Source organism: Nycticebus coucang, chromosome 8 (assembly GCF_027406575.1).
Source record: "Nycticebus coucang isolate mNycCou1 chromosome 8, mNycCou1.pri, whole genome shotgun sequence".
NCBI classification, from domain to species: Eukaryota; Metazoa; Chordata; class Mammalia; order Primates; family Lorisidae; genus Nycticebus; species Nycticebus coucang.
Window position 1 is genome coordinate 97,150,599 of NC_069787.1, and position 72,089 is coordinate 97,222,687.

At 41.7% G+C, this 72,089-nt stretch overlaps 2 protein-coding genes across 2 annotated transcripts; both read left to right on the forward strand.

Annotated features, from left to right (window-relative positions):
- Positions 1–21,932: 21,932 nt before the first annotated feature.
- On the forward strand, positions 21,933–24,936 carry LOC128591406 (IQ domain-containing protein F5-like). The gene is made up of 3 exons (XM_053598845.1): positions 21,933–22,163; positions 23,003–23,116; positions 24,505–24,936. The coding sequence occupies exons 1-3, from the start codon at positions 21,933–21,935 to the stop codon at positions 24,934–24,936; spliced, it is 777 nt and encodes a 258-aa protein (XP_053454820.1).
- A 44,060-nt stretch (positions 24,937–68,996) lies between these two features.
- Positions 68,997–70,395, forward strand: IQCF3 (IQ motif containing F3). The gene is made up of 3 exons (XM_053599797.1): positions 68,997–69,014; positions 69,184–69,231; positions 69,941–70,395. The coding sequence occupies exons 1-3, from the start codon at positions 68,997–68,999 to the stop codon at positions 70,337–70,339; spliced, it is 465 nt and encodes a 154-aa protein (XP_053455772.1). The 3' UTR covers positions 70,340–70,395.
- Positions 70,396–72,089: the final 1,694 nt, after the last annotated feature.

A 72,089-nucleotide genomic window follows, 5' to 3' on the forward strand; every position in this document is an offset into this window, starting at 1 on the left:
TCTCACTCCATTGCCCCAGGCTAGAGTGCTGTGGTGTCATCCTAGCTCACAGCAACCTCAAACACCTGGGCTCAAGTGATCCTCCTACTTCTGCCTCCCAAAGATCTGGGGCTACAGGAGCCCCTCCCCCCCACCCCCACTCCCCACACACAATGCCTGGCTAATTTTTCTATTTTTAGTAGAGATGCTTAGGCCAATCTCAAACTCCTGAGTTCAAGGGATTCTCCCACCTTGGCCAGAAGAATCCAGAGTGCTAGGATTACAGGCATGAATCACTGCACCTGGCCTTAAATTTCCTTCTTAATCTCTTCATTGACCCACTGGTCATTCAGGAGTATGTTTTTACTGAACCCAAAAGAAGGTCCAGGGGTCCTCAAACTGCAGTCCGCAGGCCACATGAGGCAGTGTGATTGTATTTGTTCTCATTTTGTTTTTTTACTTCAAAATATGCAGTGTGCATAAGATTTTGTTCATAGTTTTTTTTTTAAACTATAGTCCAGCTCTCCAATGGTCTGAGGGACAGTGAACTGGCCCCCTATTTAAAAAGTTTGAGGACCCTTGGATTGCTTGCTGTGCAGAAAGCAAATTACTGAGGCAATGAGGACTGTCAAGGAAGAAAGGTTATTTATTTATTTATTTTGCAGTTTTGGCTGGGGCCAGGCTTGAACCTGCCACCCCCAGTATATGGGGCCAGCACTCTACTCCTTCAGCCACAGGCATCGCCCCAAAAGTAATTTATTATGGACAATATCAGCTGGGAGATGGGAGACATGCCTCAAACCTGTCTCTCCAACTGAGAATAATGGTTTTGATTAGGGGCTTCAGGAAGATGGCTATGTGTACTGGGGCAGGTTGTGTTGAAAGCAATGTGTACTGGATGGAGGTCTAAGTCAGAAGATATGGTTATTGATTGATGGTGAGTCTTGGTGTGCCAGAGCATCCCTGAGTTTCAATGAAAAGTCCCACAATCATTTCACTCTCCCTCTGGAGAGATTCTCTCTCCACTCAGTATGTTGGTGTGGTGCTATTGGGGGATGGAAAAGGATGGCATAAGCCATCCATGTAAGATTGTCTATTCTGTCTTCTTCTGTGTCTCTTTCCATATAACATTAAAATCAAGTAGTATGATCACTCACTTGAGTTTTGGTTCTTTTGAAGGTGCTTGCTTGTGTGGATAGTTGTTGAATTTGATGTTACTATAGAGGGATAATTGCTGGAGGTTCCTACGCCACCATCTTGCTCCACCACCTCCCCTATCCTCTTTTGGGCTGATGTGATAGAAAGCAGTGACAGTCTACAGAGTAGTCATAATATTTTCTTCAGGTCAAGGATTCAGTCTGATTACCATTGGCAGGGACATGCTGCAAAGATTTGACCCAGGACCTACTGCGCCTCACTTGTCTAAGGGGCTCTCTTCTTTGGGAGCTTTAAGAATAGCTCCCTCCTCAGGCAGTGCCTGTGGCTCAACGGAGTAGGGCACTGGCCCCATATGCCAGAGGTAGTGTGTTCAAACCCAGCCCCGGACAAAAAAAAAGAATAGCTTCCTCCTCTTCCTACCAAAGCAGTGAAAGAAAAACTCCCTGCCATCATTGATGAGAACTATTCCTGCTCTTGAATATCTAACTTTGTAAGGTGGATGTCCTGGCATTCTGCATGACAAGTCCCTGGAGGTGCCACCAGCCTGGGAAGGAGGAGTATTTAAAACCTGGGCTTTGAAAGGTTAAGCTAAGCACTCAGTGGGAGAAAATGAATTTTTCTTTCGGTTCTATAAATGATCTAAATAAGAACTTGAAGGGAAATTAGAATCAAAAGGGATGGTAGACAACTATGGAAACATCTGTTAGCTAGGATTTGGAGACTGATGAGGGTAGGGAGGAAGAGAGGCTTCACATGGCAAACCGTTTCCCAGGTAGATGGCACCTACCAGTGGAGGCACAGAGCATGTGTGAGGAAGAGAGAGAGGAAGCAACAAATTTCTTAATACTCACCCAGCATATGCACTTCCACCAAATCTGAGTCCATCTCAACAGTTGCCAGGTAGGTCTGGGCTTTTATGTAGGGAGAGGTCATCAGTAGAGTCAGGCATGGGAACTGGAATTGAGTGAGGCAGAAGATGCACCCTAGGAGAGGAGCTCCACTTTTATATTTGAGGTCCACTGATCAGTGTTAACCCAATCTTCCTGGGAACTCAGAGATCTCTGTAGACTTAGGACAATCCACCTGGGAATAGGATACACAGAAAGGTTATTTTTGCTCTAGTTAGTCCAGCCCCTCCCATACCTGCAACCCTTTAGCCAATAACACCAAGGTGGTGAATAAAGCTAATTCCCTATGGATGAGGACTGTGCTCAGCTTGTAAATTCAGAGTTTTAAATTTATGATGTACAATTCATCTAATGAGGACTGTGCTCAGCTTGTAAATTCAGAGTTTTAAATTTATGGTGTACAATTAAAACACCTGAACATTATGTATATATAAAAATCACTGAAAGGAAAAAAAGACTGAAAGGTGGAGAGAAGAAAGCAAACTGTCTGGGGACCTCAGGCACCAAGGAAACGACACCCAGTGTAGGTTTCTCAGAATTTATTTTTGCTCATAGATCCCACACTTGGAGCTAGAAAAGCTGGCAACCTGGAGACACCAATGAGCAAAGACAAAAAAGTACCCCCAACTAAAAGCCCTCTAGCCAAACATCAGAGATGGGACAGACTCATAAGTTAAAACTTTTCAGACAATAAATGCTCTATGACAGCCAACCAACACAGATAAATCTGTGACACTGCCCTCATCCATGTCAACCAAGGCAGAGTGGGGAGCCCTGACTTCCACCATCCAGGCTGCAGTGAGGGCCCCCAACTCTCTCACTGGGATGGTTTCAAAGAAGGTTGAGTAGGCAACTATAAAGATGGAAAGTTTTACAATTTGGGGGACGTTGACATATTTACTATATTGAGTCTTCCAATCCATGAGCATGATATAATCTCCCCATTTATTTAGATCTTCTATTATTTTTTTGTATGGTGTTCTATTATTTTTTATTTTATAGTATTTACCATAGAAGTCCTATATATACTTTGTTAGTTTAGTATTTAGTTAAGTATTTTATTTATTAATGCTATTTATTGTAAATAATATATGTTGATAATTTCAGCATCATGTGATAATTTCTAGTATATAATAATTCAGTTTTTATTTGTCTTGCATCCTATAACCGCCCCCCCTTTTTTTTTGCATCCTATTACATTTATGAACTCACTTATTAGTTCCAGGAAGGTTTTTTGTTCCGTTTTTTAGATTCATTAGGATCGTCTACATATAAAATCATCTCATTTGCAAAGATAGTTTTCTTTCTTACTTTATGATCTATATGTCTTTTGTTTCCTTTCCTTGTTTTATTGCATTTACTATAATGTCTAGTACTATGTGAAATTAGATCAAAAAGAATTTATATTCTTGCCTTGTTCCTAATATAGTATGAAGGTGTTCAGTCTTTCACTATTGAGTGTAATGTTAGCTGTACATTTTTTCTGGTATATGCTCTTTATCAAATTGAGGAAGTTTCCTTCTATTACTATTTTTCTGAGAGTTTTCATGATTAATGCATGTGAAATTTTGTCAAATGATTTTTCTGGATCAATTGATCATATGATTTTTCCTTTTTAGCCTGGTGGATCACATCTATTAATGTCTGAATGGTGAGCCAGCCTGTAATAAATCTACTTGATCATGTTGTTAATTCCTTTCTTATAATGCTGAATTATATTTACAGTAGAACCTCTTTCTACAGTAGAACCTCTGTTAAGTTGTCCACCCAAAGGCCTGGTCAACATACAGAGATGGTCAATATTGGGAGTCAGGGGTCCCGGTTCTCCAACCCCAGTCGACTTGGTTTGATTACTTGGCAGAATTAGAAAGTTCAAACATGTCAAGTACGAATCAAAAGTGAAAGTAGGTAGAAACTGAAAGTAAAACTGGAGCAGCACAGGCAGTGTGAAATAGAAAGCAAAAGTCACTTGAACAAGCTTTAGCATAACAAAGAGAAATTTTGTTTAAGAGCAAAGAGAAAGTTTAGAGCACTTCCAGAGAGAGTTGGAAATGGGTTCTTCTCATGAGTGAGAAAAGAGAGAAAGAGATGCAAAGGCAGTGAAGGTATAAATACCCTCTTTCTCTCTATTTGAAATTGTTTTTAATTCTTTTATTGGTCTCTCCGTTTCTCCAGGCATTATTTTTCTTTTCTGTTGGTCACTGATTATTGTCCTTTTCTATTGGTCATTGGTTACCTAGGTTAACCCCTCTCCCCCCCACCTTTTTTTTTGAGACAGAGTCTCTTTGTTGCTCTTAGGGGAGTGCCGTGGCTTTATATCTTACAGCAACCTCAAACTCTTGGGCTCAAGCAATCCTCTCACCTTAGCCCCCTGAGTAGCTGGGACTGCAGGTACCCATCACAATGCCTAGCTATTGTTAGAGACAGGGTCTCTCTCTCTCAGGCTGGTTTCAAACTCCTGACCTCAGGCAATCTACCCACCTCGGCCCCCCAGAGGGTTAGGATTGATCTGAGCTACCATGCCTGGCCTTCTGATTTCTATTCTGAAAGTAAGAGACCTGACTCTCACTGTGCAACATGGAGTCTTTACTTGATCAATCTTTCCTATGTGTAACCAATCTGCCATCAGCACTACCATCCCACTCCTATGCACACCCCCTATTCAGCCTGCTCAGATTTGATACCCTATCATGTGCCCCTCTATGTAGATACCCTTCCTTGCCCTATTCAGGCCCTTTCATTGCCACACTAGGCTGTCCTCCCACCTGGATGCCTTTCTCCCCTCTCAGTATTAACATTCTGTCAGATAGCCCTTATAGGTGGATTTATTCCTCACAGCTGCTTGTACTCTGGCTTTCCTCATTGATCTGCTGATCCCTGTAAATGTCCCCTTCATCCAACTTGAATTGACACAAAATGTCAGTATACCTTCATTGTGTACAGGTTCTGACTTCCTCTGCCACCAAGGATGCCCTCCTTGTCCTGCTTGATATGATATCCATTTCTGAGAAAACCTTGTGTCCTATGTGGACGCCTCTTCCCATTTCCTGGGTTCTGTGCTGGGCATCCCTACTATGCCAAAGCCTTCCTGCCTTGAAGTCCTCACTTGGCTCTGGATCATGATGATTCTTTCCCCCTGCAACATCTGCATTGTACTGGCTGCCTGAATGACTTTCACACTGAATGTTTCAGGGTGCAAATGAAAGAAAAAGATGTGCAGCCCATGAAAAAACTCATTTTAATTAAAAAAAAACACACATTTGCAATCTGTACAAGAAATGTCTCAATTACTGGGTAAAATGTGCTTCAAGATTTCCTCCCAAACCTCAAGGAAACTTACATAACCATGTGGCTGGTAAAAGAGGGCCTATCTATAGTGAAGATCTGTGACTGGCCTGGTCTTATGTAACATCCTTGCACAGGAATGTCCCTTCCCAAGAGACCATCCATTGACATCCCAACTCTGACAGCTCACCCTTTTAAATCTGTGGAGTCAGGGACATGGCACTCAGTGACAAACTAAGGGGAAATATAAAAACAAAGATGAGCACACAACCAAGAATCACCAAGCTTTGGGTGAAACCAATAGCATGAAGAAGTATCCTAAAATCCACAGCAAAAACATAATGGCCAAGGGAAAGACTTGGCAATGCAATTTCAAGAAATACATTTAATATTCCCAGGTGATGGGAGAAGTATGCTATTCATGACAGAAAAAAAAAAAATCACTGTTAAAAAGAGCCACTTATGAACATTAGAGAGGGAAAACACTGCTGTCAAAATTAAGACCCGATGGATAAAACAAAGAGCAAGATGGACATAGTAAAGTGCAGATTATTGAGCAGGATGCTTCTCATTGAGGAATTCTTCCAAACACAGCATCACAAAAAAGCAGAGAAATGGAAGACCCACCAATTTCCAGTATTGGTCTCTCTATACTAAGAAAGTAAGTATAGGGAGTAGAGGGAAGGAACAACCAAAACATTGATAAGAGGATTTCCCATCATTGATGAGAGTTTTTAAAGAGATTCAAAAAGCTGCAGTAAGCAGAGAAGCCAGGAAAATTTAGTCTTAAGTCTGAACAAAATTTGGCTATGAAAAATTTAATATCTGTTGAGAAATAAAATTCCAGATGACAATAATGAGCAAAACTGTTGTAGGAGTAGTCCTCCTCTGACAATCTAGGGAAATATGAAAGGAGGAGACAAGATGGCTGACTGAAGCCAGCTTTCCACAGAGGCTCCCGTCCAGAAGGAGAGTTAAAGGACAAAAATTCAGCAAGTAACCTGGTGGATTTGAGCTGCACTAAGAGAGAAGGTTGTAGAACGCACGTCAACCCCGCTGAGGCGAGCTGTGACCACAAGAATACAAACAAAAGGTACAAAATCCATCACCAAGCGGACAGGAGTCCCCGCCCCACAAACAATCGGGCAGAGTTCAAAGGTCCTCCCACTACACTCCATGGGAGAGACCCTCTAAAAACTGGACCTACCTCCCCTACTAGGGTGCCACGGCGTCCTCCTGCCAGGCATAAAACTGTATAAACTGTATATAGTCTCTACCTGGAATTCTGAGCTCCCAGTGCTCCCCTTCACTCACTGAGGTCTGGAGGCCAGTCCCGGTCAGTGGAGAGGGGACCACACCAGAGTGGCAGTTCCCTGAGGCACAGTGTGACAGCTGTCTTTGGGTGACAATACGGCCAGGCATAAAACTGTGTAGAGCTGTGTGTGTTCTCTGCCCACAGCCCCAGGCTCTCAGTGCTCCCATGCTCCCCTCTACTCTCGCTCCAAGGTCCAGAGGCCTGTCCCCCAGGGGTTCAGACTCTTGGGCGATTGCTCGAGGGGTGTAGACAGTGCTGGGCTGCAGCCAGTCGGTGCAGACTCTGGGGCATGGGAATGGAGAGAGGACAGTTGGCCGGAAGGGAGCTACACTGGAGCAGCAGTTGCCTGAGCCATAAAACAATAGCCCTTTTTTGCTAACAATAGGGCTCACTACCAATATTCTGAAGCCACACCCCCTGTCTCCCTGGGCAACAAGAGACTCTGAGTTTGCCTGAGGCAACTCCAACTTGTAAACCAGAGGAAACTCCCAGGGCAGGGCTCACCCAGAGGTCTGCTTTACTAAACCTAAGTCGCACCTGGCCCTCAGGGGATCGTCAGCCTATAGACAATACAAGAGCAAAGACAAGCTGATTTGGAACTCAATTCAGCTTCTCTTCTGCAGGGGAACCGCAGAGTTGTTCTGTTCTGTTCTGTCAGTAACATTAATCAGGGGCGAAACTGAACCTGAGTGAAAATCCCCAACCTTCATCAAGCACCTGAGGTTGTCAGGCCTCACCTCCTCCTGCTGGAGAGTGGCAGAGCGCAGTGGCCTGGCAAACTTCCTTGTGATTCAGGCAGGTGCAAACTCCTGGAGTACCGATTCACTACAGGCAACTGAGTCAGCCAATTGCAGGGCTATAAGTGACTGGGTGTGCAAGGTGGGGAAGGAGGCAGCAACCTTCCCAGACTGATCTGTTGGCTGAGTGGCTCCTCCTGACTCCACACAGCACTGGAGCAAGCCACACCAGAGTAGTCACCAGACCCCTGTGATCCAGTTCCCAGAGACCTCTTAAACTCTCTCACCTGAGACAGGTGCAGACTGAGACAATTGATTTGGACCTTTTTGAACTGAACCAATCGCCTGAGGATAAATCAGGTGGTGCCCTGGGTGCATGGTGGTAGGAAGGTTTGAGGAGAAATTCAAAAGTTGTCTCAAGAATTTAACAAATTTAAAGACAAAACCGCCAAAGACTTAGACACACTGAAGCAAGAATTTGCAGTCCTCAAAGATATGAAAAATAGAGTAGAATCCCTCAGCAACAGAATGGAGCAAGCAGAAGAAAGAATTTCTGACATTGAAGAAATTTCTGACGCTCCCAAACTCTCAAAGAGGAAGAGAAATGGAGAGCAAAAATGGATCATTCTCTCAGAGAGCTCTGGGATAATTTGAAGAAGGTGAATATCCGAATCATTGGAGTTCCAGAAACAGATGAAGTGGCCTCGCTGGGCACAGAGGCTCTTCGGCATGAAATTATGAAAGAGAATTTTCCAGACATGCCTAGAGATTCTGAAATTCAGATAGCGGACAGCTTCAGAACCTCAGCATGACTCAATCCCAATAAGACATTCCCCCAGGCATATCCTAATTAACTTCACTAAGGTTAATATGAAGGAGAAAATCCTCAAAGCTGCCAGGAGAAAGAAAACTATTACCTTCAAAGGGAAGAATATTAGAATGACTGTAGATTTCTCTGCTGAAACTTTTCAAGCCAGAAGAGGGTGGTCACCGACTTTTAATCTCCTAAAGCAAAATAACTTTCAACCCCAGATCTTGTATCCAGCTAAACTGAGTTTCATTTATGATGGAGAAATTAAATACTTTAATGACATTCGTATGTTGAAGAAATTTGCCATAACCAAACCAGCTCTTGAGGATATCCTCAGACCTATCCTCCATAATGACCAACCCAATCCAATACCACAAAAGTAAACTCACTCACAACTTCGGATCAAACTCCAATTTCCACACTGGTGAAAGGATTAAAAATGCCCACTGGACTTTTGAAAAACTCAATACCCAAAACTTCACCAGACTTGTCAATATTCTCCATTAATGTGAACGGCTTAAACTGTCCTCTAAAGAGGCATAGGTTAGCTGATTGAATACAAAAACTCAGGCCAGATATTTGTTGCATACAAGAGTCACATCTTAACTTAAAAGACAAATACAGACTCAGGGTGAAAGGATGGTCGTCCATATTTCAGGCAAATAGTAATCAGAAAAAAGCAGATGTTGCAATTTTATTTTCAGATACAATAGGCTTTAAACCAACAAAAGTAAGGAAGGACAAGAATGGTCACTTCATATTTGTTAAGGGTAATACTCAATATGATGAGATCTCAATTATTAATATCTATGCACCCAACTAGAATGCACCTCAATTTATAAGAGAAACTCTAACAGACATGAGCAACTTGATTTCCTCCAGCTCCATAACAGTTGGAGATTTCAACACTCCTTTGGCAGTGTTGGATCGATCCTCCAACAAGAAGCTGAACAAAGAAATCTTAGATTTAAACCTAACCATCCAACATTTGAATTTAGCAGACATCTACAGAACATTTCATCCCAACAAAACGGAATACACATACTTCTCATCAGCCCACAGAACTTACTCCAAAATCGATCACATCTTAGGTCACAAGTCTAACCTCAGTAAATTTAAAGGAATAGAAATTATTCCATGCATCTTCTCAGACCACCGTGGAATAAAACTTGAGCTGAGTAACAACAGGAATCTGCATACTCATACAAAAACATGGAAGTTAAATAACCTTATGCTGAATGATAGCTGGGTCAGAGATGAGATTAAGAAAGAAATCGCCAATTTTTTGGAACAAAACAACAATGAAGACACGAACTATCAGAACCTCTGGGACACCACAAAGGCAGTTCTAAGAGGGAAATTTATAGCACTGCAAGCCTTCCTCAAGAGAATGGAAAGAGAGGAAGTTAACAACTTAATGGGTCATATCAAGCAACTGGAAAAGGAAGAACATTCCAACCCTAAACCCAATAGAAGAAAAGAAATAACCAAAATTAGAGCAGAATTAAATGAAATTGAAAACAAAAGAATAATACAACAGATCAATAAATCAAAAAGCTGGTTTTTTGAAAAGGTCAATAAAAAAGATAAACCTTTGGCCGACCTAATCAGGAAAAAAAAGAGTAAAATCTCTAATCTCATCAATCAGAAACAACAAAGATGAAATAACAACAGACTCCTCAGAAATCAAAAAAATCCTTAATGAATATTACAAGAAACTTTATTCTCAGAAATATGAAAATCTGAAGGAAATTGACCAATACTTGGAAGCATGTCACCTTCCAAGACTTAGCCAGAATCAAGTGGAAATGTTGAACAGGCCCATATCAAGTTCGGAAATAGCATCAAACATACAAAACCTCCCTAAAAAGAAAAGCCCGGGACCAGATGGTTTCACGTCTGAATTCTACCAAACCTTTAAAGAGGAATTAGTACCTATATTACTCAACCTGTTCCAAAATGTAGAAAAAGAAGGAAGACTACCCAACATGTTCTATGAAGCAAACATCACCCTGATCCCCAAACCAGGAAAAGACCCAACAAGAAAAGAAAATTATAGACCGATATCACTAATGAATATAGATGCAAAAATATTCAACAAGATCCTAACAAACAAAATCCAGCAACACATCAAACAAATTATACATCATGACCAAGTCGGTTTTATCCCAGGGTCTCAAGGCTGGTTCAATATACGTAAATCTATAAATGTAATCCAGCACATAAACAAATTAAAAAACAAAGACCATATGATTCTCTCAGTCGATGCAGAAAAAGCTTTTGACAATATCCAGCATCGCTTCATGATCAGAACACTTAAGAAAATCGGTATACAAGGGACATTTCTTAAACTGATCGAGACCATCTACAGCAAACCCACAGCCAATATCAGATTGAATGCAGTTAAATTGGAATCATTTCCACTAGATCAGGAACCAGACAAGGCTGCCCATTGTCTCCATTGCTTTTTAACATTGTAATGGAAGTTTTAGCCACTGCAATTAGGGAAGAAAAGGTGATCAAGGGTATCCATATAGGGTCAGAAGAGATCAAACTTTCGCTCTTCATGGATGATATGATAGTATATCTGGAAAACACTAGGGACTCTACTACAAAACTCTTAGAACTGATCAAGGAATACAGCAGCGTCTCAGATTACAAAATCAACATTCATAAATCGGTAGCCTTTATATACACCAACAACAGTCAAGTTGAAAAAACAGTTAAGGACTCTATCCCATTCACAGTAGTGCCAAAGAAGATGAAATATTTGGGAATTTATCTAACAAAGGACGTGAAAGATCTCTACAAAGAGAACTATGAAACTCTAAGAAAAGAAATAGCTGAAAATATTAACAAATGGAAAAACATACCATGCTCATGGCTGGGAAGAATCAACATTGTTAAAATGTCTATACTACCCAAAGCAATATATAATTTCAATGCAATCCCTATTAAAGCTCCACTGTCATACTTTAAAGATCTTGAAAAAACAATACTTCGTTTTATATCGAATCAGAAAAAATCTCGAATAGCCAAGACATTACTCAGAAATAAAAACAAAGCAGGAGGAATTACGCTACCAGACCTCAGACTATACTACAAATCGATAGTGATCAAAACAGCATGGTATTGGCACAAAAACAGAGAAGTAGATGTCTGGAACAGAATAGAGAACCAAGAGATGAATCCAGCTACTTACCATTATTTAATCTTTGACAAGCCAATTAAAAACATTCAGTGGGGAAAACATTCCCTATTTAACAAATGGTGCTGGGTGAACTGGCTGGCAACCTGTAGAAGACTGAACGTGGACCCACACCTTTCACCATTAACTAAGATAGACTCTCACTGGATCAAAGATTTAAACTTAAGACATGAAACTATAAAAATACTAGAGGAGAGTGTAGGGAAAACCCTTGAAGAAATCGGTTTGGGTGAGTATTTTATGAGGAGGACCCCCCCCGGCAATTGAAGCAGCTTCAAAAATACACTACTGCGACTTGATGAAACTAAAAAGCTTCTGCACAGCCAAGAACACAGTACATAAATTAAGCAAGCAGCCCTCAGAATGGGAGAAGATATTTGCAGGTTATGTCTCTGACAAACGTATAATAACCAGAATCCACAGAGAACTCAAATGCATTAGCAAGAATAGAAGAAGGGATCCCATCGCAGGCTGGGCAAGGGATTTGAAGATAAACTTCTCTGAAGAAGACAGGCGCATGGCCTTCAGACATATGAAAAAATGCTCATCATCTTTAATCATCAGAGAAATGCAAATCAAAACTACTTTGAGATACCATCTAACTCCAGTGAGACTAGCCTATATCACAAAATCCCAAGACCAGAGATGTTGGCGCAAATGTGGAGAAAAGGGAACACTTTTGCACTGCTGGTGGGAATGCAAATTAATACATTCGTTTTGGAAAGAGATATGGAGAACACTTAGAGATCTAAAAATAGATCTGCCATTCAATCCTGTAATCCCTCTACTGGGCATATACCCAGAAGACCAAAAATCACATCATAACAAAGATATTTGTACCAGAATGTTTATTGCAGCTCAATTCATAATTGCTAAGTCATGGAAGAAGCTCAAGTGCCCATCGATCCATGAATGGATTAATAAATTGTGGTATATGTACACTATAGAATATTATGCAACCTTAAAGAAAGATGGAGACTTTACCTCTTTCATGTTTACATGGATGGAGCTGGAACATATTCTTCTTAGTAAAGTATCTCAAGAATGGAAGAAAAAGTACCCAATGTACTCAGCCCTACTATGAAACTAATTTAGGGTTTTCACATGAAAGCTGTAACCCAGTTACAACCTAAGAATAGGGGGAAGGGGGAAAGGGAGGGGAGGGAGGGGGGAAGTGGGTAGAGGGAAGGGGATTGGTGGGATTACACCAGCGGTGCATCTTACAAGGGTATATGTGAAACTTGGTAAAGGGTCTGTGAAGCTAATGAATGATGCCCCATGATTATATCAATGTACACACCTATGATTTAATAAGAAAAGAAAAAAGAAAAAAAAATCTAGGGACATCTGAAGGGAAACGAACTGGGCTAAAGTTCTTGCCTGATTTAGGGCAAGGTGACAAATAATGATATACTCCAGATGTTAACAGCAAATGTAAAATAACATATATACAGATGGTTACAACTTACAGAATTCCATCCTTATGAAAGGGCTCCCAAGACTCCACATAAGGGTATTTTAAAATTAAATACAGTACAAACCCTGTAAGTTGACCACCCAAGGGACTGTAACAAACTAGTCAACATACAGAGGTGGTCAACATAAGGAACGAGGCCTACTGTACTGATATATACATGTGGTATCCATCCGGTTATGAAAATTAGGTCAACCATAAGGAGGTGGTCAACATAGGGATGTGATCAAGCATGGAGGTTCTACTGTAGTTAAATTAATTACTCAGAGGTTTCCCGGGTGGCTGCCTCCTCTAGTTCCAGGTGTGCACAGGTGACATCTCCCCTTGGGCTCCCAGAAGCACGCGGCCACCAGCTCCGAGATTCTGCTGGGCTGTCGGAATCCCAGGACCATAACTGGGGGCACAGCTGGCGCTGCCCTTATTAGCCTATGGTGGGGAAATTGTCGAGTTTTCAGTGCCCACGGAAGTCACTGTGATATCTAACAGAGATTTTGTTAGATATCAAAGGTACCACAACCCTGATTGCTTTCATGAAGGACATTTTATTTCCTTACATCAAAGAAAACATTAGAGTATTTGCAGACACATTGGGAAGAAGAGGAGTGCCAACAGGATGTCAGTCTTTTGAGGAAACAAGCTGAAGAAGATGCCCACCTGGATGGGGCTGTTCCTATCCCTGCAGTGTCTGAGCATGGAGTGGATGACCTGCAGCAGACGATCCAGGCTGTGGTAGACAACGTGTGTTGGCAGATGTCTCTGGACTAAAAGACCACTGCCCTTAAACAGCTGCAGAGCCACATGTGGCAGGCAGCGATCACTGCTAGGCGCATGAAAGCAGAGTTCTTTGCAGACATAGTTCCAGCAGTCAGGAAGTGGAGAGAAGCTGGAATTTCCTAGTTGTGGGGTGGATAAGGGGTATAGACTGACAAATGAAGAAGGAGAAATGATCTATTCTATTAATAGTAGACAACTGTCCTGGCCACCTGCAAGTGAGTGATCTCACAGATGTGACAATGAAATTTCTATCTCCAGACACAACCTCAAAAATCGAACCTCTTGACTTCGGCATCATCAAAACATTTAAAATGCACTACTGAGACACACAGAGGCAAGATGGCAAACTGGAGCCAGCTTGTGACAGAGGCTCTCATCTAGAGGGAGAGATAATGGACAGAATGAACTCAAGGAGGCTGAAGGTCAAGAGTAAGTGGGGCTAAAAAAGAAGATTGATGAATGCATATCATCCCTGCTGAGGCAAGCTGCAACTCCAAGGAAACAAACTACAGGTGCAGAACCCATTGCCAAGAGGATGAGAGACCCCCTCCCCCAAGAGAGTGGCTTGCTGTGTGCTCTCTACAAGTGAGCAGTGAGCAGAAGACCTCTTATTTTACCCCACTTTAGAGAGCTGCTGAATGGCAGAATTCCTTCTCCAAAAAGGTCCCACCCATGAGCCTAGGCATTCTCTTGCCAAGCACAAAGTTAAACAAATATTTTCCCCACAATTCTGAACTCCCAGTCCACCCTTCCCCCCTCACCTGGCAGTCTGGAAGCCTAGAGCTAGGCGTGCCTGGCAATTCCTTGTGAGGGCTGGGCATTTTGTGGACTGCAGTGCAACTGCATTGAAACTGTGACTCAAGTGGAAGTTGAGGGACAGGGCGGGGGGGGTCTGCATGGTGGCTATGGTGGTGCTCCCACCTGGGTCAGATTTTGGAGAAACACTTATGTGATTCTGTGGACCACCGAGGGAGCCAGGCCTTGGTTACACAGGGGTGCCAGAGGTGGAATGTGGCTGGGGCAGAGACACAGACTCTGTGGAAGAGAAATACACACCACGAAGGTAACTGCCAGCTCTGGACAGACTCTGGTGGAACACTCCCCTGTTTCTGTTGAGCACTGGAGGGAACCAGGCTTCAGCCATCCAGGTTGCCTACTCATGGCAGGGTGCAGCAGCTGAGGAGGCACTGAATCCCTTTTGGCTCTGGCAGGTACATATATCCCTGGCACCTTTGCTCTTTGGAGGGAAGAGAGCCACAGCCCCACAGGATTACAGGTGGCGGGGAGTGTCTGTGGTGTGAGGTAGGGAAAGAGGCGTAGGCACCCCTGGACTGACTTTTTGGCTGGGTGGGCCCTCTTGACTCCATTGAGCACCAGAGGGAGCTACACTCCAGCCTCTTGGGTTTACTAGACAGAACTGCCTGTGGATCCCTGCTGTCAGGTTGCTGGAGACCTTTTGAACACTCCCAGTTAAGCAGTGATCATGCTGCCTGGGACAATTGGTTTGTAATTCCTAACAGGGGCTGGCCACCCAAGGGACCCTCCAAAGCTGAGCCATAGTTGTGTTGGAGAAGGACTCTGCTCTTCCAGTTGTTGCTGGTGGAGGTGGGATGCCTCAGTTCCTTGTATCTCTCCCCAAGTGAGATGTCAGATCCACTACCTCATTAGAATTGGATAGATGCTGGCTGAAAACAAGACAGAGCCAGCTATTTCTATCACACCAATCAGGTCCTCAGAGTCTCTGGCAAAAGGACTGAAAGGGTACTTTGTACAGCTATAGGGGAAAAGCCACAATCACCAGTCCCAGCTCTTTGGTGAAGGGCTGGTTAACTACAATTCCTGGAGCCCTCAATCCAATCTCACCCTACCAGCTTTACTAGCTAAACAGTGGAAAATAATCATGGGGCAGAACCAGCAGAAAAACTCTGGCAACGTAAATAATCAGAGTAGATCAACTCCCCCAAGGAATGACAAAGGAGACACAACAGAAGATGCCATTCATAAACAAATGGCTAAAATGTCAGAAATAGAATTCAGAATATAGATGGCTAATAAAATGAATAGAATGGAGGAAGAGATGGAAACAGAAATCCAAAGAGTTGTGCAAAAGTTGTCTCAGGAAATCAATGAATTCAAAGACAAAATCACCAAGGATATGGACACAATGAGAAAAGAGATAGCAGAGCTCAAGGAAATGAAAAAGTTATTCAAGGAACTCTAAAATATAGTAAAATTCCTCAGTAATAGAGTGGAACAGACAGAAGAAAGGATCTCTGAAATTGAAGACAAAGCTTTTGAATGCTCTCAATGGCTCAAAGAGGTAGAGAGATGGAGAGAAAGAACTGATCATTCCCTCAGGGACTTGTGGGACCACTCCAAAAGATCAAACATTTGTCTTATAGGAATTCCTGAAAGAGAAGAGGATGGTCCTAAAGGCACAGATACTCTACTCCAAGATATTATGGAGGAGAATTTCCCAAACATTGCAAGAGATACAGAAATTCAGATGGTAGATAGTTTTAGAACCCCCAAAAGACTCAATCCAAATAAAGGATCTTCTAGACACGTTGTAATTAACTTTGTCAAAGTTAATATGAAGGAAAAAATTCTGCAAGCAGCCAAACATATGAAAAGTATAACCTACAAGTGGAAAAATATTAGAATGACTGCAGATCTCTCAGCCAAAACTTTTCAAGCCAGAAGAGGATGGTCATCAACTTTCAATCTCCTAAAACAAAACAACTTTCAGCCCAGGATCCTGGATCCAGCTAAACTGAGTTTCATTTGTAATGAAGAAATCAAATACTTTACTGACTTACACATGTTGAAGAAATTTGCCATAACTAAACTAGCCTCTCCAGAATATCTCAGAACCATCCTCCATAATGATCAAAACAGTACTCACCCAGAAAGTTTTGAATAAAACCTTATTTCCACATTGGTGAAAGGTTTACAATATACACTGGATATTTGAAAAACATGACACCCAAAACATTACCATGTTTATCAGTTCTCTCAATTAATGTGAATGGCTTAAATTGTCCTCTAAAGAGACACAGGTTGGCTGACTGGATACAAAAACTCAGGCCAGATATCAGTTGCGCACAACAGTCTCATCTTACCTTAAAGCACTGGTTCTCAACCTTCCAAATGCCGTAGCCCTTTAATACAGTTCCTGTGGGTCGTGACCCACAGGTTGAGAACCGCTGCCTTAAAGAATTAAAAAAAAAAAACTCAGGCTGAAGGGATGGACATTTATAATACAGGCAAATGGAAATCATAAAAAAGCAGGGGTTGCAATTTTATTTGCAGATAAAATTGGTTTTAAACCAACAAAGTTAAGAAAAGATAAGATTGGACACTACATATTTGGCAAAAGAAACACTCAACATGAAGAGATTTCGATAATTAACATTTTTGCACCCTACCAGAATGTTCCTCAATTTATAAAGTAAACCCTAACAAATATGAACAATTTTATATCTTCCTAAACTATAATAGTTGGAGATTTTAACACCCATTTGGCAGTTTTGGATAGATCCTCCAAGAAAAAGTAAACAAAGAAATAATAGGCTTAAACTTGACCCTAGAACAAATGGACTTAACAAACATCTACAGAACATTTCATCCTAATAAAACTGAATACACATTCTTCTCATCAGTCCATGGAACATCCTTCAAAATTGATCACATCTTAGGTCACAAGTCTAACCTGAGCAAATTTAAAAGAATAGAAATTATTCCGGGTGGCTCCTGTGGCTCAAAGGAGTAGGGCACTGGCCCCATATGCCAGAGGTGGCAGGTTCAAACCCAGCCCTGCCCAAAAACTGCAAAAAAAAAAAAAATTACTAGAGGGTTTCTTTTGGAGGTTGCTGTGAGCTGTGACACCACAGCACTCTACCAAGGGTGACCAACTAAGACTCTGTCTCTAAAAAAAAAAAGAAAGAAAGAAAGAAAGAAATTATTCCTTGTATTTTCTCAGACCACCATGGAATAAAAGTTGAACTCAAAAATAACAGGAATTTTCATATTCAAACAAAGTCATGGAAACTAAATAACCTCGTGCTGAATGATAGCTGGGTCAAAGATGAGATTAAGAAGGAAATTACAAAATTTTTGGAACAAAATGACAATGAAGACACAAATTAAACCTGTGGGATACTGCAAAGGCAGTCCTAAGAGGGAAATTTATAGCATTGCAAGCCTCCTCAAGAGAACAGAAAGAGAGGAAGTCAAAACTTAATGGTCATCTCAAGCATCTGGAAAAGGAAGAACATTCCAACCCCAAGCCCAGTAGAAAAAAAGAAATAACCAAAATTAGAGCAGAATTAAATGAAATTAAAAACAAAAGAATCATTCAGAAGATCAACAAATCAAAAAGTTTTTTTTTTTTAAGATTAACAAAATTAATAAACCTTTGGCTAACCTAACCAGAAATAGAAAAGTAAAATCCCCAATAACATCAATCAGAAACAATAAAGGGAAAATAACAACTGACACCTCAGAAATTTAAAAAATTCTCAATGATTACTATAAAAACTCTATTCTCAGAAATATGAAAATTTGGAAGAAATGGACCAATACCTGGACCAATACCACCTTCCTAGACTCAGCCAGAAACAATTCAAAATTTTGCACTTAATCTTAGCCAAAGGGCCAAGAAGTGATGAGAAGAATTAGAAATTTTGAATGCATCTATTTCAAGTACTGAAATGGCATCAACTATATGAAATTTCCCCAAAAAGAGAAGTCCAGGACCAATTGGCTTCACATCAGAATTCTACCAAACTTTTAAAGAGGAACTAGTATATATATTACATAACCTTTTCCAAAGCATAGAAAAAGAAGGAATACTTCCCCACACATTCTATAAAGCAAATATCACCCTGATACCCAAACCGGGAAAGGATCCAATAAAGAAAGAAAACTATAGACCAATATCATTAATGAATTTTCATGCAAAAATATTCAATAAGATCATAGCAAACAGAATTCAACAACACATCAAAAAAATTATACACCATGATCAAGTTGGTTTTATCCCAGAGCTACAAGGTCGGTTGAACATACTTAAATCTATAAATACAATACATCACATAAATAAAATAAAAAACAAAGACCATATAATTCTCTCAAATTATGCAGAAAAAGCTTTTGATAATATCCAGTATTCTTTCATCTTCAGAACACTTAGGAAAAGAGGCTTAGATGGGTCATTTCTGAAACTGATAGAGGTCATCTACAGCAAACCCTCAGTCAATATAATATTGAACGGAGTAAAATTAGAAACATTTCCACTCAGATCTGGAACTAGGCAAGGATGCCCAATGTCTCCACTGCTATTCAACGTGGTAATGGAAGTCTTAGCCATCACAATCAGGCAAGAGAAGATGATCAAGGGTATCCAAATGGGGTCAGAGGAGATCAAACTCTCACTCTTCGCAGATGATATGATCTTATACCTGGAAAACCCCAGGGACTCAACTACAAAACTCTTAGAAGTGATCAAGGAATACAGCAGCATCTCAGGATAGAAAATCAATATTTATAAATCAGTAGTATTTATATATACCAACAATAGTCAAACTGAAAATATAGTCAAGGACTCTATTCCTTTTACAGTAGTGTCAAAGAAGATGGACTATCTGGGAATCTACCTAACAAAGAACATGAAAGATCTCTATAAAGAGAATTATGAAACTCTGAGAAAAGAAATGGCAGATGTTAAAAAATAGAAAACATGCCATGTTATTGGCTGGGAAGAATCAACATTGCTAAAATGTCCATACTAGCCAAAGCAATCTACAGATTTAATGCAATCCCTATTAAAGCACCTTGTCATACTTTAAAGATCTTTAAAAAGTAGTACTTTGTTTTATATGGAATCAGAAAAAAACTTGAATAGTCAATACATTACTCATAAATAAAAGCAAATCAGAAGGTATCACGTTACCAGACTTTAGGCTATACTATAAATCTATAGTGATCAAAACAGCATGGTACTGGCACAAAAATAGAGAGGTAGATATATGGAACAAAATACAGAACCAAGGAATGAACCCAGCCACTTATCATTATTTGATCTTTGATAAGCCTATCAAAAGCATTAATTGGGGGAAGGATTCCCTATTTAACAAATGGTGCTGGATGAACTGGCTGGCAGCCTGTAGAAAATTGAAACTGGAGCCTCACCTTTCACCATTAACAAAAATTGATTCTCATGAGACAAAAGATTTAAACTTAAGACATGAAACTATAAAAATACCAGAAAAGAGTGCAAGGAAAATGCTTGAAGAAATTGGCCTGGGAGAATATTTTATGAGCAGGACCACCCAGGCAATTGAAGCAACACCAAAAATATATTACTGGGATCTGATCAAACTAAAAAGCTTCTGCACAGCCAAGAACACAGTAAATAAAGCAAGCAGACAGCCTTCAGAACAGGAGAAGATATTTGCAGGTTATGTTTTTGACAAAGGTTTGATAACTAGAATCCACAGAGAACTCAAACTAATTAATAAGAAAAGAACAAATAGCTCCATTTCTTTATGGGCAAGAGACGTCAACAGAAGCTACTCTGAAGAAGATAGGCACATGTGTCGGTGCCCGCTGTGGGCACCCCATCACTGCACAAATAAAAACAACTGGGAACACAAATTGAAGGTACAAATGCCTGAAAGAGATGGGTTTCCCATAGGTGCAGGGAGAGCCCCGAGTAACCTCTGTTGTGGCCTTTTATTGAAGCATTATACAACATGTGTGTGGGGCCCATGTACTGGAGCCATGTGCTTAATGATCGCTATGTGCTTTTTCTCCCTGGGCTCGACTCCCACCCTGCTGCACCACAAATGTCCAATGTATAACACCTGCTTAATAATGAGCAACTGATCTTAACTCATTAACACATGCAGTTGCTTGGGGCCTTGTCTCCAGGCAGCAAAACATCTCCATGCTGACTCAGAGATTGTCCCATTCCCAGCACCTTCCTCAAGAACCAGTGGCCGCTTCTATAAGCCTGGTGCTTGATCTCCTACACACATTGCCTACAAACACATGAAAAAATGCTCATCATCTTTAATCATCAGAAAAATTCAAATCAAAACCACTTTGAGATATCATCTAACTCCAGTAAGATTAGCCCACATCACATAATTCCCAAACTACAGATATTGGCATGGATGTGGAGAGAAGGGAACACTTCTGCACTGCTGGTGGGAATGCAAACTGATACATCCTTTTTGGATAGAAGTTTGGAGAATACTCAAGGAACTAAAAGTAGACCTGCCATTCGATCCTGCAATTATTCTACTAAGTATATATCCAGATGACCAAAAATCATTTTACAACAAAGGTATTTGCACCAGAATGTTTATTGTTGCCCAATTCATAATTGCCAAGTCACGGAAACAGCACAAGTGACCATGAACCCATGGATAGATTAACAAATTGTGGTATATGTATACCATGGAATACTATGCGGCCATAAAAAAGATGGAGACTTTACATCTTTTATGTTTACCTGGATGGAGCTGGAACATATTCTTCTTAGTAAAGATCTCAAGAATGGAGGAAAAGTATCCAATGTACTCAATACTATTATGAAACCAATATATAATTACCTACACTTTCATGTGAATGATAAAACACAACTAGAGTCCAGAAAAAAGGAAGAAGAGGAGGGAGAGAGGAAGAAGAGGAAGGAAGCCAGGAGGAGGGAGGGTATTTGGTAGGACCTCATCTAATGTGTACAATGAGTAGAGTATAAATGGGGCAGTGCCTGTGGCTCAAAGGAGTAGGGCGCCAGCCCCATATGCTGGAGGTGGCAGGTTCAAACCCAGCCCCAGCCAAAAACTCCAAAATAATAATAATAACAAGAGTAGAGTATAAATGTTTAATGTAAGCATTCCAAATTGTATATCAAATCATCACATTGTACCCCATAAATGCATTTATGTACATAGTTATAATTTAATAAAAATATATATATATTTATTAAAAAAATAAAATGCACTACTGAGCCAAGCTCCTGCAGTGGATCATTACTAAAACACAAATCTGTGGGGGTCTGCTTGTGATGCAGCTGCATCTCCTACCTCAGTTAATGCTCTGGATGCTGTCCTCTGGATCAGTTCTGTTTGGAATAAAATTCAGCCAGAAACAATACAGAAGTGTTTCAAGAAAGTTGGATTTGTCACAACCCAAGGGCATGATGTTTTGGCCCCATCAGACTATCCATTTCCCGTGGCAGAATTCAAAGGGGTAGATGTTGAAGGTTTCGTTGCAATGGCTGATGAGGTGGCAACCTGTAATGGCCCCGACCCAGAAGCAATTTTCCAAGTGATATTCATCAAAGTACAGACCAGCCTAAGAGTACATGAAGCAACTGATGAAGTGGAAGAAGCAAGTGAGGATGACACAGAAATATCAGGAACTCCAAAAGCAGAGGATATCAGGTGTCTGATAATGCAGTTGAAAGCATTTGCTATGGAAAAATGCCCAGGTATGCTGAGTGGTGTAGCCAGTGCTGACAGTGCTTTCCACTTACATTTGTAATAAGGATAAGAAACAGACCTAGGTTGACTCTTTTTCTCAGGAAGAATGATTAAACCATGAGAAAACAGTGAATGTGTTGATTTTGTATGATACTGCATGTATGATTTTACTGTTTTAATTATGTATGATTTTGTATGATAGTCTCTAATAAAAGCTGCACAAGAAGGTAAAGTACATGTAAGTATCAGTACAGCAGACCTAGTTCCTTGTAGGTATGTTGACTACCTCTGTATGTTGATCAGTTTGTTATAGTCCCTTGTGTGGTCAACTTCCAGAGAGTCAATTGAATATACACCGTTGTGCCAATTTCAGTATTTCCAGCACCTTGCTTTTGTAGCCAAATTTTGGACATTTCTACAGGAAAAAAAAATGAACAAGTGTTCCTTATTTTCACTAAAAAGAACTCAGCTATTGGAAGCCATCCTCATGCCTGAGTCATAGGTGCTCTTATGACATCATCATCCTCTCCTCTCATTTACTCTTCCTGCCACAGTTGTGGCTGGAGTAGACCTGAGCATGATGGAGTCATCTAGCCCCTAACCATGGGCAATTTAAGGGACTGCAGACCTAAGGAGTTGAACCATCTACCTCCAAGTCATGGGAATTCGATGTTGTGTAAGAGACAGCCAGGACACCCAAAGTTGCAGGAAGGGGAATGTGGATTCTCACAGTTAATCAGGATGCCAGCCCTATGTCTTAGGTCTCTGGGAAAATCAGGAGGCTAAAGATGTAGTGGCGTTGGCACAGAGTTATACAAAGAACAACCTACCCACGTCTCTCCCCTTAACTTCTGATTACAGAAGGATGGTCAAGTTTGTGAAATTGTAATCGAAGATGTGAATGAAACCACAGTGTGGATAACGAAGAAGGAAAAGTCAGTAAAAAAGCCAAAACCTCCCCCACCAAAACCAGAGGTAGGTCAAGGCAGGCTGTCAAGGTCAGGAGAGACCTCTGACCTGCAATATGTCTGACCCATGTCACCCTGCAGTGATGGTCATGTTCTCTGTGGCTCATAACATGGGATGTTCATGGAATTTATTGCCCAGAACAGGACACTTTGGTTAGTGAAAGTGGTGCTGTTAATTATTACTCAGGGACACCTTCATAAATCAAGAATGTCTCAGGGCTATTCTCAGGTGCAATGAACAGAGAAAAATTCATGCTAGGCTATCATCTCCCATTTCCTTATCAGCCAGAGAAAGGTGACTAAGCCAGGGAGACTTGATTGTAGGAAAAGAAACCTGAAAAGTGGGAACCACGTCATGCACAGTTGGAGAATGGCATGGTGTGGGCTGTGTTGGCAAATGCATGCCCAAGTAAAGAAACACCCAAGTTTAGAATCGTGTTGGAGCATATGTGTGTGCACATGTGTGCAGGTGTATATTAACTGAAGTTTCAAAGAATTGTTCACCAGGCCTGGTAGCTCACACCTGTAATCCTAACACTCTGGGAGGCTGAAGTGAGACAATCACCTGAGTTCAGGAGTTCAAGATGAGCCCGGGCAAGAGCAAGACCCCATCTCTCCTAAAAAATAGAAAAATTAGCCAAGGGTTGCAGAAGGCACCTATGGTTCCAGCTTCTTGGAAGGCTGAAGCAGGAGGATCACTTGAGCCCAGGAGTTTGAGGTTGCTGGGAGCTATGATGCCATAACACTCTAGCTGGGCAACAATGAGATTGTCTCCCCACCCCACACACACCAAAAAAAAGAATTAAAAGAAAAACTTTTAAAATGGGAAATACTGAGACATAGATGAGAAAGACCCCCCACTGTGTAGAAGGTGGAAACTGTGCATACTACAACATGACAGGGGGACGACAGGTTGTGGATTTGAGCTGGAGCCGGGGGTGAGAGGGCAGGGCAAGCAAAGACTCCACTTCTAAAGCTGATGGGAGGAGTCTGAGGGAAGGGTCATGATTTCCAGGTAGGTAGTCAGGGCCAGATGCAATATGGTAGGTAACCCTTTGACCCATATAAATCACAGTGTTCTTGCTCTAGACTGGCCAACCAGATTCGAGAAAAACCAGATAAGGGAGCTAGGACAGGTGTACACCATTTTGCAGATGGGGACATTGAGACTCAGAGGTCAATGTGAGGAATCCATGTCCATTAACCTGCAGGTGGCAGGTGTGGGAAACCTACCTGGTCTCCTACATCCAGCTGTGCCCTTCCCAGTGCTCCTGAAGTTTACAGGAAGAAGCCACCATTGATAGAATCCCTTCCTCTCACACGCTGGGCCTGAGGTATGAGAGGAAAGTGTACTGAATGTCCTTTCTTTTCTTGCAACTTCTCCTCCCCTAAAAGAAGACGCCCCCTGACAAAGTAAAGGCAGCAATAAAGATCCAGGCCTGGTGGCGGGGCATGCTGGTGCGCCGCACGCTGCTGCACGCAGCCCTCAGAGTTTGGATTATTCAGCAATGGTGGAGGCGGATGTTGATAAAGCTGCTGTACAAGAGGCGCCGGGCAGCACTGGAGACCTACGCAAGGCAAATATGGGCAGCTGTCAGGCTGCAGTCCTGGGTCCGCATGTGGCGCGTCCGGCAGCGTTACTGTCGCTTGCTCAACGCTGTCCGCATCATCCAGGTCTATTGGCGCTGGCATAGTTGTCATTCCCGTGGCTTTTTCCATGGTAGCTATGAGCTCACAACAAGAAAGATGAACCTTGAGCTTAACATCTTCCTGGGATCACAGATTTGTCAGATTAAAGACTGCATCCCCTTCCCAATAAAGAACTGACCAGGTCTGCTCCAACTACTTGTCACCTGATCTCTGTTAGATAAGATTCAGAGGGTCTTTGTCTCAACAACAGGTCAGGGAAAATGAGGGCAGATACCTGGCATCTCATTAGTCAGCTCTGAGGAATCAGCCAGTGCTGTCTGAGGTTCTGTGGGGAGAAGGATCTGACAGTGCAAGGCTGGCGGCCAGGACCTGCAATTGGCAATATCTGCCACAGGTGGGAGGGTTGCCAAGGTGGCCATCTGCAGGGGAACTAGTCCATGTTCTGGTCCATATAAATGGCACCCCCTGTGGTTGTGCAATATGGAGGGCTGCACCATTCTTTGCTCATAATGCAGAGTCTTCCCACTAAATTTAGAACAAGTTCAAGGTCCTCCCTATGGTCACATAACCCTGCCTGGCTGGGTCGTGGCCATCTCACCTTCTCAGTGTCCTCCCTGGTGACTCTACTGTTCAGCAAATACCCCAAGCACAGTCCTGTCTCAGAACTTTGCACTTGCTGCCACTTTCCTGGGGTTGGCTCCTCCAGGTGGAGTGCCCACTGCACACCAGTTTACCTATGAGGTCCTCCCCGTGGTGACTCAGCTCTTAGGAATTTGTAGAAACTTAACTTCCTGGGACCTGGAAACTAATGCTTGCTTTTGCTTATGTAAAAGCTGGTGGTTCTGTAAAAGCCGTAGCCAGTTTCTCCAGCTTGATTCTGACCAATGAGAAAGGTACCCGTGGGCTGGAACTTTTGACTTCTCCTTTTTGGAGATAAAAAGGAGAAGACTGAGCCAGTGGGAGAGCCCAGTGATAGAATCAGGTACCTGCCCAAATAAACTTGCCCCACTCAGGAAGGGTCACACTCATGTCCCTCCCAGGAAATAGGAATGCCACCAATCCTGGCGGCTCTAACCTTTTAAATTCCTGTCTGCCATAGCCCATGTGTGGATTTCTCCCTAGTCAGGAATCTCACCCCACCTGCACTCTAGGTGGAGTAAAAGCCACTTCAATCACATGAATTGGATCTCCGTTTTCCTCTGGTCTCGTGTCTCGGAATGATTTTATCCTTGGGTCCGGAATCTTTCACAAGGCCATTTTGAATTCTTCTGTGCCATCGCTCCACTGGCTGAAATAAAGCCCTTCCTCTTTTAAACACAGGGTTTGGGGGTTCATTCTTTCCACTGGGCCTCTCATCTTCCTACAACAACACCTTTCAGATATAAGAAAGCTGTACAAAGTTTATGAAAAAGAAATTTTATAAAAGGAATTTCAAATGTCAAGCTGGCTAAGAGTGGATGGATTTATTTATAAAATTTAATGTTAGCTTCAGTATCAATAGTACAATGAGGTGAAACTGGAATTCAATCCTCTCTGTTAAAATGATAAAATTTTCTTCAAGTATCCATATAAGATTGTAAAGGTTTTTACCATTTTGAGTGATCTGTCTATGGAGGAAAAAAAGATTGTATGGTTTTTTTTTTAGCAGTTTTTGGCCGGGGATGGGTTTGAACCTGCCACCTGTGGCATATGGGGCCAGCGCCCTAACCCTTCGAGCCACAGGCACCACTCAAAAGATTGTATGTTTTATAAAGATAATTTCTAGTGCTTTATGTTATCTTTTATTACATCTTTTGATTACTTAAGTAAATGGAATCTTCTCAATATTAAAAGAGCTAATTTTTTTACAACTATGTAACTTTTCTATTTTTCTTTGTTTCATATTGACCAGTGATCCTGTTTGAACATATCCTTTCAATCCTTTGACATTTTTTACAAACCTCCCAAAATCACATTCTAAATTAAGTCTTTTGACCTTTGGGAGGTTTCAGAGGGCATCAGAAATGTCCCACAGGATTTGTAAAAGAGAGATATTAAACTAGTTAGGACTATTGATATGTTCCATTATAGAGGATGTATCGTCAAATAACATGATGCTAAATCTTTCAAGTAATATTGGATGATATGAGTTCTCTGGAAATTTATGAAATTCTTAGAAATCTAAAATCTAAAATGCCCTTATATACTATTAGTCATAATTCTGGTTATATGTTACAATATTGTATTCCATGGAAATTGTAAGGATGGTCAGTCTTTACAGTGAAATGACAGAAAAATTATTAACTCATAGTTTGTCAGTAAGGATTAAATTAATATCTCTCTCTCTCTCTCTCTCTTTCTCTGCCTGCTTTCTTTCTCTTTCTCATGCTAGCCCCAGGCTCCCTTCCTGTGGATTTCTGTTTTCACAAGCCACTAAGGAGCCCAGCCTACTAAAAGGAAATATAAATTCTTTCTCTTTACATTTCATCAGCTGTCTTTCAGAATTTGTTCCCTTAGCCCCAGGTTGTTCCTGAGTGTCCCAGACAAACATGTTCCTAATATGTCTTCAGTCTTGCTGGAGGAAAAACAGACACAGCATTCACATTCACAATACCTTGTACATTTGGCTGCAATTACCTTAATTTGTCCCCCTTAAATTCCGCAACTGCTTGACCTCAACTGCAGGCATTCTTCCTTTTCTTTCTTTGGAATGCCTCACCATCCCCCTGCTCTCTTTTTTTCTCTCTTTTCCTATACTCTTTCCCTCTTTCTCAATTCTTTTTCCTGCTCTTACTTCCTCTCCTCTCTTTGTCTATATTTTTATATTCTAATTTTATTCAAAAGAAATTATTCTCTCATCCTCTCAAGATCGGCTATTGAGCTTTTTCCACCCCATCAGAAATAACAAAGTGTCTTTGTCAGTTGCATTATAATGAACTCTAATCAGATTTTTAACCATGGCCTTTTTAAGTTTTCTGAAAGCTTTTGCAAGCAACTAGAATCCTAAAGCATTTCATCTTCAAGAAGATTGTTGCAAGTACAAGTTTCTGATAACTTGAAGATATACCATATTCCATCTGGATGCAGTTGGGGTGAAATCAGAAAGCAATTCTACACGTGGGTTATGGTGGATGGGGATTCAAAGGTTCAGAGGAGCAGGGATTGGTACATTCATTATTTCCTGAGTAGGACATGCACTCCATTCTTCCTGGGTGGGTCAGTACATTTGACCCTCTCATTGGGGACCTCAATGAGGGAGGAATTCACCCAAATCTACAGTTACTACTAACAAAATGAAGTCTGCATTGGTGTGGTTTTCCAGCCTAGAGAGACTTTTAAAAGTCCAGTCTGAGATTCCTTAAGAAAAGTTCCAGCAAAGCAAATGTAAGAGAGAGAGCAGAGCCTGCATGGTTGACCAGTAATTCTTCATATACTTACATAAATAATCAAGTCGAATTTGACAAGACTAAACTTATTTTGCACACAAAGTAGTTTAAACCTGATTATCTTTGGTAAAAATAAGTATGACTATACAAAGAAAAATTATATTACAGAAGAAAACCATAGCACACCTGCCATTACATTGAAGGCTTATTCATTGTTTTTGAAGTTTTTAAAATTTACCTTCATTGGACCAAAATTATTTTAGTTTCTTCCAGTATCTGGCTATGAGTCTCTAACTAAGGACAAGAATAGCTCTATTCATAAAGACCTGTAAGCTGAAGCTGGAAAACTCATGTACGTTTCAAGGAACAATCTTCATGCCTGGTATATGGGCCCCTCAGAGAGTTCACTGAAACAGCTAATGTTATAAACGGATGCATTCAAACTGCAAAGCAGAATGGGAAGTTGATGACTTCACGCTGTAGACAGCTCTTTCCAAGAATTCAGAACAAGACTACCTACCATAATGAGACTCTACTCTTGATGTTTCCCTTACTTATGTCTCCTTTCACTTGACAGGATGATGCTGTAATTAGAATTTCACAATCAGTAGCTTCTGCAACTTCCAACAGAAGGTTGGATTTCTCATGTCAAACTCATATCTTTACATGATCTAAGTGAACCTTTTAGTCCACCCAGTGGCTAACATTAGCAGCATCTCTAACATAATCGTTGGTTCAGCCTGTGTTAATGGTACAAGGTCAGACTTCTAGACTCACTTGTTCTCACTCCCTATTCTAATATAACCAAGTCATGGGATACTAGAATATGGAATTGTTATATTCTAGAATACCAGAATATAGAATATAGAAGAAGGCTATATAGTTGCTAATGGTTCTTATAGCACATTGATAAGTAAATTCAGTTGTAAAAAATACTAAAGAGCAGGCTGTTTGGTTAAAATGAGTAGGGTTTTAGTCTGACTTGTTCTTTATTCAATTAGTTTGGTTCATGGGGATCCTGGATAAGGGAGCATACTCCAAGTTTTTGGTATTAATCTTCCTGATAATCATAATAGTAGTACTCTTGCACACTATATCTTCTCAAAGATCCTAAATGTCCACATGCAGCCATCTCTTAGATGCTGAATGGTCATTCTATAGCTGGTATAATGAAAACTTTAAAAAACACACAGAGATAGAGATACTGGAACCTATGAATAATGCGTTGAGATTAAGACCCAAAATAATGACTGAGAATAGTGTTGATGCTCTACCTGATGATAACACTCTGAACTAGGTGACAGCCTGAACAAAAGGAAGGAAATTGTTAAATAACATTTATGGGGGGGGGTATTGTTTTAACTAACCTGCTGCCCTAGACCCCAACACAGCAGACCAAGCCAGAATGGAGTCATCCATATTAGTGCCACATAATCAAACTAAATGCTGAATTGGGCCAATTTTCAAAAAGAAAACTGAAATCTCACAGCAACCAATCAGAAGTGACCCAGTTTACCTGAGCAAACATAAGTCTCCTCTGTTTTAATCCCATAAGAAAAGTAACTTTAAAATGACCAATTTTCTCTGTTCACTGTTTCTACTTTTTTCAGGCCTTTTCTGCCTCTGAAGTCAAACCTCTGCTGAGCTCACCATAGTACTCTTCTATTTTATAGAATGAGGTGGTACCCAATTCTAGAATCACAAGTAAAAGTCAGTTAGATCTTTACACTAAAGTTGTTGTAATTTTGACTTTTAACACAGCCATGCCTGAACTAGTGCTAGGGCTAAAAATGGCAACACTTAGTCTTCTGAGCAGTAAACCCCCAATTTCACTTGTCAGTTTGCCAAGACAGAAAAGAAAAAGTAGGACACATCAACAGATCAATAAACATTTTTTTAAGTTTAAGTTTATGTAGGCAATTTTTGAGGAAGAATTTTTGAAAAATTAGTTTTGAATGAGAAACTTGATGAAAGGTGTGCCTAGGAAATTCTTGAAAATAAATGTGGAATTTTATCTCATGTAATACTAACAGAAGACTAAAACATTCTTGTAATTCAGTGCAGTGTACTGAAAAGCAAAAGTGCTATGGACTAATGGATAAATTAGCTGATCATCTGGAATCAGAATGGCCAGAGGGTAGAACATGGATGGTCATCTATCAGCCAAATTTGGAATTTTATAATTTGCCTACTTCAATAAGTCAGCAGGAGGGTGCCATGAACATTCATCAGCCATTCATGAAACAATAGCCCTGGAAGTAAATGAACTGGTCAGAACCTTATCTTGTCTTCCAGTCCACATATGCAAAGCTTACCTGTACCAGCCTTCTCTTCCAGGATAATCTGTGGGCTCTGTCTCCTAAAGAAAGTGGGCAGTCTCCCCATGGAGAGATTCCACTGTGGGTATAGAACTAAGAGAAAAATGGCAGGAGCAGCACTTCTCAAATTTCAGTACACACCACAATCACATGGAAGGCTTGTTAAAGCTGGGTCCCACTTCTGATTCAGTGTATGAGAGTCCCAGCATGTACATTTTCAACAAGTTTCCATGTGGTGCTGTGGCTACTATTCTGGAGTCTCCCCCTTTAAGAATCACTGGAATAGAGTGTTCCTGTATCAGGATTAGGAGGCTGTGAATGATGGCACAACCAAAGTAACAATGGTTTCACCAAATGGGAAGTAGATTTCTCTTTCCCATGTGAGTTCAGGCGTAGGTGACCTAGGGCTGGCATGACACTCCACTGGGTGAGGAGTCACAGCCCCTTCTTACTTATTACTTTACTATGTATTGCCTCCATTCCCAAGATCACTCAGTGATGCAAAAACCATTGTGCCAAACTCCATAGTTACATTGACAATCCAGCCAGCAGCAAGGAAGAAAGAGAAGGAACAAGACGTGCTTCTCTTTAAAGGCATAATAATCCATGTGCCTCTTTGCCCATAGCTCAGAAAGACACAGTAGAAGTTCTGAATAAAAGGAGAGATATGCTCTATTCATTGTCAGAATGTCTTAACATTGTAAGGTTGTCAATTATCTCTACATTACTCTATCAATGTCATGTTCCAAGAAAATAAAATTAACATCAGTTACAAACAAAATATCAAGACATATGGACCTTCTACAATGATACACAAAATCATATTGCAGAATAAATGCCCACAATTAAGTCAATGTTGAAAAAATAAGAGACTGAGACAGGGCATGTGCTCAGTCCCATTAAAATGCACTGAAAAGTGATAATAACTACATACCATGGATCTGAGGCACCAACTGCTAAGAATCTAAGCGGTTCTCAACCTGTGGGTTGCGACCCCTTTGTAACAGTGAAAATACATCACAGCATTAGGAAGTTTGAGAACCACTGACCTAAGGGGAGGAATAAACACTAATTTAAAAATCGCTTGGTTCACCCCATTCTCTGCCTTCGTGCACACAGTCAGGTGACAATCCCTTCCCTACACTGGCAGAAGACAAGTTTATTTCTGGGATAAGCTGAACCAGAGAACATCTGGACTTGGAGAATTCAGGCATGGCTGAGGGAGCACACAAAGTGTGCAAGCTGAACAGGAAGACTGCCACCCTCTGTGCCAACTCAGCTCCCTGAAGTTTTCGTTCTACTCTCTGCCTCGAGGTTTTGGGATTCCTCCCTGGGGAATGTGGCTCTGGGGAATTAGTCAGTGATTGCTACACCAGTGCTGCAGAACAAATAGCTACAAGCCGCAGTGGCATGCAACAGCAAGCCTTCAGCCGGGTGGCTTGGCTGGGCAAGCTCTGCTCCACACGGCTCTCATCCTGTTCCAAACAGCAGGCTGCCAGGGCATTACCAGTCTTGGTAATGGCAGAAGAGCAAGAAAGCAAACAAAAATGTGCAAACCTCTCAAAGCCAACTCCGGAACTTGCACACTATTGTTCCATCTTATTTTAGTAACCAAAGCAAGGCACTTAGCCACAACAAAGGCACAGGAAGGTACTCCGTTCCCTTAAGGGAGAAACTGCAAAGTTCTATAGCAAAAGGTGTGACTATTGGGCCAATAATGTGACCTACTACAGGCTCTAAAGGAAAAAACTAAACAATACAGATGTTTGGGGTACCTCTAAAACAAACCTCAACTCTCTCTCTGCCTATACTGAATGACACCCGACAATATGTCTCAGTCATGTATACTGAGCTTTTTCTTTTTAGAGACAGTGTCTCACTTTATCACCCTCAGTAGAGTACTGTGGTGTCACAGCTCACAGCAACCTCCAACTCCCGGGCTTAGGCGATTCTCTTGCCTTAGCCTCCCGAGTAGCTGGGACGATAGGTGCCTGCCACAATGCCCAGCTATTTTTTGTTGCAGTTTGCCCAGGGCCAGGTTCCAACCCTCCACCCTCGGTATATGGGGCTGATGCCCTATCCACTGAGCCACAAGCACTGCCCTATGCTGAGCTTTTTTGTTTGAATTTTTAGTGTCCTAATCTTATATATGTAGAACAACAAAGCATCACAAACATTTGTATAAAGACTGAGACAAAATCAGAAGGAAAAGGCTTAAAAGAAAAAATATCAGGGACAGAAGAGGAAATGGTTAATAAAAGCCACTGACAACTGTAACTAATATTCTTAGACTCATCAGAGTGATAAATGAATGAAACATGAATAGTGTGCTATAAAAAGAATATTCCAAGGATCAGAAAGACACTTTAAAAAATAGAGCAAAATTTCCCAAAGTAGAACAGAAAGATAAAGTGATGACACATACTGTATAAAAAATTAGAGGATTAGTCTATGATCTGACTAATAGAATTTCTAAAAGGTAGAAAACTAAAAAATAATAATAAGGGGTAGAAATTATAAAAAATATATATATAACAAAGTGACCCAGAGTTGATTGATATGAATTTCTTTTTTCAAGACAGAATTTCATTCTGTCACCCTGGGTACAGTGCCGTGGTGTCACAGCTCACAGCAACCTCCAACTCTTGGGCTTAAACGATTCTCTTACCTCAGTCTCCCGAGTAGCTGGGACTACAGGTGCCTGCTACAATGCCTGGCTATTTTTTTGTTGCAGTTTGGCCAGGGCTGGGGTCAAACCCACCACCTGCATTATATGGGGCCGGCGCCCTATCTACTGAGCCACAGGGGCCGCCCTGATATCAATTTTCAAACTAAAAGGCCATGTACCAATCACAATGACTGATTAGCAAACCCAAACCCACCTCTATGGAGTATATCATTTTATAATCTCAGAATATCAGGAATGAAGTGAAGGTCATAAAAACTTCCAGAGAGGAAAAAAATGTCACTCCCCACAAACACAGGAATCAGAGTGGCATAAGACTTCTAACAGATAATTGTATATGGGTTTAAAAAATAAAAGACTTCTAACAGAAAATGTACTAAAGTCCTCAAAATTCTGAGGAAAACTTAATTTAACTACAGAATGCAATACTCAGCAAAATTACTCATCAGGATTTGGGATAGAAAAAAAGCTATTTTCAGACATGGGACTCTCTACAAATTCGTATTCATGCATCTTTTCTTAGGAAGCTATTCTGTGGTGTGCTTTATAAAAATGAGTGACTACATCCAAGAGAGACAGAGATACGGTGTGCACAATTGTGTTCCTGTCACTTCATGAAGATGCAATTTAAAATGGAAACCAAAATCTTAAAAGAAAAACATGTAACATTTCCCAGTGTCCCCCTCTCTAATGCTTTTGGGTTCAAGTTTCCAAATAGAGCTTGCGTGAGACTGAGGAGCAGAAGTGAAGCAGGTGGTCTTCATTCAGATATGGAAACAAAAAGACATAGAGGTGTCTGGACCCTCTGACCTTTCCTTGCCCTCCCTGCTCTGCATCCAGCTCTTCTCCTCGCCTTGCTGTCCAACCGCAGCTGCCGGCCTACTGCATGATGCTTGACCATGGACCCAGAGAGGAACCACTTCCTAGCCCTCTCCCTGACCATCCATGTCACAGTCCCATATCAACAGCTGAATGTGCCTGGATCTCAGGTTCCCTGCAAGCTCCACCTTATCCATCCAAGAGGGATCCAGCAAGGCTGCATCATGATTTCTCTGCTCCATCACTTTCTTACAGACCTTTTTCCAAGATGCTTGCACAATTATGTGACATCTAATTCCTACAATGAGCACGTATCCCATCATGCCTAGAGTAGCTCTGCATGATGATAGGGTCAAACCCCGCCAAATTGGGTGTATCTGCCTAAAGGAATCAACCTGCAACCCTCTCCCACTTGATGTTCCACCTATGAAAGGTGAATGGGTCAACCGCCTACTCTACCCCACCACATGTCCCACCTGGGAAAAGTAAATGTGCCAACTCCCACCCTTATAACAGGGTCCAACCCAGGAAAGGGAATGTCCCCACTCCCACATTTCTGACCTTTAAAACCTCCCCGTTCACATTACCCACGTGTGGATTTCTTCCCAGCCTGGTTGGAAATCTTATCCCACCTGCACCCAGGTGGAGTAAAGTCATTTTAAATGCACAAACTGGGTATCTGTTTTCCTTTCATCTCGCATCAGAATAATCTTTCATCTTTGGCTCTGTAACCTTTCACATCCCTGATTGCAAACCTTTCCTGGCATATATGAGATCCAGGGAGCAGGGGAGTTCTCACAGGGAAGTGGGGATTCTCCTAAAGGATGACTAGGTAACAGGCACTGAGAGGAGCTAATCCAGATTGGAGAGAAAAGCTGGAGTGCTCTATAAAAAAATCAGAATTGATTGATTGCCTGAGTTTTGTGGAAGGAGTGGGGATAAATTAGTAGAAACCAAGTCAGGGTTCTGAATCAAGATGGCTGACTAAATGCAGCTAGGGTGCACTTCTCCCATGGAGAGCGATCAAAATCAGTGAGTAGATAGACATTCATGCATTAAAAAGGCAGTCCCAGAGAAGCAGCAGGAATCAGGAAAGCAGAGAGGAGCAAAGCCAGACACTGCTTTCCCAGCATCAGTGGAAAGATGGGAGATGCTCCCTGATGCAGGGAAAACACCAGTGAGAAATTCCTAGGTTTCCACACTCCTGCCAGTGATTTAAAAAAAACAGCTAAAGAAGAACCCCTGGGCCCTTGTGGGCCCTCAGACTAAGGCAAAGAGCTACCTAAGAGAATACACAGAAGCATTGCTCAAAATCAGATAAGGCCCCTAACAGGCTTTTGAGCTCTGAGTCATTCAAAAATCTCAGGGCCCAAAGGTCTTACTCTGGGGCCAATGCCTACACTATTGCCACCACAGCCACAGCCACAGGGCCACTGAGGGAGCCAAGGAGAGAGATAGGCACTTTTGGGAATATAAGGCACTTTTGGAGATAGGCACCCCAAGGAGAGAAACTGCTGCCACCAATGAAGGAAGCCAGCATGAGCAATTCACAACCCCAGCCTCTACTGAGAGGAATCCACCCATTCTGGAGGCAAGTCTAGGGCACATCCGCCCCTTCCCAATTTGAACTATCTAGCTGCAAACTGCAGCTATTCTGGGAGCCCAGCCTGCAATAGTTTGAGCTGCCTCCATAGACACTGCCACTACTGGAGGGGTAGGGAGGGAGCTAAGAATCCAGACATTTTTGTGTCTTTGAAGGACTGAGAAAATTGCCACTGCTGAGGGAGGAAGGTATGAGGAGTCTGTGCATCCCACAGCTTCATGCCTCTGCTGAGGGCATGGAGAAGGACCCACTACCCTGGTGTGGGCGTGCAGTGCACCTGCCCTCCCCTGCCTGAGTATTCTGCTGACCAGGAGATCACCCCACCGCTCTCAATCACAGCCAGCATCTGACCCCAGGGAGGCTGTGGACAAGTTCACCAGCCTGGTCTCAGTCTGGTCCCCCCAGGACTCAAGCATGCCATCCAAGGATCTGTGGCCTACAGACTGCCAAATCTAGTCTACCACAGCTGGCACCTGAACACTCCACAAAGGGTGTAAGGTCGGGCTGACCCACATTAACAGCAACATCACAGCAGGTACTTACCTGCAAGTGCTGAAAGGCAAGGCACCTCCCTCTCTTTACAAAGAACTATAGTATTCCCCACTGAGGCAAAATAGGCAAGGTGCAAAAGCTATCTGGGGCTGAGAAAAGAAGTTCTGGTCTGAAACTATTTATGCAGAGATCTGTGGGAAAGATATTCTTCACAGCTCTCAGCAACATTGTGGGGTGGAGATAAATGAGAGGATTTGACTGAACTGAGAGTCACAAGCCACAGGACGGCAGCATGATAAGGAAGGGGACTGCTTGCCTACCATAGACTAGTCTATTGCCCGAGACAACAGAGAACCCTTCATGGTAAACAAAGCTCAAACACCTACCCACTAGCTTTTGCCACAGCTGGCTCTTACCTGTAAGTACCACCTACTTGGCCCTGGAGGCTGAAAACCACAACCCAATTTATACTTTCTCTGAAGGGCACAGTGCTGGAGAATGACATAAGATTCCTGGGACCTCCAAAATTCCTTCTTCTATGGAATGTAGCAAGCCTATTCATGTACCCAGTAGCCTCTGAGAAAGTCATCGCACAAAGACTTTTATACTCAAGGAACTCATACAGAGCCTTGATCCCCTGAAATTACCCAAAATTAAAACCAAACAACCAAATACAACATACAATATACTCACACTTTCTAGAAGGAGAAATAAAAACAAACAAACAAAAAAAAAAAATCCCATCCAAGCTGGGTGTGCTGGACATGTAATCCTAGCACTCTGGGAGGCTGAGGCCAGTGAATCACTTGAGCTTAAGAGTTTGAGACCAGCCTGAACAAGAGCAAGATCCCATCTCTACCAGAAATAGAAAAACTAGCCAGGCATTGTGGTGGGTGCCTATAGTCCCAGCTACTCAGGAGGCTGAAGCAGGAGGATCTCTTGAGCCCAAGAGTTTGAGGTTGCTGTGAGCTGTGATGACAGCATGGCACTCTACTCTAGGCAACAGAGCAAGACTATGTCTAAAAAAAAAAAAAAGTTCCATCTAAATGAAAGTAAATTCTAAAATAAGAAGTAACAGCTTCTCCGCATGAGAAAGAACCAGCATAAGAATTCTGGCAGTATGAATAAAACAATTTCAATATACCCAACGGATCACACTAGCTCTCCAGCAACAGAAAGGAAAATTGTGAAGTGACAGATAAAGAATTCAAAATATGGGTCGTAAGAAATCTCAATGAGATTCAAGAGAAAGTTGAAAACCAACACAAAGAAACCAAAAAAGTAATTCAGGGTATGAATGAAAATCTCACTAAAGAGATAGATATTTTTTAAAAAGTAATAGGACTTCTAAAAATAAAAGGCTCATTTAGGAAATTACAAAATACATTGGGAAGTTTTAACAATAGATTAGACAAAGCAGAAGAAAGAATTTCAGAGCAAAGCAAAAGAGAGAATTTCAGAGCTTGAAGACAAGTCTTTAGCATTAACTTAGTGAGATAAAAATAAAAAAAATAATTAGAAGAACAAATTCTTTAAGAAATATATAATTATGTACAATGTATAAAACTAAGGATCATAAGTAATCCTGAGGAAAGAGAAGAAGAAACAAAAAGTTTAGAAAACCTATTTGAGGAATAATTGATAAAAACATCTCTGGTAACTAGAGATTTAGATATACAGATATGAGAAACTCAGTGAATTCCTGGGAAAGTCATTGCAAAAAAGTCTTTCACAAGGCATATAGTCATCAGATTATCTAAAGTCAAAGCGAAGGAAAAAACCCTAAAAGCTATGGGACAAAAGGTTCAAATAACTTATGAAGAAAATCCCATCAGACTAACAGTAGACTTCTCAGTGGAAACATTACAGGTAGGAGGGACTGGGTTCTAATTTTAGCCTTCTTAAACAGAATAACTGTCAGTTAAGAATTTTGTATTCTGCAAAACTAATATTCATAAATGAAGGAGAAATTAAAGTCTTTCCCAGACAAGCAAAAGCTAAGGGAGTTTTCACCACTAGACCAACCCTACAAGGAATGTTAAAAGGAGAGGATGCTGGTATTTTGAGACAGTAATTTACCAGCCTCCTCATTTGCTAGCAAATTAATAAACATCCGTTCCTTATCCTCAAACTTCTGTGGGTCTCCTCAAACCCCTGAGTGGGCCCACCAGGGCCCATCCCAGTGGACCGGCACTGTGCAACTACTGGAAAAGTCAGGGTCCAAGCTGTGGCTCTTCACAAGTAGAAAGGAGCAAGGGATGCCCCCAGCAGCTGCCACAGCCTGTTTTAGCTCCAGAGAACTCCCTTCTCTGTATTCCTAAAGTAGACATCATAGCTCACCTGAACTAAGTGACAAAGGAAACAAATCTAGAAATGTCTGGATAGCCTTGGCCATTGTTCGAGTAAGGTCCCCTATGTGCACACTGAGACCTTGATTCCACCGTATGGAGGGGTTCAGATCTGCCTGTTGGTTTTGTTTACTTGGAGGTGCCATTTGGGGGTGGAAGTCATGATGTTGAGTGGAACTAGGGAAATTATTTAAATTTGGAGCTCATTTGAGGTTCCCAGGGAATGTGGTGCCTAGGCCACAATTTGGAGAGGGTTTCCCAGGGAATGGGGGGATCAGGCCCCCATTTGAGGCCCATGGTATGTGGGGATTAGGCCTCTTATTTAGGAATAGTTTTTAACCTTCCAGGCATGTGGGGTTCCATTTGGATTCCTCTCACCATTTAAGATATTTATCTCCTTTTGATTTCCATTTGTGAATCTTCCAGTCCTAAGGTAGGGTATTTGAGGCATCATCCGAGGTGCCATTAGGATGGCATTCATCCTCTTTGAATTCACATTTGATAGGCCCTGGCATTTTCGTGTTGAGGATCCCCTATATTGCTCGTTTGTTATTTGCGAATTCTGTTGCAACATAAGGAAGCCCCTTCTCAAAGTCCCTTGGAAAAAAATTGGGAAAGAGAATGGTGTTAAATTCCCATTTTATTTATAGGCCATGGCATTTTATATTGTTTGTGTTGGGACTTCCCTATATTGTTTGTGTTTGATTGTTTGACCACTTGTCTGGTGAGTTTTTATATTGTGATTCCACCTGTCTGGATGAGGAAAAGTGGCTGGTACCATTTGTCTGGAGTGTGAGGCACAGTGGTGACGGTTGATACCTTTTGTATGGAGTATGAGAGAAAGTGGTGTTTGTCAGTACTTGGTTTCTTCTGAGCTGCTGGTTCTTTTATCAGGAATTTGTTGTTTGCAGTCCAATTTTTTTTTTTTTTAAGAAAGAGTTTCACTTTATCGCCCTCAGTAGAGTGCTGTGGCATCACAGCTCACAGCAACCTCCAACTCGTGGGCTTAGGCGATTCTCTTGCCTCAGCCTCCCGAGTAGCTGGGACTACAGGTGCCCCCCGAGAATGCCCAGCTATTTTCTTGTTGTTGCAGTTTGGCTGGGGCCAGGTTTGAACCTGCCACCTTCAGTATATGGGCCCGCATCCTACCTACTGAGCCACAGGCACCGCCCTGCAGTCCAATTTTGATTCAATGTATATTCTAAATGGTCTTCTCCATTACCTCATCATCTCCAAATTAATCTCAATTGGCCTTTCTGTGATTTTGTGAAAGAGTAAATGGAATTGTCTCACTTGTAGATAAATGAGCATTCAAAAAGAATGGAAAATAAGTTCTTTAAAAATAAAGAAAGAGAAGGGGGCAAGATGGCTGACTGTAGCTTTTCCCCCTATAGCTTTGCTTTCCCCCTATAGCCAGCTTTCAACAGAAGCACCCATCCAGAGGGAAGGATTGTGACCAGAAAGTACTCAACAATGCTGAACACTGGGAGCTGAGCTGAGAGAGAAGAGTGATAACTGCACATCACCTCTGCTGAGGCAAGCTGCAACTCCAAGAAAGCAAATTTCAGGTACAAAACTCATTCCAAAGGAAAAGTATCCACCACCTCTCCCAAAGGTGTTTTTTTTTTTTTTTCTTTTTGGCTCACTGTAGATTTTCTACAGGTGAACTGAGCACCTCTTGTCTCACCCCACAGGAGAGAGTTGCAGGAAATGGGGAATACTTACCCAGAGAGACCCTGCTATGACCCTGAGCACTCTCTTGCCAGACATGAAAGTTGAACTAATGTTCTCCCTGCCATTTTGAACTTCTAGTCCACCCTCTCCCCCTTGCCTGATGGTCCAGAAGCCTAAACCCAGCAGTTCATTGCCAGGTCTGGGCAGTACAGGGCTGTGGTAGAAAAACTACACTGTAACAGTGAGCCCAGTAGCAGTGCAGACAAAGGGGGAAGGCTGTTGGACTTGGCTCTGCAAAAGTGCAAACCAGTTGCAGGAGGAGGCTTGTCAGCCATATGTCTTGCCCTGCCAGAACTGAGCGTGCCCCACTCTGCCAGAGCTGGCGCTCTGCCCAGCCAAAGCCCCTCATCATGCACTCAGCCCTGCCAGAGTCACACATCCTGTGCCCTGCGGCTCATGCTCCACCCAGCCAGAGCCACTTGCCATGAGCTCCTCCCTGCCAGAGCCACCACACACTCAGAGCCTTGGGGTGCTCACCTCTGCCAGAACCGCATGCTGAGTGCCCTGCTGCTGCTGCAGCCATACATCAGTGCTCCTGGAGCAGCCGCTACAGCCACCTCCCTGTCTGTGGGAGCCACCTGGGAGCTGCATAGGGACACCTCCCACAAAGATTCAGCAATAGTAGAGCAATCCCGCCAGGGTCTAATCTTGGAGAGACACCTCCCCAACTCTGAGGACTGCCAGAGGAAGCCAGACCTCCCCCTATAGGGATACCAGTGCTGCAGAAAGGTGGCTGGGGCAAAGCACAGTGGCTGAGGGAGAAAATAATTTGCTGACTTGTTTTCCTCAGGTTTGGACTGAGCTGAGGTGGAACACTCTCCAGTTGCCATTAAGTACCCAAGGCAGGCTAGCCTCACCTCCTCCAGCTGAGAGGTGGCAGAGGGTGGTGGCCAGGCTGAGGGGGTATTGACTTTCCTTTGACTCTGGCAGATGCAAAGCCCTGGCACATTTGCTTATTGGAGGAAGCAGGACCACAGCCCCGTGGGCTTACCAGACACTGGGCATGAAAGAGGTGCAAGGTAGGGAAGAGATACCAGCCCCCTGGTCCAACTCTGCTACTGGACGGGCCTTTCTGACTCTGCAGAGCACCAGAGTGAGTCATATTTGAGCAGCCAGTAGTCCACTGCTGGAGACCATTTGAACTCTCCCACTTGAGAGTTGGTACTGACTGGGTCAATTGGTTTGGAACTTCTAACCTGGGCCAATCACCCAAGAACCCTCTTGAGTGGTACCCTGGTTGTGTGGCAATGAGAAGGCTTGATTTTCCTCTCCCAGGTTTTGCCCATTGAGGTCGGGGTGTCTTAGTTGCTTGTATTTCTCCACAGCTGAGATTTCAATCCAGAATCACTGAACCACTAGGATCAGAAAAATCAGCTGAATACAAGACAAAGCCACCTACCCCCACCACACCAAGTAGGTCCCTAGAGCCTCAGACTGTAATACCGTGCGGGTCCTTTGCAAAGCTATAGGGGGAAAAGCTACAGTCACCAGTCCCAGATCCTTGGCAAAGGGCTGGTTAACCACAACTCCAGGATCCCCCAAACCAATTTCACCTTACCTGCCCATCTAGCCAAACAGTGAAAAATAATCATGGGGCAGAATCAGTGGAAAAACTCTGGCAACATGAATAATCAAAGTAGATCAACTCCCCCCAAGAAATGACAAAACAGACACACTGGATGATCCCATTCATAAACAAATGGCTGAAATGTCAGAAATTGAGTTCAGAATTTGGATGGCAAATAAGATCAACAGAATGGAGGTGGAGATGGAATTAGAATTTCAAGGAGTAATTCAAAAGTTGTCTCAAGAATTCAATGAATTCAAAGACAAAATCACCAAAGATTTTGACACATTGAGGCAAGAACTTGCAGCCCTCAAAGATCTGAAAAATACAGTAGAATCCCTCAGTAACAGAATAAAGCAGGTAGACGAAAGGATCTCTTACATGGAAGATAATGCTTTTGAATGCTCCCAAATGCTCAAAGAGGATGAGGAGTGGAGAGCAAAAACAGATCATTCTCTCAAAGAGCTCTGGGATAATTTGAAGAAAGCCAATATTCTCTTTATAGGAATTCCTGAAGGCGACAAGGTTGCTTTGAAAGGCACAGATGCTCTACTGCAAGAAATAATTGAATTTGGATGGCAATTATTATTGAAATAATTGAAGAGAACTTCCCAAACATGGTAAGAGATTTTGAAATTCAGATGCAGTTTCAGAACCCCAGCATGACTCAACCCAAATAAAACATCTCCCAGGCACATTATAATTAACTTTGCCAAAGTTAATATGAAGGAGAAAATTCTGAAAGCAGCCAAACATAAGAAAACCATAATCTACAAGGTGAAGAATATTAGAATGACTGCAGATCTCTCTGCTAAAAACTTTCAAACTAGAAAGTTTGAAATGGTCATCAACATTTAATCTTCTAAGACAAAATAACTTTCAACCCAGGATCCTATATCCAGCTAAACTGAGTTTCATTTAGTTTTCATTTACTTTAATTTCATGAAGAAATTAAATACTTTAATTACATTCACATGTTGAAGAAATTTGCCATAACTAAACAGCTCTCCAAGATATTCTCAGACCTATCCTACATAATGATTGTCACAATCCTCTACCACCAAAGTAAACTCACTCAGAAACTTTGGATCAAACTCCAACTTCCACAGAGGCAAAAGAGTTAAAAATGTCCACTGGACTTTTGAAAAAATCGACACCCAAAATACTCCCAGGCTTATCAATACTCTCAATTAATGTGAATGGCTTCAATTGTCTTCTAAAGAGGCACAGCATGGCTGACTGGATACAAAAATTCAGGACAGATATCTGCCACATGCAAGAATCTCATCTTACCTTAAAAGATAAATATAGACTCAGGGTGAAGGGATGGTCATCTATATTTCAGGCACATAGAAATCAGAAAAAAGCAGGCATTGCAATTTTATTCACAGATACAATAGGCTTTAAACCAGCAAAAGTAAGGAAAGATAAGGATGATCACTTCATATTTGTTAAGGCCAATGCTGAACATGATGAGATTTCAATTATTAACATTTATGCACCCCACCAGAATGCACCTGAATTTATAAGAGAGACTTTAAAGACATGAGCAACTTGATTTCCTCCAGCCCTGTAATAGTTGGAGATTTTAATACTCCTTTGGCAGTGTTGGATAAATCCTCCAATAAGAAACTAAGCAAAGAAATTATAGACTTAAATTTAACCATTCAACGTTTGGATTTAACAGACATCCACAGAACATTTCATCCTAACGAAACTGAATACACATTCTTCTCATCAGCCCATGGAACATCCTCCAAAATTGATCACACCTTAGGTCACAAGTCTAGCTTCAGCAAATTTAAAAGAATAGAAATTATTCCTTGCATCTTCTCTGGGTGGCGCCTATGGCTCAGAAATTATTCCTTGCATCTTCTCGACCATCATGGAATAAAAGTTGAACTCAGTAAAAACAGGAATCTGTATACTCATACAAAATCATGGAAACTAAATAACACCATGCTGAATGATAGCTGGGTAATAGATGAGATTAAGAAATAAATTACCAAATTTTTGAACAAAATGATAATGAAGACACAAATTACAAGAACCAATATCTGTAATGAATATTGATGCAAAAATATTCACAGATGATATGATTTCATATCTGTTTTTGCTGGTACCTGTAGTACCATATACTTGGGAAGCTGAGGCAAAAGAATCGCTTAAGCCCAAGAGTTGGAGGTTGCTGTGAGCTATGACACCATGGCACTCTACCCAGGGTGACAGTTTGAGACTCTGTTTCCAAAAAAAGTAAAGAAATAACAAAGATCAGAGCCAAACTAAGTAAAATATGAAATTGAAACTAAAAAAGCAATAATACAAAGCATTGAGTAAATGAAAATTGGTTCTTTGAAAAGATAAACAAAATTGATAAACTACTAGGGAGATTAATCAAGAAAAGAAGGGAGAGAAAATAAGTTCAATCCGAAATGTAAAAGTAGACATTACCCCTGATACTACGGACACACAAAAGATTATCTGAGAATACTATGAACATCTCTAAATTCATGAGTAGAAAAAGTAGAGGAAATAGACAAATTCCTAGAAACATATAACCTCCAAAGTCTGAACGAAGAAGACAGAGAAATGCTGAAGAGACCAATAGTGAGTGCCAAGACTGAATCAGTAATAAAAATTCTCCCTTCCCCCACCCCAAAAAAGACCAGGACCAGATGGATTAATAGCCAAATTCTACCAGATGTACAAAGAACTGGTGCCAATCCTACTGAAACTGTTCCAATAGACCAAGAAGGAGGTTATCCTCTCTAACTCATTCTGTGAAACCAGTATCACTCTCATGCCAAAGCCAGGAAAGGGTGCAACCAAAAACAAAGAAAATTGCAGACAAATATCTTTGATGAACATAGATGCAAAATCACTCAATAAAATATTCACAAATATATCCAACAGCACAGACCAGGCGCAATGGCTCATGGCTATAATCCCAGCACTTGGGAGGCCAAGGCAAGTCTATTACCTGAGCTCACAGGTTGGAGATCAGCCTGAGCCAGAGTGAGACCCCACTTCTAAAAACAGCTAAGTATTGTGGCAGGCGCCTGTAGTCCCAACTATGTAGTCTCACCTATGTGGGAGGCTGAGGCAAGAGAATTGCTTAAACCCAAGAATTTGAGGTTGCTGTGAGCTGTGATGCCATGGTACTCTAGTGAAGGTGATGAAGCGAGACTCTGTCTCCAAAAAAGAATAAATAAATAAATAAATTCAACAGCATCTTAAAAGAGTAATTCACCATGATAAAGTGGGTTTCATCCCAAGTTGCAAGGATATTCAACATACTCAAGTCAATAAATGTGATTCACCACATAAACATAATTAAAAACAAAAACCATATGATCATCTCAATAGATGCAGAAAAAGCATTCAATAAAATCCAGTATCCATTTGATTAAAAAAAAAAACAAAAAAACCTCAAAGCTACTTGGGAGGCAAAGGCAGGAGAATCGCTTGAGCCCAGGAGTTGGAGGTTGCTGTGAGCTGTAATGACACAGCACTCTGCCCAGGGTGACAGCTTGAGGCTCTGTCTCAAAAAACAAACAAACAAACAAAAAACTCAGTATAGAAGAAACATGCCTCAAAATTATAAAGGTCATATATAAGACAAACCCACAGCCAACATTATACTGAATGAAGGAAAGTGAAAGCATTTCCCCTGAGAATTAGAACAAGACAAGTGTGCCCATTTTCACTACTTCTATTCAACAAGGAACTCAAACAATTCAGGGAAAAAAGGAAACATTAAAAAGTGGGCAAATGACATGAACAGGCATTTTTTTTAAATGAGAAACAAAGGGCAAAAAAAAAATACATGACGAAATGTTCAACATCACAATCACCAGAGAAATGCAAATTAAAACCACAGTGAGATATTATCTTACTCCAATTACAGTGACCATTATTAAAAAGTCAAAAACAATAGATGTTGGCTCGGCACTTGTAGCTCAAGTGGCAAAGACGCCAGCCACATACACCAGAGCTGGCGGGTTTGAATCCAGCCTAGGACTGTCAATGACAACTACAACCAAAAAATAGCCAGGCATTGTGGTGGGCATCTGTAGTCCCAGCTATTTGGGAGGCTGAGGCAGGAGAATCACTTAAGCCAGGAGTTGGAGGTTGCTGGGAGCTGTGATGCCACGGCACTCTACCCAGGGTGACAGCTTGAGGTTCTGTCTCAAAAAAAAAAAAAAAAAAAAACAATAGATGTTGGTGCAGATATGGTTCATAGGGAATGGTCACACACTATTGGTGGGAATGTAAACCAGTACAACCTAATACTCAGTCACATTTGACTTCTGCAATTATAAGAGGTGACTTGTATTCATCTTTTGTTATCAGCATATATTGAATACTACAATTTTAATATAGTTTTTTTTCCTTTCTTAAAATGTGTGTACATTTTTTGGCACCTCTGCATGTGTATATATATTTATACACACCACATAGTACTACTCAGCCATAAGAAAGAATGAAATACTGTCTTTTTAAGTAACTTAGATGGAACTCCTAGGTGAAATAACTCAGGAAAAAAAATAATAAATGCTGCCTGTTCTCATAAGTGGGAGCTAAGCTGTGCGCTACATATTGTACACACAGGATGGTATATAGACCCTAGAGACTTAAAAGTGGAGAGGCTTGGAAGGGATAAGGTATGAAAAATTATCTATTGGATGCAATATACACTATTTGGGTGATGGGTAGACTCAAAGCCCAGACTTCACCTTTACACAATATATACATGTTTTTACTTTTCAACTTTTACCCCTAAATCTATTAAAATAAGCAAAAAAGAGACAAAAAGGAAAAGAAAACAAGGCAAGAGCATGTAACTCTTTACTCAAATGCTCAAGAAAGATTACAGAGTTCATGAAAAGATATATCGTAGCAATATATCACATTGCTAAGCCATGTACAATATATACAATCACAATGATGTAAGCACTGAATATTTATTTAATCAAAAAATTGTGCTATAATCATATTGAAAGGAGAACAGAAGTATAGAGAAGGACAAGTCTTCATCTTCAAGGAAAGAAGTCAACAAATAATATGTAGAAAAGAAATTTAAGAATTTCCATTCGAGCATGTAATGGAGATAAACTACAAGAAAAATATATACTACAAGTAAAAAAGTTAAAAATGATTGTCTCAGAGCTGGAGTAATCCATTAGGGAGGAATAAGGCAGGAGGTGGATGGTTGTTGCTTTTATTTATTTATTTATTTATTTATTTATTTATTTATTTATTTTTACTGTTGGGGATTCATTGGGGGTATAATAAGCCAGGTTACACTGATTGCATTTGTTAGGTAAAGTCCCTCATGCAATCATGTCTTGCCCCCTAAAGGTGTGGCACACACCAAGGCCCAACCCCTCTCCCTCCTTCCCTCTCTCTGCTTTTCCTTCCCTACCCCCCATGACCTTAATTGTCATTAATTGTCCTCATATCAAAATTGAGTACATAGGATTCATGCTTCTCCATTCTTGTGATGCTTTAATAAGAATAATGTCTTCCACTTCCATCCAGGTTAATACGAAGGATGTGAAGTGTCCATTTTTTTTAATAGCTGAATAGTATTCCACGGTGTACATATACCACAGCTTGTTAATCCATTCCTGGGTTGGTGGACATTTAGGCTGTTTCCACATTTTGGTGATTGTAAATTGAGCTGCAATAAACAGTCTAGTACAAGTGTCCTTATGATAAAAGGATTTCTTTCCTTCTGGGTAGATGCCCAGTAATGGGATTGCAGGATCAAATGGGAGGTCTAGCTTGAGTGCTTTGAGGTTTCTCCATACTTCCTTCCAGAAAGGTTGTACTAGTTTGCAGTCCCATCAGCAGTGTAAAAGTCTTCCCTTCTCTCCACATCCACGCCAGCATCTGCAGTTTTGAGATTTTTGTGATGTGGGCCATTCTCACTGAGGTTAGATGATATCTCAGGGTGGTTTTGATTTGCATTTCTCTAATATATAAAGATGATGAACATTGTTTCATGTGTTTGTTGGCCATTCGTCTGTCATCTTTAGAGAAAGTTCTATTCATGTCTCTTGCCCATTGATATATGGGATTGTTGGCTTTTTTCATGTGGATTAATTTGAGTTCTCTATAGATCCTAGTTATCAAGCTTTTGTCTGATTCAAAATATGCAAATATCCTTTCCCATTGTGTAGGTTGTCTCTTTGCTTTGGCTATTGTCTCCTTAGCCATACAGAAGCTTTTCAGTTTGATGAAATCCCATTTGTTTATTTTTGTTGTTGTTGCAATTGCCATGGCAGTCTTCTTCATGAAGTCTTTCCCCAGGCCAATATCTTCCAGTGTTTTTCCTATGCTTTCTTGGAGGATTTTTATTGTTTCATGCCTTAAATTTAAGTCCTTTATCCATCTTGAATCAATTTTTGTGAGTGGGGAAAGGTGTGGGTCCAGTTTCAGTCTTTTACATGTAGACATCCAGTTCTCCCAACACCATTTATTGAATAGGGAGTCTTTCCCCCAAGGTAAGTTCTTGTTTTGTTTATCAAAGATTAGGTGGTTGTAAGATGTTAGTTTCATTTCTTGGTTTTCAATTCCATTCCAAGTGTCTATGTCTCTGTTTTTGTGCCAATACCATGCTATATTGACCACTATGGCTTTGTAGTACAGACTAAAATCTGATATACTGATGTCCCCAGCTTTATTTTTATTACAAAGAACTGCCTTAGTGGGCGGCGCCTGTGGCTCAAGGAGTAGGGCGCCGGTCCCATATGCAGGAGATGGCAGGTTCAAACCCAGCCCTGGCCAGAAAAAAAAAAAGAACTGCCTTAGCTATACGGGGTTTTTTCCGGTTCCATACAAAACACAGAATCATTTTCTCCAAATCTTGAAAGTACGATGTTGGTATTTTGATAGGAATGGCATTGAATAGGTAGATTGCTTTAGGAAGTATAGACATTTTAACAATGTTGATTCTTCCAATCCATGAGCATGGTATGTTCTTCCATTTGTTAATATCCTCTGCTATTTCCTTTCTGAGGATTTCATAGTTTTCTCTATAGAGGTCCTTCACCTCCTTCGTTAGGTATATTCCTAGGTATTTCATTTTCTTTGAGACTATGGTGAAGGGAGTTGTGTCCTTAATTAGCTTCTCATCTTGACTGTTATTGGTGTACACAAAGGCTACTGACTTGTGGACATTGATTTTATATCCTGAAACATTACTGTATTTTTTGATGAGTTCTAGGAGTCTTGTGGTTGAGTCTTTGGGGTTCTCTAAGTATAAGATCATGTCGTCAGCAAAGAGGAAGAGTTTGACCTCCTCTGCTCCCATTTGGATTCCCTTTATTTCCTTGTCTTGCCTAATTGTATTGGCTAGAACTTCCGGCACTACGTTGAATAGTAAAGGTGACAGAGGACAACCTTGTCTGGTTCCAGTTCTAAGAGGAAAATCTTTCAGTTTTACTCCATTCAGTAAAATATTAGCTGTAGGTTTGTCATAGATAGCTTCAGTCAGTTTTAGAAATGTGCCACCTATGCCTATACTCTTCAGTGTTCTAACTAGAAAAGGATGCTGGATTTTATCAAATGCTTTTTCTGCATCTATGGAGAGGATCATGTGATCTTTATTTTTGCCTCTGTTAATATGGTGCATAACGTTTAATATTTTTGCCTCTGTTAATATGGTGGACTTGCGTATGTTAAACCAGCCTTGCATCCCTGGGATGAAGCCTACTTGATCATGATGAATGACTTTTTTGATGATAAGCTGTAATCTATTGGCTAGGATTTTTGTTGAGAATTTTTGCATCTATATTCATGAGTGAGATTGGTCTGAAATTCTCCTTTTTGTTTGGGTCTTTTCCTAGTTTTGGTATCAGGGTGATGTTTGCTTCATAGAATGTGTTGGGGAGGATTCCTTCCTCCTCAATTTTTTGGAATAATTTCTGCAGTACAGGAATAAGCTCTTCCTTGAAGGTTTGATAGAATTCTGGTGTGAAGCCATCTGGACCAGGGAATATTTTGGTTGGAAGATTTTTTTATTGTTTCCTTAATCTCAGTGCTTGAAATTGGTCTGTTCAGGAGCTCTATTTCTTCCTGGCTAAGTCTAGGGAGAGGGTGTGATTCCAAATATTGATCCATTTCCTGCACATTGTCAAATTTCTGGGCATAGAGTTTCTGGTAGTATTCAGAGATGATCTCTTGTATCTCTGTGATATCAGTTGTTATTTCCCCTTTATCATTTCTGCTTAAGGTTACTAGAGATTTTACTTTTCTATTTCTCATTAGTCTGGCCAATGGTTTATCTATTTTATTTATTTTTTCAAAATCCAACTCCTTGTTTCATTATTTTTGTGAATGATTCTTTTGTTTTCAATTTCATTGATCTCTGATTTGATTTTGGACATTTCTTTTCTTCTACGGAGTTTAGGCTTAAATTGTTCTTATTTTCCCAATTCCATAAGATGGCTTGTGAGATTGCTGATGCGCTCTCTTTCTGTTTTTCGAATGTAAGCATCTAAAGCAATGAATTTTCCTCTCAAAACTGCTTTTGCAGTATCCCATAGGTTTTGGTAGCTTGTGTCTTCATTGTTGTTATGCTCAAGGAAGTTAATGATTTCCTGTTTTACTTCTTCCTGCACCCATCTGTTATTCAACAGAAGATTGTTTAATTTCCATGCCTTTGGGTGGGGTCGAGCGTTTTTGTTAGAGTTGAGTTCCACCTTTAGTGCCTTATGGTCTGAGAAGATACAAGGTAAAATTTCAATTCTTTTGATTCTGTTGATATTTGTTTTGTGTCCCAGGATATGATCAATTTTGGAGAATGTTCCATGGGGTCATGAGAAGACTGTGTATCTTTATCTTTAGGATGGAGTGTTCTATATGCGTCTATCAAGCACAGTTATTCTAGGGTCTCATTTAAATCTCTTATATCTTTGTTTAATTTCTGTTTAGAGGATCTGTCCAGCTCTGTCAGAGGAGTGTTAAAGTCCCTTGTTATTATGGTATTATCAGATATCATATTGCTCAGATTGAGTATGGTCTGTTTCAAGAATCTGGGAGCATTTAAATTGGGTGCATAAATATTTAGAATTGAAACGTCTTCTTGTTGTATTTTTCCCTTGACCAATGTAAAGTGACCATCTTTGTCCTTTTTGACTTTAGTTGCTTTAAATCCACATGTATCTGAAAATAAGATTGCAACTCCTTTTTTCTTCTGAATACCATTTGTCTGAAAACTTGTCTTTCAACCCTTGACTCGGAGCTTTAATTTGTCTTTTGAAGCCAGGTTTGTTCTTGCAGACAGCAAATGGATGGCTTGTGTTTTTTAATCCAGTCAGCCAATCTATGTCTCTTCAGTGGGGAATTCAAGCCATTAACATTTATTGAGATAATTGATAAGTGTGGTGGTATTCTATTCATCTTATTTTGTAAGAGTCCATTACTTAGTTTTATCTTTTGCATCAGTGTGGAGGTTAGGTTCTTTCCTTTAATTTCTGAGTTCTTACTTTGCTGCTGATCCATTGTGGTGGTCAGTGTGCAAAACAGGTTGAAGTATTTCCTGTAGAGCTGGTCTTGTTGTGGCGAATTTCCTCAATGTTTGTATAGCTGTAAATGATTTGATTTCTCCGTCAATTTTTAAGCTTAGCTTAGCAGGGTACAGAATTCTGGGCTGTAAATTGTTCTGTTTAAGTAGATTAAAGGTAGATGACCATTGTCTTCTTGCTTGGAAAGTTTCATTAGAGAAGTCTGCAGTCACTCTGATGGATTTGACCCTGTAGGTCCACTGGCGCTTACTTCTGGCAGCTTGCAGAATCTTTTCTTTTGTCTTGACTTTGGACAGGTTCATCACAATGTGTCTTGGAGAAGCTCGGTTAGAGTTGAGGCGACCTGGGGTCTAATATCCCTCTGAAAGTAGTGTGTCAGAATCTTTGGTGATATTTGGGAAATTTTCTTTCATAATATTCTCTAGTATGGCTTCCATTCCTCTGGGGCATTCTTCTTCCCCTTCTGGGATTCCTATAACTCGTATGTTGGAACGCTTCATAAGGTCCCATAATTCTGACAGTGAACGTTCTGCTTTCTCTCTCTTCTTCTCTGCCTCTCTTACTATCTGAGTTATCTCAAGAACTTTGTCTTCTACCTCTGAGATTCTTTCTTCTGCATGGTCTAACCTGTTGCTGATACTTTCCTTTGCATCGTTAAGTTCCCTAGTTGACTGTTTCAGTTCCTTCAGGTCTGCTATATCCTTTTTATATTCTTCATATCGTTCATGTCTTATTTGATTCTGTTTTTGGATTTCCTTTTGGTTATTTTCCACTTTATTAGCAGTTTCCTTCATTGTTTCCATCATTTCCTTCATTGTTTTCATCATGTGTATTCTAAATTCCCTTTCTGTCATTCCTAACATTTCTTTATAGGTGGAATCCTCTGCAGTAGCTACCTCATGGTCCCTTGGTGGGGTTGTTCTGGACTGGTTCTTCATGTTGCCTGGAGTTTTCTGCTGATTCTTCCTCATGAGTTATGTCTTTTATCCTTTTCCTTGCCCTAATTTTCCTTTCACTTCCTCTTGTTCTTTAAGTTCTCATGCCTGTGGACTAAGGGTTACATGAGTCCTTTTGGTACAGGACCAGAAGGGTGAGAAGGTTGAAGAGCAAGAAAGGGATGAAAGAAAGGAGGACTGAGTGAAAAGAAAAAAAAATAGAGAAATGAGAGGGGGTGGGTAAAAGGAATACTGACAAAAAGAAGAAAGGCACAGAAAGAGCAATATAGGTGTACAGTAGGGTACTTTGACACAACCTTTAAAAAAAACCACCTTCAGGGGGTGCCCAGTTCGGTGGGTCCCTTGAGGTCAGCAGGTCTTTGGTAACCTGATCAGACACAGTACCCCACCTCCACCAAGTAGAGAGGAAGGACAAAAATGCTATAAATCAAACCAAAACAAGCAAACAGAAAACTTTACAGGATAAAATTGGGTGAAAAACCAAATAATAGTGATAGAAACACTAGCAAAAATGAAGTTCTAGTTATTAAAAAAGGCAGCAATGGGAAATTATAATTAAACTAGAAAAATTGAGAAAGAAAAAGGATCTGTATGGAAAAGGTTGAAATTAAAAAACAAAACAACATCAACAGCATCAAAATAAACAAAAAAACAACCAAACCAAAAAAAAACCGAGAAAACAGAAAAAACAAAACACAACCAAAAACAAAGCAGTATGTATATGTTGTTGAATATTGTCTGGGCAACACGTGGTCTGCTGGGGTATGAGATGTTAATCACAGTTGTGATACGACTGGAGGCTGCTGATTTCTCAAACCCCAGCAAGTAGACACCCCAAATCTCTCTTCAGCCCACTTAAAAGGCACTTTGAACTTGTAAACTTGCTGAGCAGAAGCTTTCCCAGGAACGTGCTTGTCACTGGAATCACTGCTGAAGTGGCTATCCACTTACCCAGTGTGCCAAAACCGGTCTCACTCTGCCCCTGAGGGTTAGGGCTGCAAGGCGGCTCAGACCCCACCCTTAGGCTACTCGGTCTCTGGGTTACCAGCTCCCACCCGATTCTAGCTCTGCAACCCTGAGGGCGGAGCTTGCCGGGCAGATCACTCACAATGGCTCCCTTTGGCCCACAGCCAAACACTATTAGCTCCGTCTGGCTCAGCGGCTCAGACTGGGGCCCTAAACAACAGCCAAAGTTCTCCTCATTCCCGCTCAGGCTCTCCCCAAGGCAGTTCAACTGAGTGCCAAGTCCAAAGACACCAAAACAGTTCACAGGTAAGGCCTTTCCGGTTTGCAGTCTGGCTGCTACTGAACTTACAGTTGTGGGCGGGTTTAGACGGATTGAACACACGTGACCACTTGCCGGTTTTCCACTGTTTTAGTCCTCCTCTTGGGGTCCAGCAGTCTCTCGCTGACTCTCTGTATCCTCACAGGAGTGATGATAGGCAGATCCCACCAGCCAGAGATGCCTGGAGTACTATCTCACCGGACTCACGGTGCCCAGATGCAAGGAAGCTGTTACTCGGCCGCCATCTTGCTCTCCTCCCTTCATTAATTTTCTTAATGATTCTTTTGTTTTCAATTTCATTGATCTCTGATTTGATTTTGGACATCTCTTTTCTTCTACTGACATTAGGCTTAGATTGTTCTTCTTTTTCCAACTCCATAAGATGGCTTGTGAGTTTGTTGATGCGCTCTCTTTCTGTTTTTCGAATGTAGGCTTCTAAAGCAATAAATTTTCCTCTCAAAAATACTGCTTTTGCAGTATCCCATAGGTTTTGGTAGCTTGTGTCTTCATTGTTGTTATGCTCAAGGAATTTAATAATTTCCTGTTTTATTTCTTCATGCACCCTTCTATTATTCAACAGAAGTTTGTTTAATTTCCATGTCTTTGTGTGGGGTCGAACGTTTTTGTTAGAGTTGAGTTCCACCCTTAGTGCCTTATGGTCTGAGAAGATACAAGGTAAAATTTCAATTCTTTTGATTCTGTTGATATTTGTTTTGTGTCCCAGGATATGATCAATTTTGGAGAATGTTCCATGGGGTGATGAGAAGAATGTATATTCTTTATCTTTGGGATGGAGTGTTCTATATGCGTCTATCAAGCACAGTTGTTCTAGGGTCTCATTTAAATCTCTTATATCTTTGTTTAATTTCTGTTTAGAGGATCTGTCCAGCTCTGTCAGAGGAGTGTTAAAGTCCCCTGTTATTATGGTATTATTGGATATCATATTGCTCAGATTGAGTATGGTCTGTTTCAAGAATCTGGGAGCATTTAAATTGGGTGCATAAATATTTAGAATTGAAACATCTTCTTGTATTTTTCCCTTGACCAATGTAAAGTGACCATCTTTGTCCTTTTTGACTTTAGTTGCTTTAAATCCACATGTATCTGAAAATAAGATTGCAACTCCTCTTTTCTTCTGAATACCATTTGTCTGAAAACTTGTCTTCCAACCCTTGACTCGGAGCTTTAATTTGTCTGTTGAAGGCAGGTGTGTTTCTTGCAGACAGCAAATGGATGGCTTGTGTTTTTTAATCCAGTCAGCCAATCTGTCTCTTCAGTGGGGAATTCAAGCCATTAACATTTATTGAGATAATTGGTAAGTGTGGTGGTATTCTATTCATCTTATTTTGTGAGAGTCCATTGCTTAGTTTTATCTTTTGCATCAGTGTGGAGTTTAGGTTCTTTCCTTTAATTTCTGAGTTTTTACTTTACTGCTGATCCATTGTGATGGTTTGTATGTAGAACAGGTTGAAGTATTTCCTGTAGAGCTGGTCTTGTTGTGGCGAATTTCCTCAACATTTGTATATCCGTAAATGATTTGATTTCTCCATCAATTTTAAAGCTTAGCTTAGCAGGGTACAGAATTCTGGGCTGAAAATTGTTCTGTTTAAGTAGATTAAAGGTAGATGACCATTGTCTTCTTGCTTGGAAAGTTTCATTAGAGAAGTCTGCAGTCACTCTGATGGATTTGACCCTGTAGGTCCACTGGCGCTTACTTCTGGCAGCTTGCAGAATCTTTTCTTTTGTCTTGACTTTGGACAGGTTCATCACAATGTGTCTTGGAGAAGCTCGGTTAGAGTTGAGGCGACCTGGGGTCCGATATCCCTCTGAAAGTAGTGTGTCAGAATCTTTGGTGATATTTGGGAAATTTTCTTTTATAATATTCTCTAGTATGGCTTCCATTCCTCTGGGGCATTCTTCTTCCCCTTCTGGGATTCCTATAACTCGTATGTTGGAACGCTTCATAAGGTCCCATAATTCTGACAGTGAACGTTCTGCTTTCTCTCTCTTCTTTTCTGCCTCTTTTACTATCTGAGTTATCTCAAGAACTTTGTCTTCTACCTCTGAGATTCTTTCTTCTGCATGGTGTAACCTGTTGCTGATACTTTCCATTGCATCTTGAAGTTCCCTAATTGATACTTTCCATTGCATCTTTAAGTTCCCTAATTGACTGTTTCAGTTCCTTCAGCTCTGCTACATCCTTTCTATATTCTTCATATCATTCATCCCTTATTTGATTCTGTTTTTGGATTTCCTTTTGGCTATTTTCCACTTTATTAGCAGTTTCATTCATTTTTTCCATCATTTCCTTCATTGTTTTCATCATGTGTATTCTAAATTCCCTTTCTTTCATTCCTAACATTTCTTTATAGGTGGAGTCCTCTGCAGTAGCTACCTCATTGTCCCTTGGAGGAGTTGTTCTGGACTGGTTCTTCATGTTGCCTGAAGTTTTCTGCTGATTCTTCCTCATGAGTGATTTCTTTTATCTGTTTCCTTGCCCTAATTTTCCTTTCACTTCCTCTTGCTCTTTAAGTTCCTGTGCCTGTGGACTAAGGTTTTGTTGAGTCCTTTTGGTATAGGACCAGAATGATGAGAAGGTTGAAAAGCAAGAAGGGATGAAAGAAATGAGGAAAGAATGAAAAGAAACTAGAGAAAGGATGTGGGTGGGTAAAAGGAATATTGACAAAAAGAAGAGAGGCACAGAAAGAGGGAGACAGAGCAATGTAGGTGTACAGTAGGGTACTTTGACACAACCTTGAAAAACCCCAACCTCTGGGGGTGCTAGGTTGGGTGGTTCCCTTGAGGTCAGCAACTCTTTGCTAACCTGATCAGACACAGTACCCCACCTCCACCAAGTAGAGAGGAAAGACAAAAATGCTATAAATCAAACCAAAACAAGCAAACAGAAAACTTTACAGGATAAAATTGGGTGAAAATCCAAATAATAGGGGTAGAAACACTAGCAAAAATGAAGTTCTAGTTATTGAAAAAGGCAGCAATGGGAAATTGTATTTATACTAGAAAACTGGAGAAAGAAAAGAAAAAATGTGTATGGAAAAGGTTGAAATTAAAAAACAAAACAACAGCAACATCAAAATAACCAAAAACAAACAAACAAAACAAAAAACAACCAAAAACAAAGCAGTATATATAACTTGTTGAATATTGTCTGGGCAACAGGTGGTCTTCTGGGGTATGAGATGTTAATTACAATGCTGATACGACTGGAGGCCTCCGCTGATTTCTCAAACCCCACAGGGTAGACACCCTAAGTCTCTCTTCAGCCCTCTTAAAAGGCACTTTAAGCTTCTAAACTTGCTAAGCAGAAGCTTTCCCAGGAAAGTGCTTGTCACTGGAATCACTGGTGAAGTGGCTATCCACTTACCCAGTGTGCCAAAATCGGTCTCACTCTGCCCCTGAGAGTTAGGGCTGTAAGGCAGCTCAGACCCCACCTTTAGGCTGCTCAGTCACTAGGTTACTAGGTCCTGCCCAATCCTTGCTCTGCAACCCCTAGGGCGGACCTTGTTGGAGCAGTTCTCTCCCAATGGCTCCCTGTGGCCCACAGCCAAACACTATTAGCTCCGTCCGTCTGGCTCAGTGGCTCAGTCTGGGGTCCCAGACAACGCCCAAAGTTCTTCGCACTCCCGCTCAAGCTCTCCCCAAGGCAGTTCAACTGAGTGCCAAGTCCAAAAACACTAAAACGATTCACAGGTAAGACCTTTTCCTCACTGCTACTGCACTTACAGCTGTCGGCGGTATTAGACCCATCAAACACACGCGATTACTTGCCAGTTTTCCACTGTTTTTGTCCTCCTCGTGGGGTCCAGAAGTCTCTCGCTGACTCCCTGTATCCTCAAAGAGATGATTATAGGCAGATCCCACCAGCCAGAGATGCCTGGAGTCTTATCTCCCCAGACTCACAGTGCCCAGATGCAAAGAAGCTGTTACTCGGCCGCCATCTTGCTCTCCGCCCCATTGCTTTTCTTTTTTAATTATAAGCTTTGAAGAATGCATTTTTTAAAATGGTGCATGTAAATCTCTCTTATAAAAACAGAAAAAATAAATATTAAAACACCTTCATGCAAAAAGTAAGCCAGAGTCTACTAGAAAACATATGACCTTGAATGGAAAAGCACTTGGATACAAAATTACAAATGCAGAACTGTAAAGGGAAGATAGATGTGTGTGGAGAGTGGGCTGTGACACTGGCAGGGCCCTCACAGCCTGGGGAATATTCAGAGAATAAACTCCCAACTGCTTCTACTCTGTTCCCAAAACAGCCATATTCCTTTCTTCATGCTCCCTCTGCCAGAAGTCATGCAGCTCTTTCTTTGTCCAGTTTACTATGCAGAGACTCTTGTATCTTTGTTTTCTTTTTTCTTTCTTTCTTTTTTTTTTTTTTTTGATAGAGCCTCAAGCTATCACCCTAAGTAGAGTGCTGTGGCCTCACAGCTCACAGCAACCTCCAACTCCTGGGCTTGAGTGGATCTCCTGCCTCTGCCTCCCAAGTAGCTGGGATTACAGGCACCTGCCACAACACCCGGCTATTTTTTGGTTGCAGCTGTCATTGTTGTTTGGCGGGCCTGGGCTGGATTCAAACCCACCAGCTCAGGTGTATGTGGCTGGCACCTTAGCCCCTTGTGATCTTTGCCTTCCTACTTCTTATAACGTGTTAATGAAGTTTAGTAGAAACTACTAAGTCACATAATTCTTCCTTTGTATTGTCAACTATGCTGAGATCCTAGATCTTGCCCTTCTTACTTCACATGTTAATGAAGTTGAGTAGAAACCATTAACAAGATGATTTGTGTTTATTAAAGTCATTTATATTTTCTAATTGTACTGTAAGACCAAAATTATGTCTTTTATTTATGCTATTTCCCCATATTGTCTATGCTACTTCCCTCTGGATGACTCTGTACAGATACTATAAAATAAAGCTGATTTTATGCTTTGGGGCTGGCTGTAGCCATCAGCTCAGTCAGACGTCCTGATCCCATCCTTTGTTTCCGTGTCTTCTCTTATGCTGTATTGTCCTCATTCCCCACCAATTCCACTCTGGGGAGCCACACTTGTTCACAACAGATGTGACCATGCCAAAATTAAAAATAGCTGTGCAATGAAATACAACCATCAAAAAATAACAGGCAAATGACAGTCCAGGAAAGGATGTTTGCAAAATTTTTATCCAACAGAGGATTATCCAAGAAAGTCATACAAGGGAACAAGGGAGATGCAATAGAAATTAAGCCCATGGCAGGATTGAGTAGTTTACACAGAGATCCCCTCTAATGGCCAGTATGCAATAATAAAGGGAATAAAAAACACTAAGCAGGTCCTAGGACCAGGCACCATTCTAAGGACGGTGCCTACATGAATCCGAGCAAAGCCCAAGGAATGAGGGTTCATGTTGCAGCACCACTTTTGACATTTGAGCTCATCAAAAATTACAAATGATGGACAGAAGTTGCAGTGGTGCTGCTATAGTGGAGAGGAAGCTTTCAGGGTTTAGTGACATCCAATGACCACATGTCCCAGGACTCAGCAAGGCCACCCCAGTGTGTATGGCCTAGAGAACACCTCCCATGGCTGCACAAAGATGACAGGAAGCTGCTGGTCACAGTATTGTTTCCTATAGAGAATCACTGGAGGACCCAATACAGAGATTAATTTCCAGATGGAGAAGACAGAAGAAAAATGGAGGATGGGCTGGGCTATGGATGCGTATGGAGTCATTATCTGATCTGTAAATTTTGCATATACCTCAACATTCTCACAGTGAAAAGTGCTTTGTGATATGGTGTGTGAAAAGGAGAGGGAGTCAGAGTACTCCATGACAGGGCCAACAGGAGTACTTACATAGTCAGAATAATGAAAATGCCACATCATGATCTGACCTGTGTCTGCATCCTGTGCTTCTGGGGTGGCAATTAAGAGGTAACACCTTAAAGGAAGAGTCACTGATAGCTGTGAAATGTGGTGAGAAATGGCAGTGGGGTGACTGAGAAAGGATACCTGGAATGGTTGAGATCTAAGAGAACAGGTCTTCTCAAAGAGACTACAAGGATACACCTGTGGGGTCCTCTCCATGGTGACTCAACTCTTGGGAATTTGTAAATTTAATTTCCTGGAACTTGGAAATTTCCAAGTTCTGTGAAATCCTGTAGTTCTGTAGGGGCTAGGAATAACATCTCCCACTTGATTCAAACTGGCCAATGAGAAGGGTACCTATGGTGTAGAACTTTTTGACTGTCCATAAAAAGGGAAAGACCAAGCCTATTGGGGAGCACAGCCACTTGGAATTCTTCTATGCCGTAAGCTCCTGGCTGGTGAATAAAGCCCTTCCTCTTATAAACGTGGTGTTTGGGTGCTCTTTCTCTCTGTTGGGCCTTGTCCTCCTGCAACATTTTTGGTTCCCTAACCAGGAAGCAAGATCACCCTTGGAGAGAACATGCACCTGGTAGTTGCCACCAATCCTCTGGACGCCCACGTGGGGGCCCCTGATCAGCCTGGGTGATGTGAACCACTGAGCACACCAGGGAGGCAATTTGGCCTCCCTGTGTGGATGTCTCAGCTGGGCAGAGAAAGGACCCCCTCGAAGGTCTGAAGGAGCCAAACACTGGGAGGAACTGACATGCAGGAACAGGTACCTACACAGGAAAACGTCTAAGGCAAGGTATGATCAATCTTGGGATTCCCACGACAGTTTTAGTGGAAGAAGAAGCCTGATCAACTCCTTGGGCATTAGATTGCCAGCAGGTCTATTGAGAGGTGTGTGAGTGTGTGGATGTGGTGTGACTGACAGAACTCCAAGGGTGGAGTTGGACCTCCCTTCACAGGGCCTAGGGGAATGTTGGTTTGCCTCCTATGGCTAAGTGGCAACTTGAGTGGGAAATTGAGACTGCCCAGGTTAAGAAATGGGTTGGAATTGTGTGCATGCGAGTGCTCGTAGAATGACTGAGATGGGTAACAATAGGTGGGGTTCCTCCCACACACACCATTCATGGGGTAAAATGAATGTGTGAGTGTGCCCTTCTTCCCTGCTCCAACTTTGCCCCCTGGCTATTCTGAGAGAAACTGGAAGTTCCAGGTTTTCCAATTTCCACGTGGCCATGAGGGGCTGCATGAGATGGGTCTTGGGGGGAAATGAAAAGACATTAGAAAGGATGTTGTTGTAGTTTTGTTACTGGAATTTCTTCAGTGAGTTTTTGGTCTCAGAAATTTGAGAATTGAGCCCATGGGCCACAGAGCAGTGATAAAATGGGATTTTGTTGGACTGAGGGTCATGCAGAGGGAGTGGAGAGTATCAGAGCTATTGGCAGAGGGGCTGTGCCTTGGAAAGTGTTGTGGTTCAGGCAGTCTGGTGAGCTCTGGATGGCCCTTGAAAATCTGGGGAAGAGAGTGTAAATCTTGTGTTGGACAAGGCTGTATCCATATAAACAACAGGTCTTCAAGGTGAATAGCCTCTGGAAGGTGGAAGGATGCCCAGGTCAGAGGTTTCCTGCCTGCATAAGTCCTTTTTCTAGGGGTAAATAATTGGCCCTGAGAGATATTTGGGCCAGGACTTGGTAGATGGAAAAATACCTTTAAAACTGAATGGGTGTTCTAACAAATGAATGAATACAGCCCCTCACCTTAAACAAGGTTATTAGATCTTTGCTTCAGTTTTTGTCTGGGGGAAGGATTAGAGTGTGTGCTCCTTAGTCAGGGTAGAGCCATCCAAAAGGCTGCTTTATTCATGACCTTACTGGGGCTAAGAGGGTTTGTGCCTGGAGATGGGAGTCTGATATCTAAGCTCAACTGAGCCTGAAAAATGGGGGTTCCCTGTCCAGCCCTGAGTGGGAAAATCCTGTATCAATGTTATATCTCATAAAATGTCTCTCATTTGTAAAATGTAATAATTTCATTGTTTAAATTGTTGGGGAAATTGAGTCAAAGGATAAAATTCTTGCCTTTTAAACCTTCTAATTATCAGTTTGGCCAAGTGAATGGGTGACTTCATAGTAAACTGGGGTCCTGTTTTGTGGAAAGTGAGTTTTTGAGAGTAAGAGAAATTAGACAGAAAGGAAAATGGCATTGTGTAAAGAAAGAATCTTGTGTGATAAATTTTGTTCTGAAACAGAATGGTTGTGTAAGAAGTGAAAGGCAGGACAAAAGTTAAAGAAAGTTTAGAATGTTTGTAGATTGTCTGTGCAGGTTAAATAAAGCTCATAAAAGAGAATTTGTGAAAGAATTTACATGTAATCCAGTTGATTATGTATTTCCTTTAAAATCTTTTGGCTTGTAATCTTATTTGAACCAATGTTTTAAGCCTTTGATATTTAAGAAATCTTCCAAAATCAAAACTCTAAATTTGGGGCTTGGCATCTGTAGTGCAGTGGTTGCAGCATTGGCCACATGCACTGAGGCTGGCGGGTTCGAACTCAGCCTGGGCCAACAGAAAAAAAACAAAAAAGCACAACTCTAAATTTAGTCTTCTTAAAATATTAAGACCACTGAAAGTCATAGGAAAACAAATTAAACTTATTTGATTTATTAAAAATATATAGAAAACATTGTTAAATATGAAATGGTGATTAATTTTGTATGAGTTATGGATAGATATATGTTCCAATATTATGAAACATTGGTCTGTCCTAATATTTAAAGCACTGGTCTGTCCTCACCTGTAAAGCATTGGTCTGTCCTAATATATAAAGCATTGGTCTGTCCTCACCTGTAAAGCATTGGTCTGTCCTAATATATAAAGCATTGGTCTGTCCTCACCTGTAAAGCATTGGTCTGTCCTAATGTATAAAGCATTGATCTGTCTTCACCTGGAAAGCATTGGTCTGTCCTAAAGTATAACAAATTGGTCTGTCCTAACATATATTGTTGGTAATAATTTTAATTCATCTAAAAAAGAAAGGTTTTTTTGTGTGTGTAACTGGCTGAGTCCAAAGTTTATCTTAAAAAGAAAAAGAAATATTAAGAGAGGCTAACGAATTCTCTCAAATTCAAATTCCTGATGTCTTTGGAAATTGAATACCTTCTGACTAAAAGCAGATTTTTAGAACTTTCACTGGAAAGTTAACATGTCTATGAGTATTGCTAACCTAACTTCAAACAGAACAGAAATCTGTTATGTAGAACTGGGCTAGTTTGTAATGGCTTTTTGTTTGAAATATTATTGATTCTTTCTGTATTATGTTTTCCAGAAGTCAGGAAATAATTTTCTGTCTTTTGAGCTATTCGTAGCTTTTCAAGCAATGTATGTTCTTATGAGCAGATTTTTTTCTCTCTCCTTGATTTCTCCAGACTTTGAAAGCCTTTGTAAGTATTCTTAATTTCTGACAATACAGTTATTTGCATAAGTTCAATAAGAATCTATTTCGTTCTATAGAACACAGTGAAGGCACTGGTTATTTTACCAAGGCTTTAGCTGAAATAGCATTTCCAGAGGTATCCAGACTGTGTTAAGGAATAAAGATTGACTTTATAAGGCCAATAAAAAAAGCCCTTTGAAAAACTGGCCAGATACTCATCAGTAACATTTCCTGATCTGTGGCAAGTAGACCTGTCACTTGCTGATGGGTCTGGGAATTAAAATGTGCTTGGGGACCTCAAGAGAAGAGAAATTTACCCAATGCATACAGGTATCTAATGGCACAGATGAAACCTGGGCTCGTGAAAGGATTTCAAGAAAGTCCAGCCTGAGATTCCTTATAAAAGATTCCAGCAAAGCCAATTTTAAAGGAAAGAAGAGACTAGATGGCTAATAATTAATTATTCTTACTACACTTTATGCAAATAATCATACCCAGTATACTGAAGGTACAGTTTGTTTTGGCAACTGAGTTGGTTCTACTGTAATTTGTCTTTAGTAAAAAGAGAAATTGGAGAGAGAAAAATGATAGAAAAAGAAAACAGGCTGTGGCCCACCTGTATTTAGATCCCAGCCTTGTCTGTACAGTCAACTCATAAAATAAGATGCAACTGTTTTACTGATTTGATCCGTTAAATGGGACTGAGAGACTGGCCAAAGAATATAGAATTATATGCAGTAGTTATATTTACTCTGAAGCCTTAAGACTCAAAAAAGATTGCCTGTTGACTACACTGAAAAATTTTGTGCAATATTAAATATTATCTACCATGTCTATATAGATATCTCAGGAAAAATTAAAACTTAAAATAAGAATTTCCCAGTAAATGGTGTAACTGTAACACTGCATATTACTGTGTCTAATCCTTATACTCCGCTGAGTCTGCTGCCAGCAGAAGCCACGTGGCCCACTTGCCTGGACTTAAAAGATGCCTTTTTTCGGGCGGTGCCTGTGGCTCAGTCAGTAAGGCGCCAGCCCCATATACCGAGGGTGGCGGGTTCAAACCCGGCCCCGGCCAAACTGCAACCAAAAAAATAGCCGGGCGTTGTGGCGGGCGCCTGTAGTCCCAGCTGCTGGGGAGGCTGAGGCAAGAGAATCGCCTAAGCCCAGGAGTTGGAGGTTGCTGTGAGCTGTGTGAGGCCACGGCACTCTACCGAGGGCCATAAAGTGGGACTCTGTCTCTACAAAAAAAAATAAATAAATAAAAAAAAAAAAAAAATCACACACAAAAAAAAAAAAAAAAAGATGCCTTTTTTCAGTAGAAGGCTGGCTCCAGGAAGCCAAAGACTATTTGTTTTCCAGTGGGAGAGACCAGACATGGAAACTGTGATCCAGTACACGTGGACCAGGTTGCCACAGGGGTTCAAAACACCTATGATTTTGGAGAAGCGCTGGCTCATAACCTCCAGAAATTCCCAGCTGAGGAATTAGAATATGTGCTGTTCCAATATGTCGATGACCTCCTTTCAGGGCACCTTACCCAGAAGGGCTGTGCCCGAGGTATGGACTGTCTTTTATGACAGCTAGAGGTATGTGGCTATAAAGTGTCTAAGCAGAAGGCCCAGATCTGCCAGGAGCAAGTACGTTATCTAGGATTTACTATCCAGCAGGAGGAGAGGTATCTAGGCATAAAATAGAGGTAAGTCATTAATTGCCTCTCTACCCCCATGAGTTGAAAGCAGGTTCAGGAATTCTTAGATGCGGTCAGCTTTTGTCATCTTTGGATCCCCAACTTTGCCATCGTGGCTAAGCCCTTGTATAAGGCAACTAAAGGAGAGGAAGGTGAGCCCTTAGAATGGGAAAGAAAAAAAACAGGAAGATGCCTTCTCCTAGCTAAAAATGTGGCTGATAAATGCATTGGGGCTACCAGACTTGGCCAAGCCCTTCACTCTGTATATCTCAGAGAGAGGAAAGACGTCTGTAGGTGTGTTAACCCAGCTGGTTGGGTCCTGGCCAAGGCCTGTAGCTTTCCTCTCTAAGCAGCTGGATGGAGTAGTAAAAAGATGGCCACCATGCTTACGGGCTCTAGCTGCTACAGCTTTCCTTGTGCAAGAAACTGATAAGCTGACTCTAGGGAAGCATCTCAGAGTGAAAGTACCCCACTCTGTGGTCACTTTAATGGACACTAAGGGACATTTTGACTCTCTAATGTAAGAACACCCTGAACCAAGCCATGCTCCTTCCAGTCAATGGAAGAGACTGAGCATGACTATACAGAAATTATAGATAATGTGTATTCTAGCAGACCTGACTTGCATAACCAGCCTTGGATGTTTGCAAACTGGGACTTATGTGTAGACTGAAGCAGTTACATGACAGTGCAAGGTGAGTGGTGGGCTGGGTATGCAGTGACTACCTTAACAGAGACTGTAGAGGCTAAACCCCTACCCCAAGGAACATTGGCTCAGAAAGGCTGAGTAAATTGCCTTGACTCAAGCTTTAGAACTAAGTCAAAGGAGAAATGTGAATGCTTTTCTAATTCTCCAAGTAACTGGGCATTGTAAAAGGAAAAGGGACTACTAAATGCTGAGGAAAAGGACATTAAGTATCAGCAGGAGTTACTTCAGTTACTAAAGAGAATATGGAAACCCCAGAAGGTGGCAGTGATGCACTGTCATGGACATCAAGGAAATGCTTCCACCATCACTAAAGGGAACATTAGGGTTGGTACTGAGGCAAAAAGGGCTGCATCCAAACTGTACCAGGAGTCATAAGTGGCTCCCCCATCCCATGCATTCTGGAGCTCACCCCTATCTACTCCCAGGAGTAAAAGGAATGGCTGGCAGTGGAGGGGAGCCAGGAAACAGAGCAAGGATGTATAAAGACACCAGATAGACGAGTAGCAGTCCTCCAGGTTCTAGGAGCCACTGTGGTGACAGGAGTATTTGGTAAAATTACTGGGCTGATAATTCTACATTTCCCACCTGGGAGCCCTGGCCAAAATTGTCAGTCTACGGTGTGTCACCTACAGCCAGTTCAATGCACACCAAGGACTGACAGTACCCCCAGGAATCCAATCATAGGGAGCAATGCCCTTCGAGGACTTCCAGGTAGACTTTACTGAAATGCCCAGGTTTAGAAGAAACAAGTACTTGCTGGTGATGGTCTATAAGACTTGGAATAAATAAAAGCTTTCCCCATTGAAATAAAAAGGATTCCTGAAGTAGTAAAAGTATTGCCCAGAGAAATCATCCCATGGTTTAGACTGCCACTCTAGTTTAAATTTAACAATAGGCTAGCCTTCATAACAAAACTAGTGCAAATAATAAGTTAAAGTTTTGAATAACTTATAGGCCTCAAAGCTTAGACAGGGTAAAGGGCATGAACAGGACCATAAGAGCAGAAATTGGTAAACTCTGCCAGGAAGCAAAGTTTAATTGGATATAGGCCTTGCCACTGGTATTGTTCAAAGAAGTCTCTGTCAATCCACTGCAATTTAGCAGAAACTCCTAAAAGAACTGGGAAAGACTGAACTGAATAGACAAAAACCCTAGAAAGAGTAGCAAGGAAAATCTCCACTGGGGTAATTAACCGTGTTCTGTTTAGTCTTTGGTATCTGTACATCCTTTCTCTCTGGAGTATCAAGGAAACCAAGTCTATGTCTAAAATCAGAAACAGGTCCCCCTGAGACCAAGGTAGAAAGAACTTTCTACCATCATCCTGACCACACACACAGCAGCGAAGGTAAAAGGAATACTCACCTGGAGTCATCACAGCTGGCTGAATAGGGCTTCACTGCCCCTTGGAAAGTAAAGGTAACTTTTAAGACAATCAACACACCCTGCTCTAGCCACACACTGGGAGCTTGCTGGTCAATGCAAGGCTGAAGCCTGAAGAAACTCCTCGAGAGACTTGTCTTGATTGGACTTTGGACTTTAGGAAAAGAAAGAGAAAAATGTCACAGAGAAAAATAAAAACTCATATGTCTATTAGCCTACCACCATGGTACTATTAAGGCCTGAGTAAAGAACCCCCCAAAAGTTATAGTCCCTATGACCTCAGCGCTAAAAAGTAATTAATATCAGCATCTACAGAAACAAGCTGATATTAAAACCCCAAATTAAAATATATTGGAGTCTCCACAGAGAACTCAAACATATAAGCAAGAAAAGAACAAGTGATCCCATCACAGGCTGGGCAAGGGACTTGAAGAGAAACTTCTCTGAAGAAGACAGGCACATGGCCTACAGACATACAAAAAAATGCTCATCATCTTTAATCATCAGAGAAATGCAAATCAAAACTACTTTGAGACATCATCTAACTCCAGTAAGATTAGCCCATATCACAAAATCCCAAGACCAGAGACGTTGGCGTGGATGTGGAGAAAAGGGAACACTTCTACACTGCTGGTGGGAATGCAAATTAATACATTCCTTAAGAAGTTTGGAGAACACTTAGAGATCTAAAAATAGATCTGCCATTCAATCCTATAATTCCTCTACTTGGTATATACCCAGAAGACCAAAAATCACATCATAACAAAGATATTTGTACCAGAATGTTTATTGCAGCCCTATTCATAATTGCTAAGTCATGGAAAAAGCCCAAGTGCCCATCGATCCACGAATGGATTAATAAATTGTGGTATATGTACACCATGGCATATTATGCAACCTTAAAGAAAGATGGAGACTTTACCTCTTTCATGTATACATGGATGAAGCTGGAACATATTCTTCTTAGTAAGTATCTCAAGAATGGAAGAAAAAGTATCCAATGTACTCAGCCCTACTATGAAACTAATAATTTTTATAACATGAAAGCTATAACCCAGTTATAACCTAAGCATATGGGAATGGGGGGAGGTGGGCAGAGGGAGGGTGATTAGTGGGATTACACCTGTGGTGCATCTCACAAGGGTATATGTGAAACTTAGTAAATGTAGAATGTAAATGTCTTAATACAAAAACCAAGAAAATGCCAGGAAGGCTATGTTAACCAGTATGATGAAAATGTGTCAAACGGTCTATAAAACCAGTGTATGGTGCCCCATGATCACATTAATGTACATAGCTATGATTTAATAATAATAAAAAATATATATTGGAGTCTCAAAAAAGAAGAATGAGAAAGGACACCCAAAAAAGTTGAGATCTAGGAGAATAGGTCTTCCCAAGGAGACCACAAGGATACACCTGAGGGGTCCTCTCCATGGTGACTGAGCTCTTGGAAATTTGTAAACTTTATTTCCTGGAACTTGGAAATTTCCAAGTTCTGTGAAATCCTGTAGTTCTGTAGGGGCTGGAATAGCATCTCCTGCTTGATTCAAACTGGCCAATGAGAAGAGTACCTATGAGGTGGAACTTTTTGACTGTCCATAAAAAGGAAAGACCAAGCCAGTCGGGGAGCGCGGCCATTCGGAATTCTTCTATGCCGAAAGTTCCTGGCTGGTGAATAAAGCCATTCCTCCCATAAACATGGTGTTTGGGTGCTCTTTCTCTCCGTTGGGCCTCATCTTCCTGCAACATGACCAAGATCCCTGGTCTTGGAAGCAAGCCTGAATGACTGACTCGTCATTGACTCGTCATTGACTCGTCATTGACTCGTCACTGACTCATCACCACCAGAGGAGGCTGCACTGGGAGGGGCTGTATCTCCAGAGCTCCAGGGTATGTTAGGAAAATGCCCTCCAGCCCTTGATGTTTCAGACACAGGATGAACAACCTTGTTTTAAGAAATGTATAGTGGTAAGCCAAGCACAACTAAATAGCCACAGAAGACAGAACTGACAGCCACAAGAGGGAGAGAGCAGCAACTGGCTGATGTACCTCCATCCAGACCCTTCCTTGACCCTTCTGCTCACCCTCCCCACCCACTCCAATACACATTGAAAGAAGGCCTCACCCACCCTCTGAGAAAGGGCTGCTGGCAGAAAAGGTAAGAGGGCACTGGAGCCAGCCTGAGCCAGTGTGAAAGGAAGACCCACATGACCCCACTCTGCCTGGCACCATTTGCTCTGTCCCTGGTTGTGGGCCAGACCAGAGGTCATCCTGGTGGCAGAACAGACTCATGGAGTGGTGGCTCCACTGTAGACTCTAGTCCATCCCTGGGTCACAGTTGCCCTTGTGACATCATGGCTATCTCCTTCTCCACCACTCCAGCCCCTGCCAAGGCCAAGGAGTAGCAACGGAGGGGAAGATGACCTGAAGCACTGCCCCAAACCATGGGCAGTAAATGTTGTGTAAGACACAGGCAGACACTCCCCCAGGGGTGGGGAGTTGTCCTGTGGCAGAGGGATGTGCCACAGGACTTCCTAAGATCCATGCAAAGAATGGGGAGCTGGAGCAGTGGGGACTTTGCACAGAGGCTGGTCCTCACCCATGCTCCCCCACCCCACATTTTAATTGCAGAAGCCTTTCCCAGACAGTGACGAAAGGGAGAGAGAGAGGCGGCGGAAGGTAGGTGGCCCAGCAGTGCAAGAGAACCACAGATCACTGACCCACTGACACTTGGGTCCCCAGAAGTGGAGGCTCCATCTCTGGTCCCAAGGGGGTTGGTGCAGCATTGCTCTCTCGAATCCTTAATCCCGTCCTCTCCTGGGTGAACTGTGTTAAGTATGGAGATAGACAGGAGAGGGAGGAAGCAGCCTGTGCACAACCACATTCGATGTGGGGCTCCCACCCTTGGAAATGAGAAGGCAGACGGGGGTCGGCCAGGCTCAAAAGGACATTGAGGGACTGAGAGGTAGTGGTGGAAGTCAGTGGAAGGGCAAGAGGAAGGGAAAACCCCAAAAGCCTGTAGCATTTCCCAAGGCAGTGGAAGGTGGCATTAGGGGCTGAAATTTGGACCCAGATGAAGGCCAGAAATGTCTTCATCCTCGTGAGTGTCCTCTGGTTCCTCAAGTCCATGGCAGATCTTCTGGATCAGAGTTTCTCCTGGTTCAATGAACCCATGAGGTCCACAGGGCAAGCACATCCCCCTTTTATAGACTAGGACACTGTGACTCTCAGGGTGAGCAGAAATGCCTATAGCATGGACAAGACTAAAGAAGAGGGCAAACCCCACCCAGGTGTCCTGGGTCCTCCAAACCACCAGGGGAATGACAGATTGTTCACGTGTGTTTGACAGGGACACATTCATTGGGAATCTTCTGCTTTGCTTGATTAGTTGCTTCTTGAAAAACTGTGTCACCAAAAAAGGGTCCAGGCAGCTCAGCAGATCCAGGCCTGGTGGCGTGGAATCCTAGTGCGTAGGATCCTGCTGGTCGCTGCCCTCAGGGCCTGGATGATTCAGTGTTGGTGGAGGACGGTCCTGCAGAGGCGGATAACCAAGCGGCGCCAGGCCTTGTTGAGGGTCTATGCAGTGCAGGAGCACGCGGCAGTCAAGCTCCAGTCCTGGATGCGTATGTGGCAGTGTCGCCACTGTTACTGCCAAATTTGCAATACTCTCTGCCTGTTTCAGGTCCCAGAGAGCAACCTTGCCTTCCAGGATGATGACGTTTTACAGGTACAATATGGAATCACTTCAAAGCAGCCAGAGTTCCACATTGAAATCCTGTCAGTCTGAAAAGCCCGCAGCATGGAGAACTGGCTCCACTGCCCTAATAAATGTCTGACCAGGTTTTGTGAGTCTCAGTGATTCCCACAATCACAGGCACTCCAGGGATTCAGGCCCTGCTCCTTCTGCTCTCCCTGGGGAAGGACTGCAGCGCAGGTGCCTCCCTCACTGTCTCACAGTGCGTATGGCCCATTTGGAGTGACAGTGGCCATATGTTATGGATGTTATCTCCAAATCAGAAATTGTAGCCCAAGGCTGTCCTCATATATGCAGAGCCAGATGTCCCACTGCATAGCTCTGACACCACTCCTTCTCCTGAACGTGGAACCGGGAAGGGTCAGGCTTCATATACCTAAAGACTTTGGGCACCCCCTCAGAGGAGAGGGGCCTGAGGCCTCTGTCAGCCTGCCATGGGGAGGCAGCTGGGGCTTCTGCACATTGGATTTCTCTTCAGCAAGCCTCCAGAGTCAGGCACATAGTCCTCTCTCCCGGGAGCAGCGCAGCCCAGAGAAAGCGCAGGAGGCTGGCCTCAGTAATGATGGGCACAAGGCTCTGCAAGACACATGCTACCTTGACCATTCACGGGCAGTGTCAAAAGATAAAATTATAACAAGTTTAGCTTAAAGGTATTGATTGGCTTTTATACATGATTTTAAAATTAGGCCTCTCCTCATCCTATAAAACAGAATGAGTATTCTCATGGCCCGAGCAAAGGTTGATTTTATAGACAGAAAAGGCTGAGAAAAGCAGAAACAGATCAGTCATTTCAAAGTTACTTTTCTTGTAAAACTTAAAGCAGAGGGATCTTCCTTATGATGCCAGCTTAGACTGACTTCTTTGGGAATGTGGCTCTTACCTTTCACTCTCCTTATATGTGAAAAGTCAGATAAACAATGTAGGGTCTGCTTTGTGATGGGGTACTTCAACATAGGTGACTCCACCGTGTTTGGTCTGTGGGGCTTAGTGCAGGAGCTCAGTCTAAACCAGGGGCCAAGCAGAGGAGGTTGGTTTCATATAGCAAATGATGCCCCTTTGAAAAATAGCTGATTTCTCAGCTCTGTCTCCCTCTTTCCTCCTTAGCACCTGCTTCCCTAGGGTGCTGAACATCAATAGGACTCCACTGCTGTCACCTCCTCCCTTATGACTTCAACATTGACTAGATGATGGTTCCAAAAACCCTTGGCCTTCATCTTCAGTGATTTTGACTTCCATCCCATCTCAGTCACCCACTCCTGTAGTCACACCTTAGACCAGTAATTTTCTACTGGTGTGCCATGAGAGGATCATAGGTATGCCAGGAAAGTTTTTAAAGATCATTAATTAAATTATTTTCAAAAGAAGTTTGAAGCACAGTAAGTGTATATATATATATATATATCTTTTTTTTTTTTTAAGAGATAGAGTCTCATCTTGTCACCCTCCATAGAGTGCTATGGCGTCACAGCTCACAGTAACCTCCAACTCCTGGGCACCCACCATAGTGGTGCCCGGTTTTTTTTATTTTTTTTTTTCGCAGTTTGGCCAGGGTCAGATTCAAACCCACCACACTCAGTATATGGGTCCAGCACCCTACCCACTGAGCCACAGGCGCCACCCAAGTACGTATTTTTTTTATCAATATAATTTAAGTGTGCCATGGAAGTTTAAATATAGGTTCAAGTGTACTGAGTGATAAAAAATGTGCCTTAGACCACTACTTCCCAAGTTGTCTATGGGGAAGGACCACTTTTTTGAAATATCTAAACCATCACAGACCAGT

What these genes read in the sequence shown, in the direction of transcription:
- LOC128591406 (XM_053598845.1), top strand. Translation starts at nt 21,933, where the DNA reads ATGGCTGATGAGGTGGCAACCTGTAATGGCCCCGACCCAGAAGCAATT. An exon ending in GCCCAGGTATGCTGAGTGGT is followed by an intron (nt 22,164 to 23,002) that starts GTAGCCAGTGCT and finishes TTCTGATTACAG; the next exon opens with AAGGATGGTCAAGTTTGTGA. An exon ending in CTCCCCCACCAAAACCAGAG is followed by an intron (nt 23,117 to 24,504) that starts GTAGGTCAAGGC and finishes CTCCCCTAAAAG; the next exon opens with AAGACGCCCCCTGACAAAGT.
- IQCF3 (XM_053599797.1), top strand. An exon ending in AGAGAGAGAGGCGGCGGAAG is followed by an intron (nt 69,232 to 69,940) that starts GTAGGTGGCCCA and finishes TTGCTTGATTAG; the next exon opens with TTGCTTCTTGAAAAACTGTG.